General features: G+C 46.1%; 1 protein-coding gene across 1 annotated transcript; it reads right to left on the bottom strand.

Annotated features, from left to right (window-relative positions):
* Nucleotides 1-6,717: 6,717 nt before the first annotated feature.
* LOC144141236 ((3R)-3-hydroxyacyl-CoA dehydrogenase-like) lies at nt 6,718-17,550 on the bottom strand. The gene is made up of 4 exons (XM_077672795.1): nt 17,430-17,550; nt 13,685-13,861; nt 9,250-9,446; nt 6,718-7,305 (listed from the first exon to the last, which is right to left on the bottom strand). The coding sequence occupies exons 2-4, from the start codon at nt 13,848-13,850 to the stop codon at nt 6,916-6,918; spliced, it is 753 nt and encodes a 250-aa protein (XP_077528921.1). The 5' UTR covers nt 13,851-13,861; nt 17,430-17,550; the 3' UTR covers nt 6,718-6,915.
* Between the last annotated feature and the right edge of the window lie 49,768 nt (nt 17,551-67,318).

Here is a 67,318-nt window from a genome sequence, read left to right as displayed (position 1 = left end):
CAGGAAAGCACCGACTCGGTGCTGACTAAGGTGTTGCGTCCAAGCTGGGAGAATTGTAGGGCTTCAGCGGCAGTACATGCACGATGTCGGTCTTCGGCGTGGAAGACGATGTGGACGCTGCAACAGGACTTACCTCATACGTCACATCGGTGACCTGCCGGAAGACCTTGTAAGGGCCATGATAAGGCGGAAGAAGCTTTTCAGAGAGGCCCACGCGGCGAGAAGGAGACCATAACAATACGAGTGTTCCAGGAGGATAACAGACGTTGCGGTTCTTAAGGTCATAACGTGTTTTCTGCGAAACCTGGGAGGCCGAAAGGCGGGCGCGAGCGACCTCACGGGCTAGAGTTGCTCGAAAAATAGCTTCGAATGCATATTCGGTCGGTGTAGTGATCGATGACGGCATCAAGGTGTCAAGGGGCAAAGTGGGCTCAAGTCCACAGAGGAGATAAAAGGGTGAAAAACCAGCCGTATCGTGGCGCGAGGAGTTGTACGCAAAAGTCACATACGGCAACGTCAAGTCCCAATCTTTGTGATCCGCGGAGACATACATAGACAGCATGTCCGTAAGGGTGCGGTTAAAACGTTCCGTAAGTCCATTGGTTTGGGGATGGTAAGAAGTGGTGAGCTTGTGTGTCGTGGAACTCAAACGAAGGAGATCAGCGACCACTTTGGATAAAAAGTATCGTCCCCGGTCGGTGAGAAGTTGACGTGGAGCGCCTTGGTGTAAAATGACGTCGTGAAGGAGGAAGTCAGCGACATCAGTCGCACAACTTGTAGGTAGCGCCCGCGTAATAGCAAAACGGGTAGCATAGTCCGTTGCCACGGCAATCCACTTGTTCCCGGAGGTTGAGAAAGGGAAGGGACCAAGGAGGTCCATCCCTACACGGTTGAACGGTTCGCTGGGCACGTCAAAAGACTGTAAGGGACCAGCTGGTGCCGTTGTTAACCTTTTCCGTCGCTAGCAGGAGTCACAAGCACTGACGTAGCGTCGAACCGACCTATATAGGCTAGGCCAGAAGAAGCGCCGCCTGAGGCGGTCGTAGGTGCGTGTCAGACCTAGATGGCCTGCAGTAGGTGCATCGTGCAGTTGATGGAGCACGGACCTTCTAAGGTGTTGCGGAACAAGCAGGAGCGAAGCAGGGCCGTCAGGGCGAAAGTTGCGGCGGTAAAGCACCCCATCTTGTAATAGGTACGCCTGCAGCGAAGGATCGTGTGCAGATGAGCGCAGATTGTCTATGATCGCTCGTAAGGTGTTGTCACGCCGCTGTTCATCCTCAATACGAATCAAACCAGAAATAGCCAGGACACAGGCGTCGGCGTCCTGGGCAGAGGAACCAGGTGGATCGACGGGATGCCGGCACAAGCAGTCCGCATCTTGGTGTGTACGACCAGATTTGTAGGAGACAGTAAAGCAGTAATCTTGTAAGGTCAAAGCCCAACGCCCCAAGCGGCCCGTGGGGTTTTTTAAGGAGGAGAGCCAGCAAAGGGCGTGGTGGTCGGTGACAACTGTGAAAGGCCTCCCGTAGAGGTAGGGACGGAATTTTCCTACGGCTCATACAAGAGCAAGACATTCGCGCTCCGTGATAGCGTAGTTCCGCTCTGACGAGGAGAGAAGACGGGTGGCGTAAGCAATGACTCGGTCGCCGTTTGCTTGTCGTTGCGCGAAAACAGCGCCAATGCCGTGTCCACTCGCATCTGTACGGACTTCAGTGGGTGCCGCCGGGTCGAAATGTCCCAGAATGGGAGAAGCAGTGAGTATGTTTGTGAGCGTTTGGAAGGCTTCCGTTTGTTCTGGGCCCCACGAGAAAGTAGCGTTCTTGCGAAGGAGATCAGTAAGTGTCTGGGCGATAGTCGCTAAATTTCTAATGAAGCGGCCAAAGTAGGAACACAAGCCTACGAAGCTTTGGACGTCTTTGGGCGAGGGAGGTTGAGGGAACTCTCTGACAGCCCGAACCTTTTCAGGGTCGGGGCGGACTCCAGTGGCGTCAACTAGATGGCCGAGTACTGTGATCTCGCGTCGCCCGAAGCGGCACTTCTTGTAATTCAGCTGTAGTCCTGCTCATTGGACAACGTCAAGGATCGCCGCAAGTCTTTCCAGATGGCTTTCAAACGTGGGCGAGAAAACAATGACGTTATCAAGGTAACAGAGACAAGTAGACCATTTAAAGCCATAGAGCAGAGAGTCCATCATCCTCTCGAACGTGGCTGTCGCGTTACATAAGCCGAAGGGCATTACTTTAAATTGATAAAGACCATCCGGCGTGACGAAAGCTGTTTTTTCGCGATCGAGCTCATCAACGGCAATCTGCCAATATCCAGTTCGGAGATCAATGGAAGAGAAGTACTTGACCCCGTGGAGGCAATCCAACGCTTCGTGAATGCGAGGAAGGGGGTACACGTCTTTATAGTAACCTTGGTGAGGGGACGATAGTCTACGCAAAAGCGCCATGTACCATCCTTCTTCTTGACCAGGATAACGGGGGATGCCCATGGACTAGTAGAAGGCTCAATAATGTCTTTGCGAAGCATTTTGTCCACTTCCGCTTCAATGGTTTGGCGTTGCATCATGAACACCCGGTAAGGTCGTCTGCGTACGGGATTGGCATCCCCTGTGTGTATGCGATGCTGAACAGCAGTGGCCTGTCCCAGAGGGCGATCGTCAAGGTCAAAAATGTCTCTAAACGATGACAATAAATCACGAAGTTGCCCCGCGTGTACAAATGGCAGATCAGAGGCTATCATGGGTTCAAGATCGAGCGGCAGAGGTAAAGTGGGCTTGGCCTCGCGCTGACAGTCTGGGCCAGTGACATCGGCTAATGCATTCACCCCGCACTGTGAAATTGTACATAGTGTAGCTAGCGACATTCCCTTTGGGATAACCTGCGGTGTATAGCTAAAATTGGTGAACGGCAGTCGGACACGACCATCCAAAACCGTTACGACAGCGTGCGGCGTCATCACATTACGCGCGAAGAGTACGTCAGCAAGAGGCGAAGCGAGGTAATCACCATCAGGGACAAGGGGGGACAGTTGCAAGGACACGAGTGTAGAGGCTAGGGGCGGTAAACGAACGTCGGGTGAGGAACAGAAGTGCTGCCTGCGAACGTCGTCGTGGCCGTGATAAGAAGGCAGCTCTAAGTGAAGGACTCCAGCCGAACAATCGATGAGTGCTGAGTGGTCCGCGAGAAAATTGAGGCCAAGAATAACGTCGTGAGTGCATTGGTCTAGCACAGTAAACAACACGACGGTTTGTCGGCCAGCTATAGTAACACGGGCTGCACACATCCCTGCGACAGTGGGCGTACTTCCGTCAGCGACTCGTACAACACGTGAAGTGGGGGGCGTAAGCACCTTGCGAAGGCGGCGGCGAAGCTCCCAGTTCATAATCGACATATGTGCACCCGTGTCAATCAAGGCCGTAACGGCAACATCGTCAACTTGAATCTTCAGTAAATTTTTCCGTGTACAAAGCGTCAACAGAGGATTTTCGGTGGTCGTCGGACATGCAGCATCACCTCTGAGACCTGGATCATTTAGTTTTCCGGACGGGAGTTGTTATACGGCGTCGGCGAAAGTGGACGCCGGGGCGGCTGTGGCGAACGGGACTGACGGCGCTGGGGCGGTGGCAATCGGCTGTACCGGCGGAACGGAGCGTTGACGTCTACTGGTTGCGGCGGAGAGAGAGAGTAAACTTTATTAAAGAAAAAGAGCCAAGTGGTCGGTTTCCTCAGTCCAGGACCCCGTTGGAGCGTCCAGCCGTCTGAGCCCGGTGAATCAGCCGAAGCTGTTCTTCGGCGCTCGAGCTGGCCAGTTCTCCTTCCCACTGCTCAACCGAGGGGTTAGAAATCGCGGAAACTGAGGGGTTGAGCTGGCACTCCCAAACCATGTGGTATAGAGTGCAGGGTGGTTTGCAGAATCGACACTGCGGGTGGTATTGCGTAGGCCAGATAAAGTGCAGCTTGGTAGGATGGGGAAAGGTGTTTGTTTGCAGGAGACGCCAGTAGCGCTCCTCTTTCTTGCTGAGAGAGGGGTGTGCAGGGGGAAGCGTTAGCCGGGCTAGCCTGTAGTATTGCGTCACCTCCTGGAATGATGTCAAGGGGATGGCCGTCTCTAGCCAACTCTCTCGCGGCGCTTGGCTGGTCAGACCTCGAGCAGTCTCGTGGGCAAAGACATTGCCACGGAGAGAAGTGTGAGCGGGTGTCCAGACAACCAATACCCTTTTCTTTGGAGGGTTCTGGCTTAAGATCTTCATTGCGGTGTGTGAGATGCGGCCTTGAAGGTAGCTCCTACACGCTGACTGAGAGTCCGTGATGACTACTTCCGCAGGTGTTTGCGTTATCGCCAGTGCTATAGCTACCTCTTCGGCCTGTAGCGTCGTTACTTTCGTGAGAGTGAGGCTCGTGACGTGGCTGTCTATCTTCGTTACGGTCGCCACCATGACTCCGCGTCTTGCATAATCTGCGGCGTCCGTGTAAAAAACATTTTCGTTGGAGCCATATTTTTTGTCCAGGGCTCTAACTCGCGCCTCTCTCCGTCCCTCGTTGAACTGCGGGTGCATGTTTCTTGGCAAGGGGGCCACTGTGATGTTACGGCGTAGTTCACCAGGGATATTTTCCGTCGATTCTAGAAAACGATCAGGGATGTTCATGCCCAGTCTCAGTAGAAGGGCCCTGCCCGCATCCGTCCTTGATAGCCGGTAGCGCTGACTGAGCAGGTGGCCCTCAATCAGCTCGTCCACAGTGTTGTGAAGCCCAAGCTTGAGGAGACACTAGTTGGAGGTGTAGGATGGCAAACCCAGCGCTTGTTTGTACACCTTTCGCAAGAGCGTATCCAACTTGTTCTTCTCAGTCTTCGTTAGTAGAGCATAGGGCGTAATATAGGTGAACCTTGAGACAACAAATGCCTGGATAAGTCGAAGTGTGTCAGCCTCCTTCATGCCTCTTCCTTTGACCGTGATCCGACGAAGCATGTGAGCAATCTGTCTACTCGTGCTTTCCAAATTCCTTATCATCATTGTGTTTGCGCAACCTGCTTGGAAAATCATGCCTAGAATTTTGATTTGCGGAGACGGGGTGACGGTGGCACCGTTGAGCATGATGTGCATTGAAGGTGCATCAGCTGAGGAGGCGGTGGAGTAAAGCGACGAGGCATCTGATCAGGGTGCGTGTAGCTGGAAAGGTCTTGCCGGAATGAGGATGGTGAATGCCTCTGGCAGTACCGTGCAACATGCCCGACTCGGCGGCAGTGGAAGCAAATCGGCTTGTCGTCGGGTGTCCTTCATTCCAAAAGGTAGCGGCTACGATAGGTGGACGGTTGGTATTCATTGCGGCCGCCGTAGCTCGAGGAAAGGTGAGGCGCGTGAACGCCTGGGCCTCTCACAGCGCAAACCGGCTGAAAGGCGAGCTCTGCTACCTCTTCCCGAACGACCGCTTGGATCAGAGGGATGGACGGAAGGCACGTTTCCAATTGGGGAAGCGTCGTGGGGGCCATAGCCTCGAGCTCTCGTCTGATAAGCCTGGTCAGACTTCCCGTCGTAGCTGGGCTCATGTCAGTCTCCGGGGGTCGATGTTCGGAAAGACAACGATCCTCGCATGACGACGTTGGAGTGGTGTTTGGTAGTCGGATGAAATTAGTAGTCAGGCGACGTCCTTTTGCCTGCTCAAATCGGCGACATTCCTTGATGACTGATTGCACGGTTGTGCAGTCCTTGCACATGAGTAAATTGAAAGCGTCGTCCGCTATTCCCTTCAGGATATGCCCGACTTTGTCCGCTTCCGCCATTTGGTCGTCAGCTTTCTGGCACAAGGATAGCACGTCCAGAATGTACGCCACATAAGGCTCGGTAGGGGTCTGTACACGGGAAGTCAGTGCCTTCTTCGCGGTGGTTTGACGGTCTACAGGGTTCCCAAACAGCTCGCGCAGCTTGGATTTGCAGTCGTCCCAACTTGTTACCGTCTCCTCGTTAGTTCGAAACAAAGTCCTGGCCGCTTCCCTCAGAGAATTATCCACGTTCGCAAGCATGATGGTGGGATCCCACCTGTTATGAGCGCTAATGCGCTCATACGTCTTCAGCCAGTCTTTAAGGTCAACATCATCTGTGCACCAAAACGTGCCCGGGTCACGCTGCTGGGACATAACGATGAATGGGGATGCAGTCGCGGTAGCTCCCTCGGGTGCCATCGCTGGTCGGGGAACTTGCCGTCCGCTGCGGAGCTCCGTGCTGTGCGTGTCGTTCGCCACACGTCACACCAAAAATGTTACGGAGAAGGTATTGTATTAACCAAAAGTATTTACAAGGGGGAGCCAGAGCAGAGGGTCCAGATTCACGCACGAACCAAGTCGAGAGCGATCGTCGTCGACTTTCTCTTCTAGCTGCTGAGCTCTCATCAGACCCTCTCTCCAGCACAGACACTGACGCATATCCGCCGGCTCAGTACACAGCTGAACATCCCCGTCACAATATATATAAATATATGTATATATATTTTTTCCTTTTATATTCCTTTTGTTTTTTTCACACATATATATATATATATTGTTTGGGTGTTTTCACATGCGTGTCTAGGAGTTTTTTCTCTGTCTTTATTTTACCCAAATTTGCAGGTAGTAAGGGGGGGTGCAAAGCAAAGCAGCAGTGCTGTAAAACGTGGAAAATTTACCCATGATTTTGGACACCCATGGTCATCTGTTCTAGTGTTATACACAAATACCAAAGAAATTTAGAAATGCTTTATTATTTGTTTGCAAAAGGTATTATTTGTACTACTACTGGTGCGACCATCGATTTTGAACGTGTTCTATTGCCACAAAAACTACATTTTATTACTTAAATTTTACTCAACGTTTACTGCTCTTGAGCAGTGCCTTGTTTTTTATGCATGAACTTTTGCAAATTCCCCCTCATTGGTAGGGTTAACCGACATTGATTCTAGTTCCTATAACGTATGAACTCTCGTTTCCGCATAGAAAGGCGACTACACTAGCTATCTCCTCCGGTCGGGCAATTCGTCCTAAAGGCGAGGCGTTCGACAACGATCTACGGAATTCCTCGGGAACAGCAGCAGTAGCTTTAGGTGTGTCCGTGAAGCCCGGGGCGACGCAGTTGCAGCGAATTCCATGTGCAGCCAACTCTACGGCCATACTTCGAGTCATGGCTTCGATCCCTCCTTTGGCCGCAATGTACCCGCAAAGACCCTTTAGTGGACGCTGTACACCCTTGCTCGTAATGTTCACTATCGCACCGTCAGTCACTCCGGCCTCAAGCATGGCGCGCACGGCGGCTTGGCATACCAGGAAGGTCCCCTGCGTAAAATTTTATATTAATCACCTAAGTTTCAAATGAAATGAATGGAGACAAAATAAAATGATGAATATTGAATAACGTGGTTAAAACAAAAAAAAAACTTTCTGAATTTCGAAAGAAATGGTCATGGTAACTCGCTCTGCCATTCCGGGATAAAAATAGCAGAAATGCTGAAACGACCTAAAGGTTGTTGCAGTAGTGACATAAAAGGGGTAGGAATGATGTAATATGGGACAGCACTACAAGCATTTCGAGGGTATTGAGTGCGCGTTTGAATTTAGGTGATACCAGAAAACTGATTGTGAGGGCACACAAGAATCCTCAGTGGGGTGTATTCGATGCCTTAGGGCAGCGCCAAGAATTACATCAACCATCTACCGTGACACCATACAAAATGTCTTGGAGTGTTTGGGGAGTCGCTTATGTGTCGTATGTATTTCCGCCATCTGTTTTATTTTTATTGTTTTTGCCAAAATTGTAAGCATTTTCGTCAATGGCAAGCATTCTAATTCGAAAACCTTGCTTTGTGACTTCTTGGTCTCAATAAATGAAAAACAATATTATACAATCCCAGTCGCATTCAAACGTGTACGAAGTTTCAAAATACTCGCGACGAAACAAGAACTCGGTTCCGAAACAAACCCTTGTTTTTATTTGTATCGTATGTTGAGAATACCTTGCAGTTATTTTTTACCGCAGTTTTTCAGTGCTTAAGTTGATCATGCCGCTAAGCATTATATCGCCGCTACTATAGCGATGGCGGCGAACGTTTTACTTTGGCTGGCAAATCGTCACCATCCAAATCGTGATCATCGAGAGCAAATCAGATGCTTAAAGAATGCCACGTAGCTCTAACAACCGCTTGCGCTTCCTTTGTAGAAACTGTTACAGCCGGGGCACTCGTGCGGCCAGCAAAACCTTAGAAAAGTTTTTATGTTTTACGAAGACACTGACTGATGGATAGGTGTTCGAACTGAACATCCTGTGTTAAGTGCACGATAATATTACTTTGTCGCAATCTATGGATATAATAAATATCGAATAGTGCGTGCAGGGAGAGGGCAAAGTAAAATATAGAGATTACCATACATAGCCACAAGGAAAAACTAAATAGCTCAAAAGTATGTCCAAGAAACACCGGCGGTACGACAATTTTGGCAATATATTTATTCATATATATATATATATATATATATATATATATATATATATATATATATATATATATATATATATATATAAAGAGAGAGAGAGATACAGAAATATATTGTGTGGGTGACTTTTCTGGGGCTATCTTTTCTGGACATTCGCCCTGGCAATGCTTTTCGGCTAGTCTGTGCTTTTTAGCACCTAATGAGGGGGTTATAAATTTTTGGAATACAAGACAGTGAAGGAGCAGGACTTCACACGTTTTTTGTGTTTAGGTACATTTTTAATGAAAGAAAGTGAAGAAGCACAAGCTCACTTGCTAGGATCTGAACCACGACCTTCAGAATATTGGAAAGGTAGGAGTGTTGCTGACACCCCTTTCATGTGTACACAATAATTATCGTCCCTTAAATCACCAAGAAATCGGTTAAGGGGTACAGCTTCGCCGGTAGCCTAGTTCTTATGGCATCAGACTGATATTCTTAACGTGGTAGTTTATCCTCGTAGAGACTGAAGAAACTGATGTGAGAAGGGCAACGAAGATTAATCAGGCACAACCTGTAATTCATTACTAGCTCAGAGCTTTGTTCATTTCTGGGAATGACAGGTTTTTATCATTTTATATTTATGTAGTCACATTTACGCTTTCTTCTGAATTTGTGATTGTCGAGAATATTTGATAACTTTAAGGTGTCTGTTTATGCCTTGTCTTGAAAAAAAAATTTTCCGACCGGTGTGTTTCCAAGACCATTTTCAATGACCGAGACCCCTAAATCGAAAGGGCGAAATCTTACTTTGAGGTTGATGTTGATGTCAGAGTCAAACATATCTTCGGCAGTATTTTCGAAAGGAGTGAATGGCTGGCTTTTTCCAAAGCAGTTGACCAGGATGGTGGCGGGCTCTTCACTAAAGGAGCCAATCGCATTGAACAGCTCTTGAATGGAACTCGCGTCCGCAACATCCACATGAAGTGCTCGGTGGACTTCCGGTCCTGTAAGAATCGGGGCTTTTAAGCACAACTCCGTCCTCTAGCTGCAGTTTTTATAATCATAGCCACATTTTAGAACAACGATTGTTAAAACGCGAGCTTTCTTTTATATAACGTGAGCTAATACAAAAATCAAAACTGCTGCGACCGTATCGAAATGGGGCAATCAGATAGACGTCGGCTTCACAGCGTCAAAAAGCCTACTTGGATTTAGACCAAGGGAAGCGTTCTTTGCTCGATTGCTTATTTTGGCAAGTTGGCTTTGGTGCCGTGCGTTCATGGGTAATGATGGACGGCACCAGTGTGGCATTGAAAAGCTCCCCTTGAAGAGTGTACCCTAATGTCTGTATGTAGTGATTAAGACGGAAGTATTATGTGCCCCATTGACCGATAGTCTAAAGCTGTTCATACCAGAAAATCGTCGCGGCCTCCAAATGCACATAAAAACTGCATTCGCCGATAATGTCAACCCGGCATTGGACAATTACCACCCCATGCGCTACCAACCGGCTATATGCGCATGCAAGAGCTGGAACGAAAGTTGTCGCCATTGTTGTTGTTCATTTCTACAGCTCGTCACCACCATTGGGACTCAAGATTACCTGGCGCGCATTCTCACCTCTGGGACAATCGCCATGACTGGGCCTAGCTAGAACTAAAGCTTTTGTCTTTCTCTCTCACTTCTTCGTAAAATCACCACATTGGCGATTGGGAATTAATCTGCAAATTTAGGGACTAGTTTTTCCGCAACACAAAAAAGTAAAACGAGAAAGTGAAGGTGAACGATAGTGCGCATGGCGTAAGACCGAGATGGGACAGCCCGTCTAACAGGACTGATGCACAGCAGTTGCACGGAAACCTGAGCCCAAGAAAACTGCCGCTAATTCAGATGTGCTATAAGACGAAGAAACGTGCGTGAAAAAATGAACACTAATAAGCCCAGCTTCACATTGTGTGAAATCTGCGTAAACAGGGGAGGTGTGGCTCTTAAGCGCTGGTCCCACGTTAACGGACTATTGCCTAACACAGTATCAGCCAGACACAATGTGTCCTTACAATGGGAGGAAGAAAGCCGCCTAGATTAGGCATCAACAGTATGGTTCTCTGAAATGAATGAAAGCATTTCTGCACGCGGTGTGAAACGTTGACCATTTTACAACTTCCCAAATTATCTCAACATTCAAAAAGTTGTACAGAGGCAATGTGCGTAACCAGTCACGACGTGCGGTTATTCGAATCTCCATAATCATCCAGAAATAATGATTTTGCTATTCTTCCTTCGTGTTACAAAACAGGAAGACTTTTGTACATGACAAAATTGAGACAACCCGAAATTTTCTATTTAACAGCTATCCAGAACATGTTTTTGTCTTTTTTCTACTTTTCTCTTTTGCCTTCAAAATAAATGAGGTTATATACAAACCTGCAGGATTGTGAGTCGCTTATACAGCGTTACACGTTCGGATATCCAATTAAAATATTTCCTTTCGAACTATATTCTTTGTTTCTGGGTTTGAAGGGCATGCATGTACTACAACTTGATATAACTACATTTCTTGCAAGTTTCCATTCAAAGTGCCTGTTAGGACGAGCGAACATTGCACTGGTTATCCTTGGCCTAACTTCTACCCATAGGCTAGCTCACTCTGAAAGGGGATTATTGAAACAACGGTACAGTATTAGTTGCAAGTAGCATTAGCATTGTGAGGTACACAGAAAGCACAGTTGCACAAAATATTCATTTGTTTGGTCTATAAATAATCAACAACTAATAATTCACCACCAAATCACAAGATTCTTTATACAAAAAAGAATACCCAAAGAAAACTCTCAGACAACCTTTGTTTTGCATCAGGCGTACGGCTCACTGCGCATTGATGCCTACATCAAGGACCCGTGTCCGACATACCAAGAAACATCAATCCTAATTTCGTTTCTTTCTTAAAAACTTGCAGTGTACGCTGAAACAGCCTTTCTCTCTCTTTATTGTATATATTTGTGAAGTTTGTTTTATCAGGTCACATCAGGCAGATAATTTATTGCTGATGCACTTTTTCCTCACTTCAATGTAAAATCGCCATCGTTAGTGAAAGACCGGTGGCTTTAAAAATGTGCCATAGTGCACAAAAAGAAAAAAAAAGCCGGCTTTTGCTTTTGCGAGAGATTCTTTGAGCCGACAGAATGCGCCACCATAAACTGGAGCTTTTTCTTGACAGACAAGAATTGACCGCAATCCTACTGAATGATTGAATGTGTTAGGCACTTTAACTTGAACATATGTACTAGAGATACGTAGTTAGGCCTTAGAAGTGTTCGGAACGTACCAAAACCAAAAAGACAAAAATATTTTTAAGATAACAGTGTAGATACACGACTGGAATTTGAAAAAAAATTCGGGCAGCTCCGCACCCGTTTCCTTACGACTCCCCACACAGCAAAGCTGGTTTAGGGGATTTTAATTGCGTTTTTCTTTGGATATTGTGGTGCTGAGAACGAAAATTCAGGTTCAATCCCGGCCGCTGTGGCGACTTTCCTGATGGAGGCGAAACGCAGGTACACCACGCATCCTTTTGAGCGCACGTCCGCACGCTGGCTGAGCCTAGCGATTTCTCTTCTTGCACCACTCTACCTTATTATGCCTCGCAATTTCGTGTAGAGCTGACCCCGCCTGCGAGGCTAGCCCTCGACGCTGGTGTAAGCTACGCCTGACAAGATTTGAGCCCCGCCAGGAGGATAGGCCGGGAAGCACGGCGTGCATTTTTTTGTAGGCATTGTTTCTTGCGGACGGCCCCACATCACGCTAAACCTTATAGGGCTCCGCTGTTAAAAGCTTTAGGGCAGTAAAGGCCGCATTAAACAGTGATCATGATGACGGCTATGCAAGGACACCATCGCGGCAGTGTTGTCGTAATTAAGTATTTGCAGTGCAGTAGTTCCCTAAATAATGTACCACGTTTACGCCAGTAGCGTATACTAAGACTACCAAAAAACGGTGAGCCAGGCTCCTCAGTGAGGATAAATAGGAAAAGACAACACGCGCAAGTACAAAGTGTTTATAACGATGAGAATGAGGGGATACGAACACTCCGCAGGAAACTTTTCAATTGTCGGTGATTTTCTTCAAATATGAATTCCGAAGTACCTGCTTCTGCGCACGTGTTGGCCGTAAAAGCTCATAACATGATGCCCCAGAGAAAGATGAAAGAAAACAAAGAACTGGCACTCGATAATTCTCGGCACAATTTCTCATTGAACTTACAAGAGCGGACACAATCCCTACATGTTCGCCTCGAAAATACACACGATATTTTCACATTTTACCTACGTCAGGACACTGAGGATGGGCTGGCTTAAAAAATGTACCGCTTCTAATTCCCACGGGTACGCAGTTATAGGTGTACGAATTTTTGACGCTGTTTAGTCTTTTTGTTACTTTGCATTGTTTTGCTGACCAAAGTTTATGAATCTCCCTGCAACATATATGGTATAACTAAAACCACTGACGGGGAAGTCCGCTTTACGCATTTTGCTACGTGTGCTTTTGGAGACTTCGCTGCTTCAGAAATAATGATGAAATACTTTTGTAAAGTTTTGACTCCTAAATATTTCTCCATTTCTCGTCACAATGCCTCGTATTACATTCGCGTACGGCGCCAACATCTGGTATGCATCACGATGTCTTTGTCCGGTCGATGATGCCAGCTGAAGCTTAAGATTTTGCTATTTTGAGAATTCGTTTACCTTTAACTGCTGGAAACGTCCATAAAATTTCAGTGCTACTTGAAGAGAAAAGGTTGGGCGTGCTGCTTTTAGTCACTCAGAAAACATATTGCAGTAAGAACAGAGTACCAAGTGAGGACGGGAAAGCAAAATACGCCAATACTGTTTGTTGTGATTGTAAACACATGACCTAATGATTCGGGTTTCCGTCACTAAAAAATTGCGCCGTCCCTAAAAGAGTGCGCACAATTGCTTTAACGAGGCGTAAAAGGGCAATTTTTGTTCGTTCTGCAGGCGTGGACTCTTGGTTAGCGTCCTAAAAATCAAGACGAGCCCTAAAAATCAAGATGAGCTGAGGAAGAGTGGTACCTAGTTACACAACTGCCAACTATCGCAGAGAAATTGTTTGTAGATTAGTGTCGCCAATGTCCTTGTGCTAGGAAGAAATATAAATCAATTTAATAAACTGCTACATTTCTAACGCGAGCGGAAGGAAGATCGCCTTCTTGTCCGATCCTCACCTGGAAGACTCGCTGCAACCTTGCTAGCGGCATCGAGGCTGATATCAGCGGTGACGACGCGCGCTCCTCTCTCAGCGAGCGCACGACAAATAGCAGCACCAATTCCACCTCCTCCTCCTGTCACCACCGCCAGGCGTCCGGAAAGCGATCCTTGACTGACTGCCATTTCCACTCCAACTGCGCAACAATTGAATATCGCATTCATTTTCACTGTTTATGTGCGCAGCCAATGTGGCATCCTTGCATATACATGGTCTTTCCCGAGTTTCCAAATCTTCTTCCCTGTGCGCATAAAATGAACGGAAGCAATCGTTCGCGATTTGACCCTGCTTTTACGTTGTCCACTCTGGTTTGGTAATTACAATATAGTCTTATCCGGATATCCTAAAGACTCCGTATGCATTGCAGGATTGGAAGTTGTGAACATTTCAATTTATGTCCAACTGCAGTTGGTCGAGGGTAGTAAAAGCCTAAAGAAGTACAAATTAAACCATTACGCAAGAAATACGCAAATTCTTTTCCAATTATGTCCAAATACAACTGAGACGAGGCAAGTACGTAACAAAGCGAACATATTTTTTGGTACTGATAAATTAATGTCTTAAAATGAAAACGACCTTAACATGTCTTACAAACAAATGGAAAGTGTCAATTGCTGCAATTTCTTTTGGTATAAAGGTTTCAATAATAGATTGCCAAAAACAACGCAGATCTTGGAGCAAAGGGGAGCACTTCCCCAGAGTAATCTAGGCGTGCGAGAATTGGGACGACAGTGCTCGGGTTGGAACGAGCGATCTGGTATTGCAGAGCCGGTGTAAGTGATTGGGGCACCCCCCCCATCTGGTAGTCTTTACTTTTGAAATAGGAGAAGCTTTGCACACCATTTATCTGATGAACCCGTGTTGTACTGGCTATTTATACGTGTTTTACTAAAATATTACGTTGCTATTCAGGTTAAATTGAGCAGGTTGCATCGTTAATCTTGAGTGAAGTACTTAAACAAATTTTCCCGCTAAGTGAAAAAATAAGGCTCGAAGATTTTACAATTGATAAAAAGGCCAATCTTGGTAAAAACAGGTGTGTTTTTATTTCTTTTTTTATCTGCTCCTCAAATGAACGAGTGCATTATTAGGGAAAAGGCTTGAGATGAAGTCTAACACTTCCCACAGCGAAGACATAAACAGCAAAGCTTAAAAAAAACTGAAGGAAATGAAAAGGTGAAATTGTGTGACACAACTGTAAAAAGCCTGGCGTTTGCTAAAACCCCATGCGATAAATTTATCTATTGGTAAACAATAGTTTGCCTTCGTAAACGGTCAGAACGGCTGATGGCGTGATAAGTTCAAGCATTTTACATGAAATACGTAGGTGTATTGATAGCTCTGACAGGTTTCCGGATTTTTTACGGGTATAAATGAGTAACATTCCACCGGTCCAATATGACTTATGTGTCGAGTAATCATTACACCAGATGACACTTTTCAAAATTTGTCTTGTGGGACTCCGGCAGAACCATTTGATGGTCGTTGGGTACCAGGCTGAAATCCATCGTATGTGTGGATAGCACTAATAATGCAAAATAATTGTTGAAGTACTTTGTTTAGTTGATAGGGGGCTGAAAAGAAAAGTAGACGCGATAATAGACTTCAGTTGGATTGCAACCAAGGACGGCAAAAGTAATTCAAGGTCCTGCACAATTTCTGCAAAGCTTCGGATAATCTTTGTTTCAGAACATTGTTGTACTTTTTACAAAATGGTCAGAATGCAACTGTTCTTTATTATTACTTCAGAAGCTTCAACGCATTTAAACACCAGTTCATTAGTGCCCTCTAGAAAAAATAAATCATTTTGTTTTTTCACCAGTCGTCACGTCACCAGTTTCAGCGCTAACCAGGGAAGCCCTTAAGCAGAAATTGCATGAATGCCGGGTACGCAAACTCACTGCCACCGTCATGATGGCCCTTATGCGCGTTCCAGGTGGCCTGTTAATTCTAAATCTGGCTGTAACGATGGCCAATGGCCAGGACCAAATACTCCACTGGGAACCTCTGTAGAACTCAAGTACTTTCGCAACCAAAAGTTCAATTTTGGGTAATGAAAAGGAGAACAAAAATGTTGCAGCTTCGCAATGGTGGCGCGAAGACAGCGAAAAAACGACGCTGGCAGCCGAAGTTTTCTGTGGCGCTATCCTTCTATATTAGCGGGTTTTTTACATTGTGCTGTTGCTTGTCCCACAAAGAGCCATGAACAACGGTGAAAAAAGTATGTGGAATGTAAGCGTGCCCACCGGCTCTACAGCCAAGCTTCAAAAGTAGTGCGGCGCGCAACAAAAAAAGTGTTTGCTAAACATTTTCATCTCGTTCCTTCGCCACCCTTCGGTTTCTTAGGGCCTCACCTGCAGGACGGTAATTAACAAGTCGGCTAACGTTGTCGCGTTAAGGCCATTTGGATTATTTTATTTTTGCTGTATTTCCTGTCTTTGCACCCAGAAATAGCATTGCTCATCAGAACGAGCGACAAAGAGAGACACGCGGTGACGCGTTTCCAAAGCCATGCTTCTACCAATTGCATTGCGCCTCCAATACATGGAGACACATGTACCGCACGAGCGCACTGCGTCAAAGCTAAGGTGAAGCAGCTGCCGCGGCGTGCCCGATGACGTCTGCCCTCGGCGAAGTTTTTCTGCGCACATTCGCCGGCCTAACCACCAGCTTAGACGGCATCGCTGTTACAACAGTTTCCGCTTAATTTAATGGTGTGTTTAAACACAGCATATATTGACACCCTAATGCAATAAGATTTTCGGACATCCCTGTCCGAATAATGTGCGCTGGTTTAGGTTACCAGTGGGATTCTGCTGGGGGTAAACATTTATCTAATTAGGTTGCATTTTCTGCTATTTATCTTCACTTTTCTCACTTCACAAAGAGGCTATGATCAGGATTGGGCGCATGTGCTTCAGTTTATCTGCCAAGCAATTTTACCCTATTGAGTCATGGCAGTATATCTTCAAAATTTATTTCTGTACGTATCACGCTACATATCAGAAATAGGTTCTTATCGTTTAGAATGAATATTCACGAAACGTTTACCGCTGTGTTCATCTTACAACCTCCTCAGTACACGCAGGTTGTTGCGATTGTGATCAATTTTCACTAAGTAGTCTTTTCTACAATCCTAAAATATACAGTTAACTATATATCATGCACACATCTAGCTGAACGTATGGTCATTCTTGCCTTTTAAAAGTTGCCCTTTGCTTTACTCATTAGTATTTTTATGACCTAACTAGCATTCGTGTACGTATATTTGTTCATTCGGTTGAGAGACTTTTGACGACCTTAAACCCTGGGGAATTGTCGTTCACTACGCTTTCCTATTAAACTTCCTTATAGTAGGGTTTAAAAAGTTTTTATTGTTGCCATTGGCACAGTGTAGATATACTGGCTACCGGCAGGCGTTCGTTCAAAATGCAAAGACTAGCATGTACAATATTCACGTGGCACTGAAAGTCATGCTGTTTGTTCATTCCTAAAATTTCTGGTAAAGGATCACTTTTTGCATTAAAAAGGATAGATTCTCCAGATTTCCTTCAATATTACATTACGTATCATTTAGGCGATAGCCGTTTTCATATTTCATCCAAAATAAACGCAGTAAGAAATAATACCCATTTGCAAGGTTGTGTAACTACCGCTGGTGCAATTTTGGTAACTGAGATACAGCAACCAATCATGAAACCCACCTCGTAAAAAGAAGTTGGAATGCCAAAAAACTACTCTCGGCACGGGGAGGATCAGGTGTCCACTGCGGCGGTGCTTGTCCACGGTGCTGTGGCGGCGCTCCGGAGGCGCAAGCTGCGCGGTGTCCAGATTATATTTCAAATACCGTGTCTGACGCTTCAGTGTCAAAGATAGATAAAACTAAGTAGTTGTAAAAGCTGGCAGGTGGAAGCCTAGTGGACATGAGGCCGAAAGCAATTAGAGGATGCTGTTTTTTAAACCCCAGGAACTATATGGAGAATGTCAAAATGTCATCTACATGGGCGTTCTCTGCAACCTTCTCTACGCTTTGGCGGTATGAATGACGAGCGGGCGAGGGGCCGAAGAAAACGCTTCAAACTCTGCTTCAATAAACAGAATCTTACAAGTTAGGCGTTTCGCAAGCACGAAGTGAAGCATATACAGGTTGTCTCTGAAATATGGATGGCATTCGTGGCAAAAAACACAGACCGACACTCACAGGGACTAATGTAACCGACCAGCTATGTACATAATGGTGGCTATGTAAATGCAACACTAATAATTTTTGCCAAAGCATCAGAAAAAAAACGAAACTATATAAATAAAAAAGAAAAACTGACCAGTGTCTGTCCCAAGTAGTCGCAAACACACAATGTTTCTCATTAAAATCAGCAGCAGTTTTTGTGCAATAATTGTTTTTGAAGGCTTTTGTGAGTTTTATTTGAAGGCATTGGGACATACCCGAATCGTTCAAGCGCCTAGGTGCGAATGCCTCATCTCTCGCTTCTATGATTCCCCCCGTCCCCTTTTTATTTATTATTCTAAATAGGTGTGGCAATTTACCTCCTGATTTGGTGTTTCTTTACATTTTTTCTTTTCTTGTTGTAAACCCGTCAAACCTTCCTTTTAAGCGGGACGCATTGCAGCGCACCTTTACTCGCATAAAAGAGGGAGGACAGTCAATGCCCTCTCATGTGTGTCTTCTATTGTTTATTCTCCTGTCATTCATGAGGTATAACCTCCTCAGGCCCAGTGTCCACGTACGTGGACATTGGTTCTGAATTTCTGTAGGACAATACGGCCGCCCCAGCGTAGGGAACGGGTGTCCACTTCGGAGGACAAGACATGTAGCGCCACCTCTGATGCAGCCGTGAACTTACAATGCCCCGGGAGTTAAACAACATGGCGGAGATCAACGCGAACTTGTTCTATCAAAGGCGCAGAGGTGAGAAACAGTTTTGTTCCTATCAAATCTTTGCAACGAACTAAATTAGTGTATGATTAGTGCTTTGAATGTTTCTGGAAACGATCGGTACTATTTTTGGCGCGACCCGGCTGTGTGTTTGTAATTCGCGAAGCTTTCTCGAAATGTCCACGGGCAAAGACGCTGGGTCGCTATTCATATTTTTTGTTGAATTTGTGAGGTCGGCTCCGCGTGTTTTTGTGATTAGAGTTTATCAAATTTTGGTGCAAAATTAGAGCCCACCTTTTTTTTTATCGCAGGTTTGTCTAACAAAACCGCGGAGGAAATCCTGCTGACAATTTGTGATGCCGAAAACTCTGATATTTCGGGATCGGAGGACGAAAACCACGTGGATGACGCTTACAACGTCGATACAAAATATTTCGACGAAGAGCAGTCAGGAAGTGATGATGATGATGTTCCGGGGAACGGTGTTCATCCTCCACCCACGCTTTGGAAAAAAGCCACATCTCCACCTGACAATAACCTGCCAGATATTGAAGACAATACTTTGAAGACGTTGTTCTGGAACAGATGGCAGAAAACACAAACCGTCGGATACTTCAGGAGCGCGGAGTAGTCGCAAAGATCACCACAGAAGATGTCAAGAAATTTTTTGGCTGCTTCATGATGATGGGAATAATCGGGTTTCCAAGAATCCGGTTTTTTTGGAATAGAGGTCTAGCCGTTGGCAACGTCACTGATGCAATGTCTCGAGACCGGTTCTTTCTCATAAGGTCTAATCTTTGTTGTGAGCGGCAAGCGGACATCCCTGATGAAGACACAGCGAAAGAGAGACTATGGAAAGTTGCGGTTTTTGTTGAGATGGTGCGAAAGGATGCTTGGCCCTGGAAAGGCCAAATTGCTTTTGCATTGACGAGCAGATCACACCCTTCTCAGGCAGGTGTGGTATGAAGCAATACGTGCCCAACAAGCCAAATGCAGTGGGACTCAAGAACTTTGTCCTCGCTGGCAGAGATGGAGTGATATACGATTTTGCCATCTACAAGGGCCGGGAGACATTCTCTGACATGGGTCTTGGCGTGTCTGGGAACTCTGTTCTGGCTCTAGTACAAACTGTGCCCACTGGCTCCACAGTCTACTTTGATAGGTGGTTCACCTCCGTTTCCCTCGTGGAAGAATTGGTCAAGAAGAACATCTTCACCACTGGGACGGTAATGAAAAACAGGCTCCCAAAAGACGCAAGCCTTGTCAGCGACAAAGACATCATGAAGAGCCCACGAGGCACAGCTGACCAAAGGACCAGGTCAGACAACGCGGTGGCTTGCATAAAGTGGGTTGACAAGAAGCCCACTGCAATGGTGTCAGCTGCCTTTGGAATAGAGCCAACAGACACATGCAAAAGGTGGTGCAAAAAAGAGAAGAAATATTTGGACGTGCCTTGACCATCCGTAGTCAAACACTACAACGAGAAAATGGGGGGACTGGACTTAGCCGACCGCATGCTTTCCTTCTACAGCCAAAGAAGCCGCACCAACCGCTGGACGATGCGCACAATGTTGCACATGATGGACCTCGCCTGTGTGAATTCTTGGCTACAATACAGGTCCGACAAGTTGGCACAAGGGCTCCCCAAAAGAAGCGTCATGGACTACCTCGATTTCAAGCTCTGCATAGTTGAAACTCTCATTTCAGAGAAGGCCACCGACCTTGCTTCCAACGATGAGGATGGAGTCGTCATGGTTCCAAGGAAGCGGGTGAAGGAGCTGCCTCCTGTAGGTTTCCGAAAGAAAGACGCCATGCATTTGCCACTGAAAGACGACTTGCAAAATGCAGCAAGATGCCGCGAGCCGGGCTGTAATATGAAGACTCGACACCGATGCTCCCGGTGCGATATCTACCTCTGCATCGAAATCGGCAGGAACTGCTTCTTTGAGTTTCATGCATGAAGAAATACGTCAACACAGACCCAGTGCCCACAGGTGTGGACATGCGTTTTATAGTACTTTGAATAACAATACTGTAACAACAATTTTTATCGTGTTTTTGGTGGCCAAACAAGTAATAAAAACCACCAAACTAAGCTTTTTGTTTGAGGGAATTTTCTCAGGTCTGAGGAGGATAATGTTTTTAAACCATGCGCACTGTAGCGCACCTTTTATCACCAAACGCAACCTTGAAAGCGCGCTCAACTGTTCTGTACCTGTTACTCCGATGGAGATTCGTCCTGTAGTCGAACGTCAGAGAACATACATGCTATGGCCTCTACTTTTTGATATTTTGTCACAACCATTGGAAACTTCTCTTCCTAGACCGTACACCCACACCCACACAGACACAAGCACACACACATGCATATATACATATATATTATTATATGTATATAGGATGTGCCAAGAGAGCCTGTCGGACAGTGCTCCATGAAAACGCTCAGCCAAACCACTCGTTTAAGGGTGATAACAAGACGTAGTTTTGTGAATAGTGTCCGCGGCACAAAGAACTTCCGCAAGGTTATCCGACAGAAATGTTTTTCCGTGGTCGCTCAGGAGAAGTCAGGGAGGTCCGAGCTCGGAATAAATTAGGGGCGCAGAGCAAGGTGGATGTGACAAGTACACATGCTGGCGAGGGGCGTTGTTGAAGTGGTTATCTCGCTCGTAATGGGCGTAGCCGACAAAAGCCAGAAATGTGCCCTATTATGCCATAGTAGTAGCAGACGGGCCGGCCGCTAATAGGGTGCGGTGCCCGCCAAGTTAAATGGAAAGGTGGTGTGGCTGAAGGCGCACAAAGGGTGGTAAAGTAGCTGTGCGAGGGTGGGTATACGATCTGCTCCCTGAGAATAGGTGATCGGGATATGGCCTCTGAGTAAATCGGCATGTGAATCGGGGCCTAATGACATGGCTGAGGAAGAGTTGTCATGGACACCAGCTCCTCTATGATCGTGTCACGCAGCCCAGGTGCGCGACCGCGCTTTTTCTTAGAGCAGGGTGTGTCACGCTGATGCACCTCTTCACGGATGAGGTCTCGAATCCGAGTTTGGAGCTCGGCGTAGTAACAGGGGCAGGCGGGAAATGTGTCTTTTTGAATTCGGATGAACTGGAGATGGCTCAAAGGCTGACTGATCGTTCGCACATTGGCAATGGTAGTGAGATTGAGAATCGCCCTAGCATTAAAGAAAAAATAAGCGATTCCTTTCAGTATGTAGCATACCTCTTCCGTTTCAGGCATGTCTTGTCAAACTGGCGGCATAGCGCGAGAACACCTTAGTGTATGAAGCATATTTCTCCTGCGGGCGTTGCACACGGGTATCAAGTTTCTTTTTTGCGGCATCTGACCGAGCAGAGGATGTTCCGAATATCTTATGTCCTTCCTGATTGAGCCCCGCTCAAGGGGAAACACTCCTGGTTAAGGAGTCACGTCTTAGCCACTTTATTCAGAGACCAGGACATACTCTACAGTTTGAATGCGTCGTTCTACCGGTTAAACGCGCTATCTCGCTCATACTCATGAAGACATTCCTCAACGTCTTCGCCCCGAAGGCCAGTGAATAAGGGCGGCTCGCCTTGGGGACTGGTGACAGTAAAGGTGGGCTGGACGGGAACTGCAGCGTTGTTGCCATCATTGCTGCTCTCGTGTTACATGGGGCTAGTTGGTAAGCGCCGACCTGATCGAAGCTCCAGTGGTGTGATCGAGAGAGGTAAACGGCGCGATTGAAGGCACCCTCCAGCACTTGAGAGAGTCGATTACTCGTGAAGGAGAACAGTTTATTCCGAGAGCCGAGGACCCAGGCAGACCCCGTCAGGAAGCGGTGATTATGATACGGGAACCGTAGATGATGAAGATGAAGCGATGACGATAGTGTATCCTATCGGAGCATGGCGATTTTCCCAGCAGAGTAGATTGTACCAGGACTGTACATTCTGCTGGTGCTAACACCTAATATACGTAACATATTTTGAAGTGCGCTGGACGCTACAAGATTGTCCTGAGTACTGACCTGAGGAAGGCGACCTCTTGGGCCTCTACACTTAATAAAATTTGTTCTCTCTCTTTGTACGCCCTATCCACGAAGGGGATGATCCCCCATAATATTATTGATATAATCTTGATAAATTGCAATTGCTGAACATAGCTTTCATTGTCCTAGTCAACACGCGGGTGTCATTTTAAAGAGGTTGCCCAAAAAAACGCCGGCACATGTCCCGTCACGCATGCGACGGGTGAAATATTGAAATCAGAAAAAAATTATGTGGTTGATGGAAATTATACTAAAAAGCTTTTCTACACAAACGTGAACAATTAACCCGAAAAAGGATACCATTAACGTCTACTTGGTAAACATAGACGTGCCTACAGAATGAGATTCGAGCTCGCATCCACAGTGCCATTCAAGCCTAACGAGTCTAGGGGACACCAGGAAAACCAGGTGAATTCGTCCTGCCATTACACATTGAACGGGCTGTTGGGGACACATATTCAGACGGACATGAGAACTTTGTGCATGATGGATACACAAACTGTAACAGCGCGGGCTGCACGTAAAGGAGTATAACCTGTTAACAAGGCACGAATGTGTGTCCTTCGGTAATACTCCTCCTTAGCTACAAGCCTCCTTAGCTACAGTCGTTTAAAACGAGGTTAGGGGTCGGCGCTCAGGTAGCCTGGAATCTGAAAGATATTGTTTCTTGTACCGTTTTTTTTTTCAACAGTTGTTTTTTCGCCATGTTCGTGGCAAGGATGCCTTTTTTATTTTTGATTTGCTTCATTGATTTTGAAGTTCAACGTGTCTACGCTGCCTATAGGGTGAGGAGCGCCGTGGTTGATGGCTTCGCAATAAATTTCTCAACCTGGAGATCCCAACGTGCGCCAAAATCTGAAAGACCTAGGCGTTTTCGTTTTTCCTTCCATCAGAAAAATTGGCCGCATATAATTTCCTTTTGTTCTAAATGCAACAAAAGACGATAGTCGATTGGCGCACCTGCCAAGAAAATGCCTCATTTATTTTTCCGCTCAAACCTCTTGTTGTTCCACTACCGTCTTATTCCTCCCAAGAGAACATGCTAGAGGGGGACTCAAGAAAAGTGTCAAGCTCAACGTGGATCCTATCTAGTGGAACCTTTCGTTGCTGTTGCCGTTTGATTGGTAAATGCCTTCATTAGGTAAATTTGCGGGGACACCATCAGGTGATGGAAGACGGCCTTTGATGTATTTCATTTGCTAAATCAAAAACCAATGATTTTAAATAGAGGAACAGTGGAATTGTCACCTATATATTGATTTTATGCCTTATATTTGCGAAATGTCTTCTAGCTGTTCTACAATATTGACAAGTACGAACACTGACATCGGAATTAGACGTTTATATTATGCTGTGGACCCTCCAGTACTGTCTCGCCAACAGATAGATACAGCATATTTTGACTGTAGCAAGGCCTTCGACATTGTTAATCACGATCTACTACTTCGCAAATTGTCCGTATCCGGTCTTTTCCTTGAGCTCTGCCAGTGGTTCGGCAGCTACTTAAAAGGCAGGCCCAATTGTGTTAGTTACGAAGGCGCTACTTCCCGGTACTTCCCGATGACCTAAGGGGTACCTCAAGGCTCGACACTGGGCCCTCTCCTTTTTAACATTTTTGTTAATGACATACACCCCGCTATTAAGCATTGTTCGCTCTCCCAGTATGCCGATTACATGAAGCTGTATCGCACTATTTCTTCACCTTACGATCGTGTACTGCTGCAAAATGACATAAAAGCAGTTTCTGCATGGTGTGACTGCAACTATTTAAAACTTAACATCTCGAAAACCATGGTAATATGATACACTCGCTAGTCTTCCCCGCTCACTTTTACGTACTTGCTGCTCGGTGAACCAGTAAAACGCGCTACCGTAGTGCGCGATTTTGGCGTAATGATGGATGCGAAACTGCTTTTTAACGCGAATGTGATCTGACTAACTCCTTTCTCCGTACGCTTGGCGTAATTTGCCGCGCGACCAGGGATTTCACCGACCGATCATGCTTTGTTTCACTGTATCACGCTCTCATTTTGCCCAAGGTCGACTTTGCTAGTGCAATTTGGATTTGTTTAAGCCCTTCGTCCTCCCTTCGACTAGAAAGGATTCAGAAGCGCTTTACTAGAACCGTATTTTCTCGCCACTCACCTATGAGCCGATATGAGCACGGTGGGCTTCTGAAGATCTTGAATTTAGATGAGCTATCAGCGAGGCGCTCCAGGCGCGACCTGGTTTTTTTGTTTAATTGTATTCACTCGAACTTCGACTGCCCTTGCCTCGTAAGCTCTGTCCATCTGCGAGTGCCAAGGAGACCACTACGGCCGCATGGATGCTTTGATGTAGACATATCAATGAGTTTGGCACCATCCAGCCGGTGCCAGCTCACCTATAACAGTCTGTTTCTATCTCCTATAGACGTTTTTTGCAGCGATTTGGTACTGTTTAAGCGCTCTCTGAAATGTATGATATTTTGAATACGCATGCTGTGGAGAGGTCGCTCCTGCACTTCTCTCCCTGCTCTCGTGTTTCCTCACATACAGCGCTACCTTGCCCATGTTCGTACGTGTTCTCCTGTGCATACTCCAGACACGTCTTCCGAGCCTTTACAGTTCAAAAATGTTTGTGTCTCCTTTGATAACACTACACTTTTGTATATATCTGTCTGCACTTCCACATTTACCAATTTTTGATTTATACGCTGCCCATATTTGTACTGTTTGTATTCCTTGTACCCATGCATCTATGTATGTTGCGTGTTCGTATTCTTCGTACCTATGTGTGCGGTGCATCACCCGAGAAGGCCCTGTGCTGTTGGTGAGCACTTCAAATAAATAAATAATGTGGGTATATGCTGTGGTTATATAATGTGGGTATATATTATGCTGTGGGTATACATCTCTTGTTTCACCTTGGCAGGGAGAATGAATCAGTCAGAGACAGAGAGATAGACATACCGATGGACCAAAATTTCTACGTTAAATAGCCCGAGAAGGACTATCATTCTTATACTTGGCCGCCGTGATTGGTAATCAAAACCCCAAATATTGGGGTCTGCCTTACACCTTTGCCATTGAGCAACCGCGGCATGTGGTGTTCTGTCGTTCCTGGGTATGCGAGCGTGGGTATGGTTCGATTTAAGGCATTGGAGGGAAACAATAGAAAAGCGAGGTTATCAAAATTATATTCAAGGATAATTTTGGTGACCAAGAACTCATATTTCCGATATAATGAAGCGTGTCGCATTGTGAATGCCCACAATGGTGACAAGCCCCATAATCCCAGGAAAAGATACAAAACAGCCCGACTTTGGGTATGGAGGTTTCAGCTGGGCCGGTGACTCCTGTCACGGTGATTCTGTTACTGTAAATGGTAAATATATCTTTCGCGTCTACTACCAGGTATTGTTTGTGGTAAGGTGCTGTAAGTATCCCAAGTCAACATTAACAACCTCTCGGTGCCTTGTACCAGTGATCCGCTAGTGAGAGTGGCTACGACCAACCTTATTGTCCCCGTCCTTGCTTGCCCTGGCGATTATAGAATGTTCTATAGCAAGGAATGCTTTGACATCAAGGACTGGATGCACATCCACGAGTGTATCAGCCGCCACATTCAATGGAATAAAAAGTGATGTTGCCCAATGTCGTCTATTTTAAAGGTATACCCTGGATTGGTTTAACACCAATGAAGCCGACATCCCCAGTAGAGACACGGTAAGGCTAACATACGTGATTTTTGGGGGGAAGTTCATATCAGTTATTTGGACTAGCTTGTATCGCTCGGTCCGGCATTGCCTGACCGCTTGCGTTGTGTGCTAACGTCGTAAAGGGCTCACCATGCTACTGGCGTGCCAGTTGATGCCGCTTAATACCCCCGCAGAAACCCTTTCCTGTGTTGGACTCGACGTACTTGGGTCTTTTCCCGTGTTCCGGGTAACAAACCCCTGGATCACCGTTGCTGTCGATTACAATACGCGGTTCACTACACATGCACATCGAACAAGCTGTGCAAGGCATGCGTGAGATTTCGAACTTCAAGGTCTTACCCTTTGCTAAGCTGCTCCTCGCCAACTGGAATACCAAGTTGACGAATATTCGTTTACACAGACGTCACAGATATTGTTATATGGTTTTCAAAAAACCAAAGGTGCGAACCGATTGTCATCCTTAGACCAAAGGACCCACCGAGTGTCCTAATCCTACTCGGATTGATGTGTCGTCATTTTAGGTGTGTGGGGATCATGGCAACTGGGATATTGTTTTATCCTATGTCACCTTCGCCAGTAATTTTTTTCACGAAGTCACGGCCAGCTATTCCGGTTTTTATCTGCTATTTAGAACGAGCCGACTAATCCGCACGACACGCTGGTGCCGTCTGCGCCAACAGGTTTATGTACTTTCACGTAAAAATTAGCCGCCATAGCGTTGGTTTAGCTTTAATAAAAAATTGGCCATGCTGTCGATATACTTTGCAGTCACGGCAAAATTGCACCTACGAACTCCAGCCCCATCCGGTGTGTTTTGATCCAGGCTTCTTGGTGCTACTTTGAACCCCATTTCTATCTTCGGGCTTATGTCAAAACCTTGTTCTCGATAGTGCCGCCCCTATCGTATACTGCATGAAGTTCATTATGGGATATTAGAAGATGTCTCTCGTTGCTATACCCAATTTAAGCTCCGATGCCCGCAAATTACGTCTACGTTACACAACATAATCCCTTTCACTCACCGCGGAGTCTCCTCTACAGCCAGCGCCGAGACTCTGCTTGCTCCCCCTAGGTGTTGTGAAAGGCGTTGTACTGTTAATGCCCGCAATAAAGACAATCCGTATGATCTCATGAAAAAGAGGAGTAAGGACCAAAGTGCATGAAGTATCCGCTTTAATTTCGCCGCTACCTACTGCCATGGTATTTCTTGTGCTGTTAATGTTGTCAATATATGTTATCGCGGGAACTGCCACGTAATATATGCCCAACATCACTTTACGATTGCCTCGAATTGTTTGTTTGTACGCCTGATAAGTTTGTCAAAGACGTAGGATCCCAACTTCTGGTTGCGGTAATGGCGCCCGTGTAACAGCACTAGTACAAACATTATCAGCTGTTTAGTTCGAAGTATAGTACAAGGCTTCGAAATCACGGGATTCTCACCGATGGCAGCACGCGCTATTAGGGCATGTTTACACAACTTTGGGAATGTAGCCTAGACAACGTAGTGACGTTTTCTGAGGGATTTTTTTTATACATTTGGTGGTTACCTTGGTACAAATTAATGAGTATTTCAGTTTCCAAAGTGTTAAAACGACAAGCTGTTTAGAAAATCGCACATTTTCGTGTCGGCGGTTAAAAATACCGACAAATTTTCGAGCAAGCGCACGCGACCACGGGCTTCGCGGCAATCAGCCGGCAGTTATCAAAACCAAGAAAATGCCTAGCGCTCATCTGGCCGTGCATAGCGGAGGCCGTCCAGCTTCAACGACGCACGTTTGCAAGCCAAAGATACGCACTTGCGGATTGGCCAAGTTTGGCCAAAAATGACTCCTGCATCTTCATTATCATGAAACTGGTACTGGGAACGAGAAAGACAGGTCATAGCGTACGCCTGCCCGGTGTGATGTCCAAAGAATATCACATACAAAACGACGGACGCTCATACTATGCAAAGAATGATGGACTCACGGTCGTTGCCGCACCAGCGCAGAAGCCAGTCGGCTGCAATTATGAACATAAACCATGACGATAGAAATGAAGGTCGCGTACAGCTTCGCTGGCATCATGTGTAAAGCGTTAGTGCGAGCCTTTTTCATTTGTTTGATGGGCCAAACTGATGGTTGATGTGGCTTCATTTTGCTAAATATTCGCGAGGAATAGATGAGGTAGAGACCCTCTTCCCTGGTCTAGGCTTTTTTATTTCGCGCGTAACCTATGCTCTTCCCGATGGTCTCTTAGACTATGCTTCTAGGCAAGGATCGACTCCCTCATCCGGAAAACATCATTCTCACGTCATATCCCTCAGTTGGTCGGCCGTGAGGAGTTCCTCCACCAATAGGCGTTTAATGCTGCTGCCGAACTAGTCGAGGTGATCTTCAGCCGCAAGTGCCTTCGTCTAGGAAAGACCTTGCTGAGGAGGTCTTCTCAGCCCAAAGCCCTTAACATCCCCTGAAGGAAGATTACCGCAACTACAGGACGTACCTTTACAGATAAAAATAAGCACCAACGTTGCCTATCTCCAACGCAAGGTTTCCAGTACTAACCTTGAATGAAGAAGGGAGGCAGGAGCACGCACTCGCGACAAACGACTCAGATCGACAAGCGGAGCATTGACTGCCGCAGTAACTTGAAAAGTGGGTCGCATCAGTTCCATCACCTTGCCCTTCACAACCACTCACAGGCGGTTGACGCGACCATGGCTCTGGCCACCTCCAGGACAAATGCGGAGACCATTCTAATGGAGTAACAACAGGCAAGTCAACGTATCCTTGTTGGTGAAATTTGAAACAGGGCTCAAGACATCTCCTGAAGGAGGCACCCGATGGAAAGGTAAAGGTTGTTATGACGCCCATCCCACCAACCGTCCGGGGCAACACGACACAAATAGAATCGTCTAAGATATATCTCGCTAGACACTCCGAGGCCCTTCAGTAGTGACTGCGCCTCCTTTTCTTTCCCATTACAATAAACACCAAAAAGAACACCAACAAAACACCTGTACACCTGCAAATAAATTTCTAACAAAGCGACAGAAGCAACGTGTCCGGCTCCACTACAAACTTTTGTTCTACATAAAACTGCTTGATTTATTTTCGTTGTTGACACTTCCCGCTGTACGAATACTGTTCGTCCATGTGCACCCTGTACCACATGTTATTAGTCTTCCGAAAATCTCTAGAAAACCCAAATCGCGCGCCCTTCCAGTCAGCAGTGAAGAAAGATGCTCTCCAGCAACATTCCCTAATCTCAGCTTCGGCTGCTGCAAAAACTATTGCACACCAGTCTGCAATGCGGTCCTGAAATCAGGATTTCATTTCCAATTTCGATGTACGTAGGAAAAGTACTCCCTTCTGCTCCCCCTCGCTCTATTACATTATGCATGAAGCCCTTAACGAATTTTTTGACTGTCACTAGGTTGCGGTATGGGAAAAAACATTTTGAAAAAAATATTGGAATGGGCAACGTATGTAAGGGAGATTTTTATAGCCACCTCTAAGGGCGGGGTGATAAAGTTCATATTCAACAAAAACGTTTGTAAATTATGTGCCAGCAGAGAATTTATTTCCACATGTTTGCACCGAAACCTTTATTATAGCACTTTTCTTTTGAAACGCGAAATGTACAGTACCGAACTAAGCATTCTAACAAAGCAAATTACAGCACTATTTTACATTTTTGGCTTGTATGCATGAATCACAAGCATCTGTTGTTCCTTGAAGCGCCGTCCAGAATCCTGCTTTGACAATGCGACGAGAAAGCCATAGGTGAACTTCCGAAGCTCCTGTTTCTCTTCTTCGGTGATCAAACGATGAACCGGGTTAGCTCTAGTGTAGAAATCTATATTGAAAGACCAGAAATTAAAACGGGGAGAATATATGAAGACATCTACCTTGCGAATTTTCCTGGGCAAACATGTACCACTAATTATATTCTAGTCTGTCGTATCCGAAATTTATTTTTCTCTTATTATTTACCCATTGAAGGGTTATGTAGGGAAAACAGACATGTTGTGCAGCGCACCATGAAACAAAGAGAACGGGTAGCGGGAAAGACTTCGAGAGAAGAAGGCGTTGGTATAGCGACAAATATGATATAGAGACAAATATGCTGATAGAAATCACTCGTTTGTCATTGATGGATGCGAAGCCCAGATAGGGGCACACTCACTGTGGTTGTGAGGACAGTTTTTTGACCCTTTGCCGGAATGCCAGTGCGTGCTTATGAGTGAAATTCAATTCTAGAAAGTGCGTTGCTGAGTAGGCGGAAACCAGTAAAAAAATTGCCTGTCGGATTGATTTTACCCATTGGTGAAATACAGTGTTAATTTTTTAGCAAGACGCCACCAATGCCAATTGAAATATTCCAGTCAATATACAGAAGCAGTTCGGAACTGTGGGCAAAGGATATTTATTTGCTCTAGACTATAGCACAATCAGGCAGCGGTTTCTCCGGAAGTGTTCGGTGACTTACCTGCTACTACTGCATTTTCTTCCACCCGCTTGCGTGCACACGTTTTAGGTTGGTAAAGATATACAGGCATGAGACATTCAGAAAAGGGGCCAACTGCCGCTTTCTGAGGCATATATCTTGTCCGATTGATGTTATTGTAGGTACGTCATGCCTTTTAAAATCATTGCCATACTAATAAAACCGTGAGAGCTGAGACATCATTATTGTCCAATCGCACCACACCATGTTTAGAAATACGAGCCAGCAACATTGTGATTATACCGGGTGATGTGAGAAAGTTTCTGTAAAATTTTTCAAGCGAGAACAAACGGGCTTGAGGCAGTTTTTATGTTAATCGATGTCTTTTGATGCTTCAATCGGGGTTTTTTGTAACTTTTCCTTAGAAGATGCGTTCGTGAAGTACAAACTCTACACTGGCTCCTGGGAATAAATGCTGTAAGCATCGATCGACCAGATTGAGTTAAAAAAAGAACTGGCATATAGAATACGACGTTTGTGCCTTTTGACTACCATCACTTCACGCTGCAAATATTTAACCAATTGCTGCTTCAAAGCCTAATACATGGTTCGCCTATGTAACCACGCCTTGAGGGTCTACGGCATTTAGAGTTTAAACTGAACATGGTCAGTACTTAACCTTGCTCCTTCTAGGATATCAAATACTTGTCTATGCACTATTGCCCATACGCTCCGCTGGTTTAACAAGCATTGAAGCAACATATTGATGGTCTCGTTTTTTCCTTCGCAGATTTCACGGTTTTAGAAGTTGTTTTTAAAATCTTTTTGTTACAAAGAGTTTTCAATGGAAAAGTACTGCCGTAACCATTAGGCATGACCTGGAAATACAGTTCCCAACACGACGTCGAAGCATTGCTATAGTAAGGCACAAAAACGCGAGGTAGCCCATATACCCACCAGCTTCTTGTACGCTCGCTTGCATGGCTGCCGACGTTTGTAGCACTTCGCCAGTAAGAAGAACCAGTTTTGCCTCCTTCACTAGGTTAGCAGCATGACAGCGTAGTGACACAATGTCCATATGATCTGTCACTGGCATAAATGATTTCAGAACCTGTGAACAAAGCGGAGACTCAAGAAAGGCGTTGGTGTTGAGACTGCCAAATTAGGTCAATTTTAAGTTTTTCATTTAGGTGTTTCAAACAGTTGCGGAAATGAGGGCAATGTGCTACTCGCTCTAGAATCTGGCAATAATGTTCAACTTCAAATCTATACAGGTGACGTCCTAAAAAAGGCAAGACACATTGCAATTTGACCAATTTTAGGTAAAGCATAGCAAACAGTACAATTTTTAAATTAAATACCGTTTTAAAGCTCTTCACAGACGTTTGACAAAGAAAATTATAATTAACGACTTACGTCCGAGTATTTCTTCCAGCGTGGTGACTCAAGTAGAGTGCTTTAGATGTCGAAGAGCACAAGGGTGTGTGAGAACTGAAGGAATCACTCCTCCAGGAGCCACTAGTGCGGCAATATTGCGTACCGCATGGTACTGATCGCACATCCAGTGGAAAGTTTGGAACGAGAAGACCATGTTGAACTGACCATGCTCCTTCAGAAACCGGGCCACATCGTGGTCCACCATCAGGTCGAGGTGTTTGTGCTCGATCTTGGGATCAGCGCGGTTCTTACGGGCGAACAAGAGCATGGGCTCGGCCACTGCAACCAGTTTTTCGCACCAGGCGGGCAAGCGTGGCAGCAAGTATTTCAAAGTGAAGTTGTGGCGTGGTTTAAAAATATAGCAGTGTTTAACAGGTGAGGAGCAGTAGCGTGCACTTGAATCAGCTACCACTTCAACTTGTACGGGCAGGACCGAGCATCAAGCATCTGTAAATTTCCACTTTCTTACCAGGTGTACTTTCGCACTTGTTTCTTCAAATTGCCGTAAACCTGTATCTCACAAAAGTTGGATAATTTAGAGAATATTTTAATAAGAGGTTACAGATGTTTAGGAACTAAAGCGACACCAGTTGATATTTTAGAACAAGCCTCTCTATAAAGCCTAATTTGGAGTAATAACACTTTGAAAACAAATATGCAGATTATTCTAATCAAAACGCTTGGCTCATTCGTGAATATATTGCTTGCGAAAGAACGAGAAATAAAGGACACTGAAAAAGTATCAAAAAAGGCGATACTATATGTGCGCGAGCTCTGAACTAAGTTTTCTTTCAAAGCACAACATATCTAAACCACACATCATAGTGTACAGAGATGTCTAACTTTCGCAGGAAAGATGTACATTTACGCACACAACAAATTTCCCCGCACGGAACGATTTATGGCACACAGTATTCAACTGAATCCAAAAAGCAAATTACTTGAAAATTACTTGCCTAAACTATAGCTCCTTTTGGAGAAATTTACTCCTACAATGGTTGCGCCTTTATTATTTGAAATTATGTTGGTTGACATTATCTGCGACAAAAGGATTCCTGATCTTAAATATCGGTATGTTTCTTTACCGCTTAAAAAGAGCTCGGCATTGCAGCTTGTCGAACATGCTGCTTAGTGGTCCTAATATTAGGCCTTTCTAAACGTCGTGTTTGGCAAAGATTTCCAGACTAAGCGATCTTTTGAATTCCTTAGTTCAACCACTGTTTTGACAAATTATACAAGCCATGTATTTAACGCCAAACATTTACTTTATTATGGGCAAGCAACCTTACAAATAACTCGTTCTTTCCGAGTACGTAGGATGAGATGCAATAATGCCAGAGAAAAATGTTCTCGTTGCGTAGAAGTTTGTTTCATAATTATGTGGCCACCAGCTAGAAACAAAGTTATTCAACAAGCTTGTCGTTAATATATCAACAGTGTGTTACTGTCTACAGCTACACTAATCCTAAATCAGTGGCATAACAGGCATTGCAACATTGACCAAAGGTTGTGCAAACAATTTCATGGCTCTAATTAAAGGATACGTGCAAACGTTGCACAACATTCACTGAGGCAACATTTTTATGAGCGGAGGGTTACGTACACATATCACTACGGCGTATGAGTATGCAGTAAATAACGCACTCTCAGGAAACCGCCACCGAATCTAGGAATAAAAAAACACTTCTTGGTGTGCCGCTACCGCTCTTCTAGAAACTTTCATTTAGGGCAGACGCATTTCGACAGTGCTACGCAAAGTTTTATATTTTCATCATCAAATCTGCCCTGTAAGGTCTAATCCTCTCGAATTTTTCTTTTATAAAGTTGTAGAGTACCTTTGTACCAAATGCGAAGCTTCTTGCAAGAATACTTTTACCGTTTCAAACATTTTTATTTTTCAGCGTAAGAGAGACCAAGCGCGTGAGTCACACGCAAGCAAATCAAACCTGGCTAACTTTCGTGACAGGGTAATCCCTTAAAGGGCAAACACGAGGTATTGCATTTCTATTGCGATAGTTTGGCAGGTTAAACCAGCTCGCTGGGCCTATTCTGCGTAAAGTTACAGCCAAAAGCCGGAACGTAAATCAACCACAGTTACGGTAGCCATAATAGGGATAGCCGCCGGTGCAATTCACAGAAAAAGGATGTAATCAACAAAGTGGGACCTCTAAATAATTGAAAAAAGATAAAAAAACGCTTCAGATACATCAGACAGGCCCTTAGAAACAAGCAAAATATTAATAATAGCAGGGCTCTTCGAAACGCGATATCAACAAACCACAGTTACGATAAGCCAAACCAGCCTAGGCGGTAGGGTTATTTTTGTAATAAAAAAGAAAATGTTTTGCTACACAGGGGTTCAACATTGTTTAAAAAGCTAAAGAACGCCTTCCACAGCATAGAAAACTTTGTTACGAAGAAGAGCTCTGAATAGGTTCAGCGCTAAGTCGCAACCGCCATGCCGATACTAAGTTACGAGCATGGAGGGGGATCGCGGGGACCAAGGTAACGTCGGTAAAACTTGAATAACTTGACAAACCCAGGGATGCACCCATAAATACATCTTGCCGTAACCGTCCAATCAAGGAGTACAGAAATTGTAATCGGTTATTATGTATAAAATACAGAAAGAGTTTTGGAACTCTCTGACGCGGTTCAAAGCCTTCCAGGTTTAAGAGATTACAGGGTTGCCTAACCTTCCCGAAGCACTGCCAAAAGGCCACGGTTGTTCCGATAAACAATTTTTTCACACAGAATAGTGTACAAAAGTTGACGAAGTACGCTAATAAACCTTCACCGGCCCTTTGGGACAGCTGAAGGTATTTATCGTAGCTATGCACGTTGCAGAGCACCGGTTCGCTTTTGGAACGGCAAGACGCCTGTTACGAAAAGGGAAAGAATTTCTTCAGGGCTCATTGCCGCCGTGGAGAGGGCGATGCTAAGCAGTGCACGGCGGTCGAAGAGCAGAGTTTCGAAGTCCTGCGCGTGCCCCTCCCAGTCCCGTGCGTGCAAACGCGTCACTTTTTTCTCAGCGCCTCTACGATCATCATCATTGTCCATTTGGCGGTACATTATAATTCTGCCACAACGTCAGTGGATATCATAAGTACGCTAGAGCCTCAGCCTATTTCTTCCGAGCCGCGCAGAAAACAGCGCAAACAATGAACACGTAAAAAAGCGGAAACAAGAAACACCACGGCAGGGGTGCGCGTCCGCAGCAAGCTTTTCTCGCTCCCTCTCACATTGAAAGTGACCTTTTTTACCTCTACCCCAGAAGGGTTCAGTCGCGACCATTGGTGTCAACATTAAACTACCATCAGCAAATAAAAGAATTCAATGGCACTACCAAAAACGAATAGCGAAAGGGAGCCAGGGCCCATTGTCTTACCGATGGAGCTGCGAGCCCACGCGGAAATGAGCCGACATGCGGTGGTGTCACCGAGAACATCAGTGTGTTTTACCCCTCAGCTCGCGGTCAATGCCATGTAATAGCGTCATGCGACCTCTGGCGCCGCTGTGCGATGCGCCTGTGGCACGTGTAGCGGCCGTGTGCGCGCCTTGTGCCGATCTAGGATTTATAAGGAATAACGGACGCTCACACCATGGCTTGGCAATCTCACTTGACCGTCTCTGCCGCCGCTGACACATCTCTGCCACTAATGCCGTCACCTCCGTGGCCATCGGCAGTGACGGAGGAGAAGTGAGATTGTCTAACACAGAGTTTGAGCTTCTTCAATTTTATAAAAACCATGTCTCCACTGATGCGCTTCATCAATACAACTTAACCAATCGCCGTTCATGAAGAATGCTTTGATATAGCCTTAGCAAAAAACATCTCTTTGTAATAATAAAGGGAGTGCTTAAGTCCTTGTATTTTCTCGTTTCCCTTTTTGTGGATACACGTGTGTGAATTCAAGGGCTGTCAGGTGTGTAATCGTTCTAGGTGTCGGGTAAGCTTCGTTTTTCAAACGCCTTCACAGGGTGTATTATCGCGGATTTTGTTCGTCTAGTTCTGTGCCGAACGCATGCAGGTAAGGAGTGCTCCCTGCTCGGGAAGTAACCATCAACCCTGATATAAAAGAGGCTACACTAGAAAGGCTCAACAATGCTAGGAAGGCTCATCTGGACACAAAAAGCACTCCCTCTACTGAGAACAATCTGCCCACCTTGGTGTAGGGGATGGCAACCACCTCCCATGACCGACGAACTAAACTCTCGGCCTTTAGACCCCACCAGCTGTAGAGCACCTATTCACGGCAGCGGTCAGAACAGGTATACAGAAGCGCGTGCTTAGAATCTCAAGGTCCGCACATGCACACTTTGGAACTTGATACTTGCAACGTTGAACGCACGAACACTGTCCACCGAGGGATGCTTCGCGGTACTACTGGAGGAGCTCTCGACAATAAGTTGGATATTGTGGGGTTCAGCGAAGTTAGAAGCACAGAAGAAGGCTTCATGGAGCTCACAAGTGAAAATATTCTTTAATACAGAGAAACGCAAGAGAAGAAAGAACGCGGGGTGGGATTTTCAATACACCGAGAAATTGCGGGAAACGTGGAGGACGTTTTTATCATTAGCAAGAGCGTCGCGAGTGTCGTGATCAAGCTAACCAAGCGATGCAGTTTAATAATATTGCAGGCATATTCGCCAAGAATCAGCTATGAAGATGAAGCCGCAGACAGCTTTTATAATGTCGAGTGAGAAATCAAGAAGGCAACAGCACACCTCACGATTATGATGTTAGATTTTAACTCAAATGTCGGCAAGATGCTAATAAGGGGAAGGTCCGTGGGAAACTTCGGAATCGACACTTGCAACCGTCGAGCAGCTGTACCGTTGGCCTTTCCAGGGAGAAACAACTTGAGGTTGACAAACCCCTTTTTAATAAACAGATGTAAAGAAAATGAACATGAAAATGTCCGGAAGATACAACAAAAAACGAAATTGACTCCATCTTAAGTAAAAATACGGGTATTGTGCAAGACGTAGATATGCGAATATTCGCTGCAGCGATAATAAGTGGAATAAATGCATGCGAAGGGTGAATCTCAAAAGAGAAATTACGAAACTCATGTAAACTAACAAACTCCTCATAGAGTCATCATAGCCAGATCGCAGGAGTTTCACATAACTCTCAACAACAAATGCGTGCCTCAAGACGAGCACAGCAGCGTCAGTACAGCAGGGTAAATAGGAACCTAACATCGGCAATCAGTGATTTACCACAATATCTTGGAGAAGCCACATGTAGGGAACCCACTGGTAAACAAAGTAAAAAACGAACAACCTTATTGTCAAACGTAAGAAGCTCAAAGAGTGAGGTACGGCAGATCGGATTGAACTAAACGAGGTCTCGAAACTGATTACAGAAGGAAAGCAGAAGACATTTGCGCACTTATAGTGGCAGTTATCCAGGAAACGATGTAAATAGGGGGAAGCTTAAAAGCAACTAAGAGAAAGCAGCCATCGGCATAAACAAGATTTAGGCACTTAGAGACGAGCAGGGTACAAAACACACCTTTTGGACGAGATAGTGAAGGTAGTAGAATGATCCTCTACTGGAATGTATGCCAGCGACGTTCTACTTTGGGAAACTGGTTAGACTACAATTAAACCTTGCGGTATGCCACTCTTAACTCGCGAGGAACTAGAAGAGGTACTTAAAGGCATGAAAAAAGGAAAAGCTGCTGGTAAGGACGGCATACCCATAGATCTTTAAAAGGCGGGAGGAGAAATTGATGTGGGAAAACTGGATGTACTATTTTTGAAATGCTTGAAGACGCAAAAGTGGCCATAGCTAGGAAAAACTTAACATTGTTCTCATTTATAACAAGGGAGATTCTAAGGACCCCAAGGATAACAGACCTATCACAATACTCTCTGTTGGTTACAAGCTTTTTACCACATTTATGCTAGCCACATAGGTGACGGTCTAGATTCTCAACAAGCCAGAGTGCATGCTTGGTTTAGATGAAGGTACCAGCCATAGATCACATTCATGTTCTCAATCGGGGGATAGAGAAATCCGCAGAATACGCATTACAACTTTACACGTCATTTATAAAATATAAAGTATCCTTATAATCTGTACTCAACGAAGCCGTGATAGAACCAATAAAACACCATGGGATAGAGGAGACCTACATAGCAATTCATGAAGAGATATCTAAAGAATGCAGTGCCACAATGCCCCTCCACAAACAAACCAGTAAGTTGTCGTTCCGGAGGGAGTACGGCAGGGAGATACCACTTCAATAACATTTTTCAAAGCATATCTTGAGGGAATGTTTTGAAATTTTGACTGAAAAAACATAAAACTAAGGGTAAATTGGGAATTGTTGAGCCATTTGAGGTTCGCGGACGACATAGTATTGCTGTAGAACGGAAGTTTGAGCAAGTTGGATCTGATTCATGTTTAAAGCGCGGACACACGATACACAGGCGCTCGTGTTGTCCGCTTCTCATGTATCGTCTGTCCGTGCTTTAAACATGAAAATAGTATTGCTCAGTGAGACTGTAAAACACCTGCAAGCAATGCTTTAGATACTGCATTCCGCAAGCGTGGCCATATGGCTAAAAGTGAATTCTAATTACGTAAAGTAATGAGGAATATGCATGCGTGGAGCGGCCTCTCCAGCTGAGAAAACAAAACGATGAAGAAGTAAAAGAGTACAACTTACTAAGACACATGATTGGTGCTGACTCCAACCACGGCAGTGAAATCAGGCGCAGCATAGGTATGAATTGGGGGAACTTGGGGAGCCGACCCAATTATTAAAATGTAAGCTGCCTCTATCACGCACAGATATATTCTACAACCAGTGCATCATTCGTGCATGATGTATGGAGCTGAACCTTGGCGCCTTACTATACATCTAGAAAGCAAAACTAGGTCAGCCCAATGGGCCATGGGAGGATTAATGTTAGGAGTAACGCTCAGGTACAGAAAACGAGCTACCTGGATCAGATAACTAGAGTATAAGATATCTCAGTTGAAATAAAGAAAACGAAATGGATTTGTTCTGGCGTAGTAGGGGGACGAACGGACAAACGGTGGAAAGTTAGGGTAACACATTGGGTACCAAGGGCTAGGTCTAGTAGAAGGGGAAGGTCAGTCTTGGCTGGGGGGATAAAATAAGAAAGCCGGGGGTAAACTGTAGACGATAGCAGCGCAGGACAGTAGCAGTTGAGGGTCAATGGGAGACGCCTTCTTCCTGTAGTGGACTTGATTATTCTGTGGCTGATAATAATAATGATCGTACCAACATGTTTGTACGACAACTTTTACCACTTGTGCTTCTTAGATCTTGCAAACAAAAAAGGAGAATGGGAAAATTGCTATAATGTTACCGTGTCCGTGGTTTAAGCTCTGATTTACCGTGAATGAGTGTGTGAGTTATTTAGCAAGCGGATGACTGACGAATAAAGCGAAGGAAACAATTAGAGAAACAGTGAGTGACTGAGTCAGCGAGTGAATGAATAAGTGAGTATGTGACGATGGAGTGATTCCGTGATTTTGTAATTAAAGGCGTAGGGGAGTGAGCAACAACGTGTGGGAATAGGTGAGCGAGAGGGTTAGTGAATAAGTGAATGGCTCAGTGAGTGATTGATTTAGCCGATCAATTCCGCAAGTACATCGTTCCGTCTTTCGGGCCTCCTCGCCTACACTTGTCAAGACGTGTATTACTCAATGCTCGTAACTGATAATAGTGCAAAATTTGCAACAGTGTAAGTGTACTAAAAGCGGTTGACAAGGAATCTCCTGCGTTCAGATTTGTTGTAGCGCAGAAGGGCTCAGAAACGAATAGAAGCGTAGGGATATTACTGTTCAAAAATATAAATATATACCCCCTAGGGGCCAGTGTTGGGCATTCGTTGGAAGAGAAACATTTACATAAACAAAAGCCTCCAGCCGTTTTTTTTTTAATTTTAGAGGTTTTTGTTTTGGCAGAATAAAGGCAGTCTCCTCGGTGTCATTTTCGTGTTCCGCGATTAGGATTTATTGTAATGGAAGAAGAACTTTTTACCAATGGCACCTCAGAAGACTGTTTTTATGACACGCACAGGCGGCAAGCAATGATGCTCAAACAGGGTTTAGCCTTTTACGCTTCGCATTAGCCATAAGGGCATAAATGTCTGTAGTCTAAGTTTTGAGCCCCTAATTGATGCTCATACGTGGGCAACCTACCTGCCCAGACCACAGCCGATATCAACACACTGTCTTCTACGTCTCGCGCCAGCTTTTCCACATGCCGCTTTGATGTTCTGCGCAAATGTATTCCTAAACGAATCCAATATTCCAGCAATAAACCGCAATATAGCTTCAGTTGAGCGATCATAAACCACCACGTCCTTGGCGGTTTCCGCCCAATCACCATTGGAGGTGTCTTGCTTCCGCTTGGCATCCTTGGCAGAGGACATTCTGGAACAAAGGAAATGCTTTGTGGAGTTATTGTTCCAGTAAATGTGCCTAATAATAGAAACCAGTGCAGGGTTGTGCACCGCGTCTCTTTAGCGTGGTTAACGCAGGGAAAGGTTCAATTATAATCGCTCACAGTTGATCGTTTGAATAGAAAAGGAATATTTTGTAGTCCTCTATAACGTAATGACACCTTCCTGCTCTGCCGGTTTTTGGTGCCGCATTGCATTTCTGACTAGATCCTATCTTAACCGGTAGTACTGTGCAGTTTTGACATATATTACAAAAGTTAGATCATCGCTCGTAGCTATTTGCGTTGTTGAATTCTGAATAATAAAAGTGTGCGTGATTCTAACGCAGTCCGATTATTTTAAAAAATGCACATAGAGATGAGTATGTAAACATGGCTGAAGAAACATACTTTGAAAATAATAAGAATTCCGTGTGCAATTTAAACCCGGTAAGTAAAACGCTTTAGCTAAATATTTTTATTCCAACACTGCGCTGGAGAGTCTAAAATTTAAATGTGCCTTATTTGACATGCGGTAACATCATTTTTCGGTTACTAAGAGTGAAGACACGTTCTTTATTAGTAAAGAGTTTAGGAATTCGTCTTCCTCAGATAATGAGGGCGAACGTCGTGGTGTTTTATTTTTCTCTACCACTCTGCTGCTGTATAGATGTGTTCCATTATATTGACCGAAATTTGTAAAGCACCGTTAGTAGTGTATAATTACCAGACCTTTCGCATGATGTGCAAGCGGCACGCTGGATATGGCATTATGGGCGTATGTGAAATTGAGGGTTGGCTGATCAGTTTGCGTTTGCGGAAATGATAGCAAAGATTGCCTTTGCACGCCTTCTATTAGGCGTTGTGGTCCAGGTAGTGCAAATATAACACTTTTGAAGTATTTAGCGCTAGGAAGTGGGAGTATACAATCTAGTGTGGTTTAGAAAACAGAAACCTTGATTAGGTTGTTTTGGCCCGCACAGATACTGCTACATTCTAGTTTTACTATTTTGCTTTGTGTTCTGGAGTGTCCTTAGATTCGAGGGATAGCTTTTCCTGCTTCAAAATAACCCGGACAGTTTTTTTAGATTGTTGGTGCAACAGGTAAACAGTACCAAATCCACAAGACGATGTCGGCCTGTTTCCAGTGTAGCGTGACACCAGCCGCAAAACGTTCGGCAGGGAGATACGTTTTTAAAAGGCGGTAGTCGTTCTCGCGCTAAGAGAATGCGAAATCTGTTTCAATACACACCACCGTTTCTTCAGCAGAAGCACGTGAAAGTTTACTCATCGTACACCACTTTCTTGAATATAAAATTCCCAATTCCATCATCTATACAGGTTCCTTGCGTGTTGTTCGTGCACTATCATTACCATAGCACCAAAAAAACCTTATAGGTAATCTTGTGTTCAACACCATTATGTCTCTGTATGCGGAAAAGCATGAGATGCTCCTCTGCTAGGTCCCAAGACACTCTGAGATCGCTCGCAGCGATTTGGCAGACCAGAGAGCCGCCGCTGCTGCACTCAGGAACACTGTAGACATAAGTAAGGTACCCTATGCAACCTCAAGACACACATAATACAACACTTGCGTAAAACATTGCAAACACACTAACTTGAACAAACATATCACATGCTGCATGTAATAAAGCAACACTTGGGATGGTACACAGCTTACTAACAAAACACACACAAAGAAGTCGCTTTGGCTATGCTACGGATAGGCACACCTATGCAACGCACTCGTTCCTGGTCACAGGATCTTCCAGACCCCAGTGCAGGAGATGGAGAGAGGCCCTGTCCGTAGTACATGTACTCATTCAATGCAAGGCGCTCGACACCAAACGACGCAGACATTTTCATCAACGGTACAGAAAACACATCCTGCTACGCCCAATCACACTTCTTGGCAGACAATTCAATGTTTTCTAACACGCGTGTTTTTCAGCTCTTACCAGACGTCGTTTTTACAGCTTCTTTCATATCATGCAATGTAATTCTGGCCCTATACATCAGTCATTTTCTTGGATTCGCCTAAATTTTATTTTTACCGACGTAATTTAGTATTTAACTGTACATCTGTGCCATCAAATAACTGCCTTTGGCGCGATTTGCCCTCGTTGGCCTTGCGCCAATAAACTGAAACCCGCATCATCAAATGGACTCCTCACCAAGCAGTCGGCCCTATCAACGCCGAAGCCACAATGCTGTGGCAGGGCTATCTTCACCTGGTAAACTTGCTGTTTTCATGTGCGTTGAGTCATTGTCGGGGCTCATCAGTTATCTATTGTTGTTGCGATCTTAATTAGATGAAGAAAGAACCGAAATATGTGATTTTTTTGGCCGAATCACCATGTGGGAGGGTCTCAGACAATTTTAGACACCGAATCAGTCCGAATATTCTGTACAACTTTCTACGCAAAATTCGCCGAAGGAGAGCAGCTCTAAATGACAAAAAAAATCGCCAAGTTTGTGAAACATTTAGCACCAAACAGTTTTGGAGGCGCTCTGTTCCACCATGCTTTTATTTATTGCAGTTGTAGCAAAGAACCGGAACACCAGAAGATGGGCACTTTCCCAGTGGCTATGTCCTGTCATAAAATAGCAGTTGGTGGTCAATCGTCCGAGAAGGTTATGTGCCATGCAGCGCTTTCGGAAGGAGACGAAGTGTGTGCTCGCACAGCTCGGACCTCAGCACCGGTTTGCTACGCTCGGTCGGACTCTGCCTGACTTGACGACGTGACCGCTTGCAGGTGTCAATAAACGTCACCACACAGTGTACGTTGTAAAGAGATTCATTTGTTTACTTGCTGCGAACAGTCTGCAGGATGTGCAATGTAACCGGTCCATATCAAAATTAGGTTGTTTGTGTAACCTCTCGCTACTCCTTTGGAACAAACTTGTGGCACCTGAAAAGCAAGAAAGACAGCTAGACGTGTCTCATTCGAACAGTCGCATCTAAACTCTGAGGGGCAATATTTTTCTCCCTAGTTTTGCGCCTTCATGCGCCTGCATCAAAATTTAAACTACTTATGCCACGTCGGAATGGCGCCAGCGGATGGCAGGTGGCTGCATAATGCGGGGCCCCAAGTTCGACTCCAATAACAGGAAGCGTTCCTTTGAATTTTTTTATTACACTGCCGTCCATCGGCTTCCCAAGAAAAAACAATAGCAAAGCACCGTTAGTCGGAGCAGCATGTTACATTCACCGACATAGGCATCGCGCAATAAAAGAAAAATTGAAACGTGGCATGGAGTGGATGAGACGCGCGAAAATATTGCGTATAATTACACCGCGGATCTGACCTCAGCATGCGTGGGTTCAGTCGGGGAGAACGTTTGATTGCCCTAGATATAGTTGTCAATCAAAGCAGACTCACTTGCGATGTTATTGTTTTTCCAACGACATCCCACAATTAAAAGAACAGTTGTTTTACACATGGTGGCACGGGGATTTAAGCTGACAGAAATTATCAGATTGCTTGGAGGCTATTGCAACGTAGATAGCGACAAAGAACCTCTAGCGACTGACAATAAAGGCCGACTACGAATGATGCTATGCCATTACTGACCGGTACATGCATTATATTATTCTCGAATAGTAGAGTGGCCTTATGTTCAAGCATTACAAATGAACAAAAAAGAAAATTGATAAAATACAATATGCAAAACATCTAGAAAAACCGCAAAAAATAAGTGATCAAAACTGACTTTTTCTGCATTTCTAACAAGACAAAAATAATTAGAAACTGTTTTCCCGGAATACACCCTCAGGAAGCAATATTACGTCTCTAGCATGCCATGGTTTAAACCACTCTCTTCTTACCGGACACAACTGAAGAGCCCTAATTGATATTTAAATACTTGGTTGAAGTTTATGTACCTGAGCTGTTCATAAAGCACATTGAAATTTATCTGTGCGAAAAAATAATAAAGGCCTGCCGCGCAAAAGCAGCGCTACGAATAAAAAATGACCAAGTTTCTTAAGGCAGCTTCTCGGTCACGGTCCACGTTGTATGCGTGGACCGATTTAGCCCTGCCCTTGTTAGCCCTGCGCCATTAAACGGAAACCGTCATCATCAAATGGGCTGCTCACAAAGCAGTCGGCCCTATCAACGCAGAAGGCAGAATGCTGCGGCGGGGCTATCTTCACCCGGTAAACTTGCTGTTTTCATGGGCCTTGAGTCATTGTCGGGGCTCATCAGCTATCTATTGTTGTAGCGATAATAATAAGATTAAGAAAGAACCGGGATGTTTGATAAACAACTTCTGGGCCTAATCACCACGTGGAACGGTCTGAAACAATTTTAGCCACCCATTCAGACTGAATACTCTGTACAACTTTCTACACAAAATTCTCTGCAGGAGAGCAGCCTTAATTGACAGAAAAAGAAAACATCCAACTTTGTGAAACATTTACACCAAAGAGTTTTGGAGGACCTCTGTTCCACCATGCATAATTCAATTGCAGTATACGTTGTAAAAGGATGTCATTTGTTTACTTAGAGTGAACGGTTAGCACGATGTGCCCTGTAACTCAACCATAAAAAAGTAAGGTTGTTCATATAACCTCTCGCTACATCTTTGGAACAAACCTGCGACACCTGGAAAACGAGAGAGAAATCTGAATTAGTCGCATTAAAATATTTTCGCCGTTACACTGAGGGTCAATGCTTTTTTGCTAGTTTTGCGCTTTCAGGCGCCTGTACCCAAATTTAAACTACTTCTACCACGTCGGAATGGCGCGAGCGGACGGCCGTCGGCTGCATAACACGAGGCCCCAAGTTCGATTCCGATAACAAGGACGTTTTATTTGTATTTTTATTACACTCTCTTCCAACGGCTTCCGCCGAGAAAAAGTCTGCATGGCACCGTTACTTAGAACATCATGAAAAGAGCCAAGTGGGGACTCTAAAAATGCCTTGGCCCCTTAGAAAAGTTTTGGGTTGCTACATTTGAAAACGCTAGAAAGAAGGTTTGGGCATCGTATTTTCAGCAGTTGATATATCAGGAGTTGAAAAAATAGTTTACTCCAATTTTAATGTTTGGCCATACATAAAAACATTGGTGTTACGAAGTGACAGAAATGAAAAAGAACGAAAATTTTGCGGGATGATGACAGTAATGAAAGAACACGTTCGGCTCTGGACGATAAAACATTACCACAAGTTAGGAGCCATTATAATGTTTTGGTTATTTTCTCATGTTAGTCATCATAAAATAATTTTATTCATACCGCTACTTTTACGCGGAAGGATTTATATTTACCTCACACGTAACCTATATTGTGCTCCATTAAAGAACAAAAACTACACAGAACAAACCGTAAAAACAACTGTAAAACAAAATGTAAAAACAATTTTACGAGCAGGGAGTTGCCAACGAATCACTAATTTACAGAGAATAAGCCGTCATTATTTTCAAATGCTAATGTATAGCAAAAAGTCACCAGTGACTTCAAATATTCTGTACAGTGTTCTGCTTTAAGTTAAGGTACATAGACTTCAGTTAAGGTAAATAGACTTCAACGCAAATACCACAATATCAATTAGAGCTCTTCAGTTGTGTCCTTGAAGAACAGAATGATTTAAACCATGGCAGGATCTAGGCCTAATAATGCTTGATCGGGGTATATGCGGGGAAAAACTGTTTTAAATATTTTGCCCTTGTTACAAATGCAGAAAAAGTAAGTTTTGGTCACTCATCTTTCGCGGTTTCTTTATATGTTTCGCATATTGTATTTTATTGATGTTTTTGTTCATTTGTAACATGTGAACATACCAGAATTCTACTATTCAGGAATAATCTAATGCATGTACCAGTGAGTACTGGCTTGGTGGCATCCATAGTCTGCCTTAGGTCCAGTCGCTACAGGTTTTTGGCGGTATGTACTTTGAAATGGCCTCCAAGCGAACTGTAATTTCTGTAGGCTGAAAGCACAGCGCTGTCATGTGTAAAAAGACTGTTCTTTTGATTGTAGGCTGTCGTTAGAAAAAACACAAAATCAGAAGTTGATTGACAACAATATCTAGGGCACTCAAACGTTCTCCCAGGCTGAACCCACGCGAGTTGAGGTCAGGTCCGCGGTGTAATTATAGGAAATATTTTCGAGGCTTATATCCACTAAAATAGACCTGCGGCCTTAGTTCTCCGCTGCATGTCAGGTTCCAATTTTTTTCAGTGCGCGATGCCAATTTCTTCTAACCCTTGATTACAATGCATCTGTGTGCATCTTTATAGGTATAAACACAGGACATATATTGCACACGTACCTTATCTCTTGCCAACGGCTACTGCCTATTAGCCAGCTCCAGAAAATGGTGTCAGGTTGTGTATAAAGTCACCATTTTTTTCTAAAATACCATCGTGCAATTCGAAATAGTAATTTGATTTAGGCACTTTTTCCTAGTGCTTGTCGAGCCTTCAGGAATTACCTTTTAAAAATGCACCTGCTCATGCGATTATAAATTTCTAGTTGCTACCTAATCAGATAACCTTGTCTACATGATCTTTCTTCAAAACTTTGGCGCACACCTGTTCTTTATTTATACTGTACTTGAAAATATTGTAGCCCGTCGGCATCTTTTCGTACCAAGCAACAATAAAAAAGAAGACGCTGGGCTAATTGGTAGTCCAAGAAAACGTTAAAACCGTATTACAGTAAAAGTTTAAAGGAGCCGTGAAGACAATACTGTGGTTGTGTACAGATTTTGTGTTTTATAGGCCCCCACCGCTTGGACAAATGCAAAAAATGGTTTATTCTTTGAAAGAAAATAATATATATTAAGGTAAAACTTTGATTTTCCCGAAAAATGTTGCGTTTTCTTGTCTGCCATGACATTACAAGGCCTCAGTTACCGTTAGTGCACCTAGATGCCTCTACTATGGAACTACCAGCCTCCTACTAGAACCACTACGACGTTCCCACCGCAGTTTGAAGCTGCAATGAGAAGCGAAGACTACGAGACACAAGTCTGGGCAACTAGACCACTCATAAATGCACTAGACCAACAGAGGCCGGCTCGCCGTCCAGAGGGGATTACCTATGGCACCGACCAGGATAATACCGGACACCACCGGTACTTGGGTTTGATAGTGGTTGGGACAACCACATCCCCCTCACCGTTCGGCTGAGCAGTGGTCGCTCCAACTGGTGCCCCTAACAGGGTAGAAGTTCTTACTCCACTTCGCCCCACTGTGGCAAGATGGGAGAACAAGCCACTGGAGCCTTACACAAAGGGTTCCACCTATGATTATCCCATCCTTTTCTTCCCTTCTCTCTTGCCTACATCTTTACTTCAATTAGGTAATTTAGTCAGTATTTAAAGATGCTTTCTGTTTTTGCTTTGTTCGTAAACGTATTTGTACCTGGCTTCTTTTGCTCATGGGGACAATCGTTTCGAGAAACAAGGTGCTCGCCCGACAAATACGGTGACGTAAGGCAGTCACTTCCGTCAATCGGCCAGTGTCGTCTGAAACAACCCTAAAGTCCAGCAGTCGTGTAGATTCTTTGACCCCTTCTACAACATGGCCCACCCCGGTATTCGGGCATCTCAAAAACTCATTGCTTCCCTCTAGGTTTGGCCTCGTATGAACACTAACATTCAGGACTGGGTACGCGCCAGCACGCCATGCCAGCTTTCAAAAGTCCAACGCCATTCTGGTCCCCCGCCAAGCCATTGCTTAGGCCCGATGAACATTTTTCTGTCGTTACATTGACCTCGTAGGCCTCCTGCCTCCTTGCAAAGGTTACCGGTACATCCTGACCTCCGTTGACCGCTCCACACCTTGGTCCGAAGCCTTCCATCTTCCCAACATCATGGCCTCCACAGTAGCTTCAGCCTTTGTATCTACCTGGGTGTCGCGCTACGGATGCCCTTCCACTATCGTCACCGATCGGGGCCTGCAGTTCGAGTCGTCACTGTTCCCTGAACTGCTGCATCTCCTCTGAACCACTCGTCTGCGAAGAGCTGCGTACCACCCGCAGTCGAACGGCCTCGTCGAGAGTTTTAATCGACACTTCAAAGTTTCACTCACGGCGCACGGCTCTCCAACCGAGTGGGTCAAAACGACTACCTCTGACGCTCCTTGGAATCCGGTGCCCATACAAAGTGGACCTCTCGTTCACGTCTGCTGAGCTCGTCTACAGTACATCTCTACGTTAGCCAGCGGTCTTCGTCGACGAGTCTTCGGAACCTGTGTCTGCCAGGGGTTTTTAGGTATTTTCGCCCTCAAGCCACTTGCCTTGCAAAGTACCAGACGGCTTACACGCACGCAGACCTCAAAACTGCCACGCATGTTTTCGCGCGTTACGGACCTGTCCGAGGACCATTGAGGCCTCATTACTTTGCCCCCTGTGCGGTCGTTCACCGCCACTCAACTACCTTTGTCCTGGACATCCAAGGAACTGAAGACACCGGGGCCATTGAACGACTGAAGGCTGCATACCTCGAGCCTCCCGCCCCTTTGTAGGAAAGGAGCCGTGGACTCAGTGATGCGCTGTGGCGTCCTACATTTTTTCAGATGCTTAAGGCCCGGCCGGAACGCATAGAAAGGCGTAGACATGCGACCGCCCCTGAAGCCCAGTCGTGTTCGATGTCCTTTGGCGCGTGGCACTGCTTACCTGGCCAGGCACAGCGGATGATGATTGTGACAGGATGAGGATGATGATGATAGTGGTGCTGATTGCAGATGGTGTTGACGCTACCAGAGGGCCCCCCCCTAGCGCGAAGCGTGTTATTATAATTGCATGTAAAGGGTTATGTACGAATAACTATGTACATGGATAAACACCACAAGCAGTTATGCAGGTTTGTCAGCTTTTCAGATTCTTAAGCCGTCGTGGTCAGTTCCAAAAGATCGCCGGTGATTAGGTGTACCTCCGGTGGCCTTGACTAATAGTGGAGGGTAGGGAGACTTGTCTAAGTGTGAAAGAGCCCCGAAGTAAAAGTGACGCGAGCTTTGGCTGCTGCGCAGACGACAAGCCGATGGTTGCAGGACCCGCGCTCCATGCGCAGCCTTTTGTAGTTTATGTCCACTGGTGTTCGGCCGCTACTACAAGCAGGATGATAGCCTTGGTGGCGATGTTTTGAGCACGGATTCGGGTAAAGCCTCGTGGCGTGGGTCCCGATGGCGTGAACGCCGATGATTGGCCTAAAAGAGGAGTCACCGTTCAGAGTGCGTGTACGAAAGGTGCTGGGCAAGACGGCGCTGATGACTCGTGGGAGTGCCCCCCAGGTGTACCCACGATGCAGCTTGTTTTGCCGACAGATGCTTAGCGCGTTGATGGTGATGTCGGTGCCGCTTCGAAGAAGCACGCTCAACTGGTGGCGACATCGAGCCAGTACGCACCTGGGCCTGTGCTGTCGGAGCGACGGGTTTTGTGAGCACTTGCCGATCGTGGACGCGAGAAAGCTCTTGCACCACATGCAGCAGCGCTGTAGTCGCAGATGGGTTGTCAAAGTGCTCGTTAACCAGATTTCGTCGTGTTGGTCCCAGGGTTGGAAGGCGGGAATCCAGACGTACTGGGGATCGGCTTCACTCCCTCGATATTCCACCATAGGTGTTGACGGCAGCACAATGGCAGACGTGATTTCGTGGGTATGGTGCCTGTGAGTTGGTGGGTATGGTGCCATGACGTGCGTATTGTGCCTGTTATGCTGCGACTGCACTGGTGCAGGGCAGAGTGTCATGTCAGCGCTGTGCTGCATATGATGCGTGATGTTGAGGTAGCGATCGACCGAATTATACAAGATGAAGTGGTCACGGAGCAGACGCCTTGCATGGGGTGGTAGAAGGGGAAGAGGGCTGAGGCCTATTGGCGTCCGTGACATCATCGGCTGACCGGGTCGTTAGAGTGGGTATCGCTGGCGCGCTGGTGGTGGATTCTACGATGGCGACAATCGTCGCCGGAAACGACGCCGATGGTGCAGAAGGTACCATGTGCGGTGTGATGCGTACGCTGACCGTGCCGCTACCTCGCCTGCTATGAGGCCGAAGGTAGTGGTCCCCAAAGCCATAGAGTGGGAGCACGACAGCGCGAAGGTCATCGTAGCCGGTTTCGCTGGGGGGTTGGAGGGCGAGTACGTGGCGGAGCTCTAGCGGCAGCGTCTCCTAGAAAATAGAGTGCTTGAGCGGCTGAAAGGTGACCTAATTCATTGAGAAGGTGGCCTCAAGCCAGAAAAACCAAACTCTGCGGTGGCGTGCGTCGACCACCGGTATCGGCTGGTCTCCGCCTCCTCCCCCCCGTCGCTATGTCGGTGTGCCACTGGCCGGGTATCAGGCGCGGAACCTACGGGTCACCACTTGTAGGAAAGGAGCCGTTGACTCGGTAATGCGCTGTGGCCTCCTACATTTATTCAGGTGTGTGAGGCCCGGCCGGAACGTAGAGAGTGGCTTAGACATGCGACCGCCCCTGAAGCGTGGTCGTGTTCGATCTCCTCTGTCGCGTGGCACTGCTGACCTGGCCAGGCACCGCTGATGATGGTTGTGAGAGGATGTGGATGATGGTGATAGTGGCGCTAAATGCAGATGGTGCTGTGGCCACTACAGTACAATTGAAAACAATCCACTGTTCCTGGAACACACAAGACTACGTTCCCCCAGCAGGCTCCTTAGAGTTGCCCAGTGCACTGCTCGATCGCTATTGTTCGTCGTGATTCCCAAGTCTAAATCCATCTCTCGCTAAGACATCTCATAAATCATAAACGAGAACCACATCTCACCGCCGACTGCTTAGGTCATTACCCGTGAGAAGGGCGCTCGTTTGTTGCAAACTTTTGTCTTATGAAACATCAGCATTTCTCTTTGGCGAGTGTTCCTACCACCCGGCTGCCGTCTGTTCATAAGGAAGGGCTCGAAGTCACACAGACCTCTATCGACAGAGGTCTTTACCAGCACAGATGTGCTGGCACGTGGCGGATAGAATGCCACCGGCTCCGAAGACGAGGCTCGAAACGTCCGTATTTACATGGTCTAACGCACCAATAGCTTATCACGGTAGAACTCGTGGCTGCCCCGGGGCCCCAACTCCATCGTTTGTGTTCCTTGTCCGCGGCCGACATAATTTTTAAATTGATCAGAATGTTTGGCTTCGCAAAGGGGCGCCCTCACATTCAAGAAAAGCTGCTGCCTAGAGGTGCCGTAATGAAATGAAGTAGGGAATTATATATTGGCAGTACTGCGCATCTTCACAGGATGGCAGCACAGTACACTTTCAACGTATGACAAGGGCGTCTTGTCCTGAACTCACCAGTGAACTCACACTCAGCAGATCAAGCTGCTCGATGTTTTCCATTGCGAGGACAATAGAGTTAATTGTGCGGTAAAAAAACAAGTTTTTCTTTACCTGAAATTAAAAATTATTTTACCAATTTCCTGCTGCCCTGTCAATGCCACAAGTTCTCTCTGAGAACCCATTGGTGGGTACAATGACATTTTAAAAGTGATGGGTCAATACACAAAACAAGATAACTCTCATATGAGCATAATGGGCAGGGTGGGCAGGGTCCCACAGAACAGCGGTAAAGATGGCTCGGTCGTTCGCCAAGGTTGACAGGACGGGAAGCACACGGGTGCCATCTCTTATTGTCGAAAAGGTGCGCGGCGTAGGCTTTGAGGATTTTACGAAGCCGGCATTAGGGCTGTTGGTTCATTGGTCATTCGCCTGGAGACTGCTCGCCTTGGTTTGCAGCATTTCTTCCTGTCAGTCTGGCGGCGGGTGGCGGCATCCTTTAGTTTGGGGAAGGGATTAGCCCACGACTCCCTCATTGTGACAGCGTGCGCGGGGACAAAGGCGTGGTGGCAAGGCAAGGGCACTGTATTAAGTTACCCGCGAGAACACCACTCTGAGCATTCGGCTTTTGCTTTGTCCAGATGCTACCCGCTTAGCATATCCATTCGACCACTCCACGCGGTCAAACATTTTAAGTTGTAGATGTATTGCTACATCTTGTCGGTTGCAATGACGTGCGCGGGAAACGTACTAAAAATGCCCGACAGGGATTGTTGGATGATGTAACCGCAGGTGGGGACATATTTAGGATTGGTTGGTTCTTGGGGTTATACCGTGGTATATATAAAACAATTTGCAAAGGGTTTTTCTTCGTTCTTGCACGCCCACTTTGGAGGCGTGGTTTTTGAGATAAAAACAGTATCAGGTTTTGTCCGGTAGTTGGTCAGTCGGAAAGGATATAGTTCAGTATAGATAATGGCTGTACATGATGCTGTGGCCAGAGTGACAAAGTAACCGTCATGCTGTACTGATGTAAATTCCCGGAGTACTGTAAATAGTGTAAATAAACCTAATATTCGCAAGAAAAGCAGTCCTCATCCGTCACCTTCTTCAAGCATCGGACGCTGGTCATCGTAGTGTCTAGAACATCCAGTAAGCTCGACTATCTAAAGAACCTCATTATGTCGTCTTCATCATTCACAAAACGATATAGAGGGTAAATCTACCTTGCGCAACTGACAGGATCAACACGACCGTGTACTGGAGCTGGTGTTGAATTCCTGAGAGACTCCTTCAACGCAAGGTTAAGCTAAGACAAACGAAGAGCCAGACTCCAAGCATCGATAACGTGGCACCTATGCGGGAAGCCATCTGGCTTTCAGACCATGGCAACGGCAACCGTGATTTGGGGCCGCCACATCTCAGCGGCAGGCCTCATGAGCTCCGAGTCCAGGACACGAGAATCGCGAGGGGGCTCCGGCAGCAGAAAGCTTCTGATACGGCATGGCATTATGGCATTCTTGCAGACCTAAAATCCTATGGTGTAACAGGTAACATGCTGAACACTCTTTCCAGTTACCTGTCTGAACGAACGTTTCGTGTCAGAGTCGGTTCGGCACTTTCAAACGTTCGCGTGCAGGAGAAGGGCGTACCTCAAGGTGGCGTATTGAGCTGTACCTTGTTTATAGTTAAGATGAACTCTCTCCGAAAGGCACTGCCGTGAACCATTTCCTGCCTGATGTATGCAGATGACATTCAAATATCTTTCAATTCTTGTAACATTTTCATTTGTGAACGTCAGGTCCAGCTTGGGGTAAACAAACTTTCCCGCTGGGCAGACGAAAATGTATTTTAACTTAATCCTTCAAAAAGTACCTGCGTTGTATTCTCAAAAAGGCGGGGCATCTTGCCGGATGTCGACGTAAAACTCTTTGGTGCCTCAATTCCAGTAAAAATAGAACACAAGTTTTTGGGTGTGGTGTTTGACGAGAAACTCACATTCATTCCTCACATAAAACGACTCAAACAAAAATGCCTCAAAACAATGAATATTCTGAAAGTCTTAAATCACCAATCATACGGTGCAGACAAACAGATTTTGCTTCGACTTTATGCCGCGTTGGTGGGGTCACGGTTGGACTACGGAAGCGTTATGTATGGGTCAGCCACAAAAACCGCACTAAAAATGCTCGACCCTGTGCTTCACTTGGGGCTTCGCCTGTCTTGTGGCGTATTCCGTACCAGTCCTGTCCTCAGTCTTTATGCTGAGTGCGACAAATGGTGCTTATCGTACCAGCAAATTTTAGTTGATCTTTAATATGCCTCCAAAATCTCATCAATGAATAGGCACCCCTTTAAACTGGTTTGTAATGATACGTCCACAACTAAGTTTTTTTTAAACCACCCATCAATTTCTGTTCCCTTCTGGCAGAGAGTGAGGGACGAGGTGAATATTCATGAGGTCTCCTTATTAGACACATTCAAATCATCTCACACTGATGTTGTAGCATCATGGCATCTCCGTCCTCTGTCATGTGATCTGTCTTGCATACGATACAATAAGAACAAGACACCAAGAAGTAGGATTTTGCAGCATTTCATGTATCTGCAGGATAAATACAGGGCTGCAGAGTTTTTCAGCGATGCATCTAAAACATTCACTGCAGTGTCTTGTGCTGCGCATGGCAACAATTTCGCAGCATGTAGAACAATAAATGTAAAGACAAGTATTTTTACGGCAGAAGCATATGGTACATTTCTGGTTGTAAGGCACATAGTTGAACATAATATTCCTACATCAATCATTTATACAGATTCGGTGAGCGTCGTTCATGCATTATCATCCGGAAAGTCATCAAAAAACCATGTCATTAATCTTGTCTTTAAACAATTATGGTTGCCTGTTTCTCATACCTTGGGGTGACTGTGTGTTGGGTGCCAGGCCACTCTGACATTCGCGGTAATGAAGTGGCGGATGAAATGGCCGCCAATGCTGCACTCCGGAACACAGTAAACTTGGCAACAGTACCTTACACAGACCTCAAGCCACACATTAGACAACAACTCCGTAAAACTAGGCAAGCAGACTGGAGCGAACAGACAGACAACAAACTACACGTAATAAAACCACACTTGGGACAATACACTACTGACTCACACAACAGGCACATTTAAGGTACCATAGCTAGGATACGGATAGGCCATACGCATGTAATGCACTCGCACCTGCTCACGGGATCTCCGAGACCCGTGTGTAGCAGGTTGGGGAGGGCCTATCCGTAGTCCACATACTCATACAATGCAAGGCACTTCACACAACACGACACAAACACTTCAGAGAACTCTACAGACACCATATTCCCCTACACCCATCGTTGTTTCTGGGTGACGATGCCATGGCTTCTGTGAAACGCGTGTTTAAGTATTTGTCAGATGTTAAGTTTTTAAACCTCATTTCCTATCATGCATAATCAAATCTGGCCCCATACACTAGCAATCATCACTATCTTTATTGATCTTACTATGTCCAGTTTACACTTTTTATACCAACTTTTTGTGGTAATCACTTCTTCTCAATAAATAACATCTCTGGCGCTCTTTGCCCTCGTCGGCTTTGCGCCATTAAATGCCAACCATCATCATCATCATCAACCATCATCGTGCGTAAAAAGGTTTTAAGCGAAGCACGTGGACGACTTCGGGCGGCGTGCATCGTCGCGATATTCTGGAATCACCATCGGCGATCCCATTGTAGGTAAGGTGGCCAACACGTTGTAGAATCCGGTAGTGACCGAAATGCTGTCGTAGAAGCTCATCACTAAGTTCACGTCGTCGGATTGGTCCAAACCGACACACAATCTCCTGAGGGGTACTCGGCGTCTCGGCGTCGCAGGTTGTAGCGTGCGGTATCCACCAGCTGCTGATCCGTTATACAAATTCAAGCGAGCTGGCCGGCCTTTTCTGCACGTTCAAGGTGGAGTCGAGCATCGGTGTCGGCCGTCTTCCATACACAAGCTCGAACAGTGTCATCTGCGTAGTTGGCTGGGTCGCTGTGTTGTACGCAAACCTGACATACGTGAGGACTTCGTTGCAAGTTTCGTGTTCAACATCGACGTACATAGACAGGAAGCCTGCGATCGTGTTGTTGAGATGTCCCGTAAGTCTGTTTGTTTGGGGGTGGTACGCCGTCATTCTTCGGTGATGTGTGTTGCTGTAGCGCAAGATTTCTTGCATGAGCTGCGCAGGTAAGGGCATTCCCCGTTCCGGGATTAGGACTTCAGGTGCTTCATGTCACCGCAAAACTTGGTTTATTAAGAAATTCGCGACTTCTTGTGCAGTCCCCCCTTGGTGATAATGATATTTGTTTGTTTTTTTGAGCAAGGCTAACGAAGGCCTAAGAGCGCCAACACATGAGTGTGCCGTTTCTGGTGTATGCTTTTAAGTAAAATAGAAATGTGATAGACTACTGCGGGGTGCATAGAGCCCCTCATTTAAAAATAAACTCTGGGTTGAGTCTGATGGTGATGGCGTTAGAGTAAAGAATGATTGTTCAATCAAAGGTACCCCAATGAGCGGCGTTGTTATCGCATGTGGTATGAGATGCCTTTAAAAATTCAATGTCTCCAATGTAAGCAAAAAGATGTTTACTAGGAATGACGGTTTTATCGCCTAAAACAATGATAGATGAAGTGGAATCATTTCAGTGTACAGTACCCGGAAATGCTTCTTTCTCGCATTGTTGAAGTGCGGACATTCAACGAGAGCATGGATTACTGACAGACGATGTCCCCAACTGCTGCATCGTGGCGGTGGGGCTCCATTTAAAAGATGGGAATGATTGGCATTTGTATGACCTACACGGAGTCTGCACTTGTACACTTCTGTTTTTCTGTGATGTTTTTCTGTGTAGTAGCTGCAAATTTGGGTTTTATAGTGTGGAGTTTGTTTTCTGTCTGTGTGTCCCAGTGTTGCGGCCCCCCTCTAAGAGTGCATCGACCCGATGCTAAAATAAAAAAAAGTTCAAACATTACAAAACAAAAAGTCCGTAATCTTGCATAGTAAGATTCCAAGTAAACCACGTGGACGACTTCGGGCCGCGTACGTCGTCGCGATGTTCCGGAATTACCATTGGGGATCCCCTCAAAGTTGGCCGATACGTCGTAAAATCTGACATGGTCCCATATACCGCAGCAGAAGCTTCTCACTGAGTCCGCGACGTCGGATGGGAGTCCGAACCCAAACATGATCCCCTGGGTGGTACACGACGTATCGGCGCCCGAGGTTGTAGCGCCCGGCAGCTACCAGCTGCTGGTTCGTTGTACGAACTCGAGCAAGCTGGCGGGCCTCCTCAGCACGCTGAAGGTATCCTTGGACGTCGGGGTGGAGGTCGTCTTCTACATAAGGAAGCATGGCGTCAAGCATTGAGTCGGCAATCTTGTGTAGACAAGCTTGAATGGCGTCATGTGCGTAGTTTCCTGGATAGCCGTGTTGTACGCAAAGGTGACATATGAGAGCACTTCGTCCCAAGTCTTATGTTCAACATCGGCGTACATTGACAGCATATCTTCGATTGTCTTGTTCAGACGTTCTGTTAGACCGTTCGTTTGGGGGTGGTACGCCATCGTTCTTCTGTGATTCATGTTGCCGTAGTGTAAGATTCATTGCATAAGCTCCGCAGTGAAGGCCGTTCCGGGGTCCGTGATTAGGACTTCAGGGGCCCCATGTCGCAGTGCAACTTCGTTTATGAAGAACTAAGCGACTGCTTGTGCAGTCCAGCTCGGAAGACCGGCGGTCTCTGCGTAGCGCGTCAAGTAGTCTGTCGCTACAACAATCCACTTGTTCTGTGATCGTGATGTAGGGAATGGGCCTAGAAGGTCCATTCCAATCTGTTGAAAGGGCCTCGATGGGACGGCGATTAATTACAGAAGTCTGGCGGGTCTTGTCGGCGGTGTTTTTCGTCGCTGGCAGTCACAGAAACTCTGAACGTAGTGGGTGACGTTGGATGTAAGGTGGGGCCAGAAGTACTTCACCTTCATTTTTGCTATAGTGCGATTTGTGCCGAGATGTCCGGAAGACGGGTCGTCGGGGCATGCTTCCTAAATTTCGTCACGGAGGTCTGCGGGGACAAGTAGATAATTCGTTCTCGTTCCCGGGCTGAAAACCTTCTTCACGAGGACAGAGGTTTTGAGGCTGAATGCTGGTAAGTTCCGCTTGAAAGCCCAAGGCCCGACGATGTTGCGTCCTTCGAGGAACTCGATCATGACGCGCAGGTCGGTGTCGGCACGCTGCTGGGCGGGTAGGTTGCTCTCTGCCACTACTCCGAAGAACACGTGGTCTTCATTCTTGTCTTGTGGTGGTGGGTCAACGGGGTTCCAGACCGGCAGTCGACGTCGGAGTGCTTCCTGCCGGATTTGTAGGGTATTGTAACGTCGAACTCTTGCAGGCGCAAGCTTCACCGCCCAAGCCGGCCAGAGGGGTTCATCAAATTGGCGAGCCAACATTGCGCGTGGTGGTCTGTCACAACCTCGAATTGTCTACCATACACGTATGGGCGAAATTTTGCAATGGCCCAAATAATTGCCATGCACTCTTGTTCGGAGGCTGAGTAATTTTTCTCTTCCTTCGACAGACCACGGCTGGAAAAGGCGATTAATTTTTCGCAAGCGCTTTGCTTCTGGACGAGAACGGCTCCCAAGCCTATATCACTGGCATCGGTGTGCATTTTCGCTTTCGTTGTTTTCGTCGACATGCGCGAGCACGGGAGGGTTTTGCAGGCGTTGTTGCAGCTCGCAGAATGCTTTTTCTTGGGCGTTTTCCCAGGCGAAAGGGGTGCTAACTTTTGTGAGCCGCGTGAGTGGCTCTGCAATGCATGCAACGTTTGCGACGAAGCGCCCGTAGTATGTGACCGGTCCGAGAACTCTTCGCACGGCATTTTTGTTATTTGGTTTGGTGGAGTTTGCTATGGCTTATGTGTTTGCCGGGTTAGGCAAGAGTCCTGCGGCATTGACGATGTGTAGCAAAAACTTCAGGTCCTCGCAAGCGAAGCGGCACTTTTCAGGCTTTAGCGTTAACCCCGACATGCGAATAGCCACGAGTACAGACTCCAATCTTGCGAGGGGTTCGACGAAATTTTGGGTGAATACCACAACGTCGTATATGTATACGAGAGAGGTGTAGAACTTCAAGGCAGCTAGCACAGTGCCATGACTCTTTGAAACGTTTCTATCGCCGTGCACAGCCCACACGGCAGCACCTTGAACTCGTATATACCATCCGGGGTTATAAATGCAGTCTTCTCTCGGTCTCTCTCGTCCACTTCAATGTGCCAGTAGCCGGTCTTCAGATCCATCGATGAGGAGCACTTCGCATGGCAGAGGTGTTCGAGGGTGTCGTCGAATCGTGGCAGGGTGTACACGTCCTTTCTGGTGATTTTGTTCAGTCACCCGTAGTCAACGCCGAACCTTAAATTTCCGTCTTTTTTCTTCACAAGTACGACCGGCGCAGCCCACAGACTTTTCCCTGGCTGTATAATGTCGTCGGTGAGCATGTTGTCGACTTGAGTCCGGATGGCTTCTTCGCACTCGTGTGAAGAGACGCGGTACGGTGACTGAGGCACTTATTATTTTATGTTCTTTTGACTTGCCTCACAATATCTATGTCGGGTAGGTCGGGCTCCATCTTCGGTTATTATCCGGTGTTTCGCCAGAGGTGCCTGACGTAATTTTGAGTTCTACGAAAAACACTCGCTGTAGTGACGCAGCAAAGCAAATATTTTCTTCCGTTCTTGCGGTAACGCCGGATTCACGTCGAAGGAATTCGGAAGCTTGAAGGTATCTTCGGGAAAGCGTTCATATTAGGCGACCGCGATCACGTCGTTTGTTTCTTGCGTTTCTTCGAGGAACGCAATTGCAGCGCCCCTGTTTAAATGCTGGTGTTCCTCGCTGAAATTTGTGACCAAAACTTGGGATTGGCATTGCTTAAAGCGCGCAATGCCTCTTGCGACGGAGACACAGCAGTGGAGGAGCAACCTTTGACCACCCTCTACTATATTGTCGGCGTCAGGAACAGCATCTTCACAGTACACGGTGATCATCAAGCTTGTGCGGGGTGGCAGGGTGACATGCTCATCAGCGATCATTACAGCAGCACGGTGTTCGGGGTTCGGTTCCGTCGTCATAAAGTGATTGGAGGGAAAAGTTAAGGACTTGTCCTGTAGATCAATAATTGCACCGTTTTGAGTCAAAAAATCTATTCCAAGGATGACGTCGCGGGAGCAGTCAGGAAAAATAACGAATACCGCAGGGTACCTTGTGCCGTCTATGGTTACGCACGATGTGCACGTTCCACTTGGCTTCACAAGGTGCCCTACTGGTTTTTGCATGTTTGCACCTTCCCAACTGGTCATAATTTTCGTAAGTTTACACGCAAATGGTCCGCTCATTACTTAATAGTCGGCTACCGTGTCTATGAGGGTGACTACATCAAAGCCGTCGATGGACACCTTGACGTCAGACCCCGCCTTTCTCGAGTTCCGGGTGCGTCAGGGCATCGCATCTCGGCTTGTGAGTGTTGACTGTCGCACACTGTGCGTCGTCGTTCTCGTCGTCTTCTCAGCGGCAGATTCGGTCATGTCGGGTACGTGTCGCGCCGTGTGGCTGTCGTCGTGTTCGGGACTCTCGTCAGGGTTAGGTCGGGTCGTCGAGATGATGGCATATCATGAATCACTATCTTCAGCGAGTCGCTGCATCATTGCAGGTTTTTCATTTTTCCGCTTTTTGCAACTTTACCTCCCGAAGTTGCTGCTTGTAGTTTCCCCTGCGTGGGCTGAGTACCTTCCACTTGAGAAGTCAGTATTGCTACGGCGGCTCGGCGGGTGGTATGGGTAGGGCGAAGGCGAACGGTTGAAACGGGCTGTGCCACGGCTGGTTCGAGAAAGGTAGTCGCCGATCTCACGTGGTCATTGCCCAGGGAGAAGGCGAGGTGTGTCGACGGAAAAACTACGCAGTTCAAGTCTGTTTTATGGGCAACAACGATAGATGTGATCGTCCTCTCCGCAGTTGTAGCACAGCGGACAGTTATTGGTGGTTCGCCAAGCATCCGTCTTTCTAGGCGTCTGGTTTTGGGCTGAGCACGGCAGTACGGTTGATGGCGGCGACAGTGTGGACGGCGCCGAGAGTAGACAGCGGTACGGCGGAGCGTCGTGTAGACGGGCTGGAGCAGGGCGAGGTCAATGAACAGCCGTAGAGCAGGTCATCGCCTGTGGCTCACGGGGTGCCTCGGATGGCATAGAAGTGCCCAAAGTGTGTTGAACCTCTTCGCAGATGACATCAGTCAGGGAAGCAACTTCAGGTTGCGCCGTCTTCGGAAAAAGCTTTCGAAGCTCCTCCCTGACCACTGCTGGGATGGTCTCGCGCAGTGTGTCGGAGCTTTCAGCCCCGGCACCGATCGTCTCGGAAAGAAGAACGTTGACCGGGCGACCGTACTGCCTCGATCGAACTTCCAGCGTCCTCTCCATCGCGGCCGCCTCGGACGCGAATTCGGTCACCGTCTAAGGAGGGTTGCGGACAAGGCAAGCAAAAAGCTCCTACTTTGCGCCTCGAATGAGAAACCTTAGTTTCCTTTCTTCTGTCATATCCGGATCCGCAAGTCGAAACAACCTCTTCATCTCCTCAACAAAGATCGCTACCCTTTCGTTGGGGTGTTGCGTGCGCGTTTCTAGCAAAAGTGCGGCTCGTTCCTTTCGCACGACGGTGGCGAACGTTTTAAGGGACTCGCTTTTGAAGAGAGTCCAGTCAGTGAAAGAGCTTTCATGGTTCTCGAACCATGTTCGAGCTACATCCTCCAAATAGAAGACACGCCGAAGCGTTTTTCGTCATCCCACCTGTTAAAGATGCGAACAAGCTCCACTTTCTTTAACTAGTCCTCAGGATCTACCCTGGGTGATCCATGAAATGATGGTGGTTCCCGGGGTTGCTGCAGAACTACCGGATGCCTTGTGGTCATCGTGGATGCATTGTTCATGGCAACGGCCGTCTTGCCTTCAATTTATCTAGCAGTAGTCCAAACTCCGGTTCTAGGCCTTGCTGTCGGCGGCTGGCACGAGTTGTGCTTGCTTGACGACTTGAAGAGGGTTCAGGGTGCATGTAGCCAGCACCTCTACCAGATTTCACGTTGCCAAAAACGACGCAGTTGTCTTCAAGAAAAACAAGTGCATTGGAGCGAATGTGTGCTCCCCGAACAACTCAAAGAATACAAGGCGGCAATATAGCAGTCAACAAAGTGAGGTGCGTAAATTGGTGTCGGTGATTCGAATGTCATGACGTCTTCTCTGCAGCCTTTCATCTCTTTGCGCGAGTGTATATGGAACCGTCGATTTACATCCAGAACATTGTAGATCAAAGAAGATCATTCTGGGCTAGTGACGTTAGGACGAGGCAGTCCGCTTATCTGAATGGGATAGCCAGTGCGGCATAAAAATAAAGAATGGAAGGGGCGCTCCACTTGGGACGCAGATAACAAGGCCGGGCATGGCCATGCAAAAAAAAAGAATTCACTTACACATGGTTCGCGGCAGTATTGTTGAAGTACCGGAAATGTTGTTGATGCGACCCTCTTCGACAGGAAAGTGGGGCACGCTTCTTGAGAGTCAGTAATGATTTTTCTATCGCATTGAATGAGGGTTACGGTAATGGAGAGTTTTTCCGTTGCTCAAGAAAAGGTCTTCCTGAAGAACCCGAGTGCAATAGATGGTTTTTAGATGTTGTCTCTGCAACTATGGTTTTTTTGTCAGTGTAGCTCCCCACATATGTGTAGGGTACGTCAGACCGATCACATTATAGGCGTTCGTGGGCTGTTCTGCGGGCCGTCTAGCGCTCAGAATGGATGTTGAGGTCCATATTCTTCGGGAAGGGGTTTCAACAAAAAATATGTACGCCAGTCTTCTGACAGAGGTTAGGTGGGTTTGGTCTGTGCGAGGCCAGTTACTGAATTCAAAAACAAAGTGGCCCCCTTGAGTGTTTCTCAAAGACACTGGCGTGCTAGTTTACCTTTATTCAGTTCCTCAATGGTGTTAAGACCAATTTCAAGACGCTTGGTTGTCATTGTACTAATGGAGAGCCCGAGGGCTTGTTTCAATGCATTTCAAATGATCTTGTTATAGGTTTGTATGCCTGCTTTGGTTAGCGCGTCGTGTACTAAGCGATATAGAAAGGTTAGATACAAAAAAACAGGAATTAGCTCCGCTTTGTTTATGCCTAAAAAACAAAAAGAAAGCAGTAAATGAAAGCACAAATAAAAACAAAAACACTGTGAGGGGTGTGGTATTACAATTAACTGTAACTACAATTTTAGCAAGGGTAAATGATTGTCAATATGTTTTTCCCAAATAAAAACCAAGAGGTAACGTTATTATGGTGTTGCACATTCCATGTTTACAGCTCATTCTCCTGCATACAATTGAATAGACGTTATTGATATATACGTTTTTTTGTGTTGGAATAGTTGTAGTTTGGTTGTTCTGCTAATCGCACGATTACAGATTATTTATTTATCTAATAATATATATTGGTCTGTCACGTAAAGACGAACGTTATAGTCAAACAAATTCGTGGTATTACCATAAATAAAACCTAACAGAGTAGGAGGGCACCCACATAATGATTGTGACAATGTTATGGCGGACGTCTTACTGCCAACCACCGAACGTGGTATTTATTTGCTGTTAATAAACTATGGAATCTCTGTTGTTTTAGGTGACTGTAACTTTGTGAAAACCTGTGGTTCTACGTCCAAGGGAACAAAAAAATGGGAAACGCCAACTTTTTTAAAACGCCTGAAATTATACACAAGGTTCATAGTTTGACGTTTGCCTTACGATAAATCAAAATTTTCCTGCCTTTGCATCACCATGAAATGAGGACATTTCTTGACTACCTACCTTCCCACTGCAGCAATGGCTACTCTTTATAGGTCAGCACAAAACATTTTTGTGAATTTTGGTTTCGAACACCGATTTCTTATCGGAAGCTACACCGCAATAAAAACGCGATGTATTTCCCAAATTTAAAATGTTTGAATTCTAGTTGGGAAATGATTGTGTCTCATTCTGCAATCACCATGTTCCAAAAGCAGGAGCGCAATCATTATTTCAATTTCAGTTCGCACCTAATTATCTACGATGTTTAAAGGAGCTTCATTCAAAATTAGGCTCCGTTCGGTGCAATATATAGGCTGCGTCCTGGAATTTTTGATGCCATCAGCACCTTTGTTGTCATGCAGCAACATAAGAACAGGCTCGTCTGCTGGGTAATTCGAAAATAATTGAAATATTTGTACACCAAAATTTGCAAACAAAGCATGCTGTGTCAATTCTTTGAATGCTTTTGTTTGGAAAAGAAAAGCAAAACTTTACTACGTAAACTGGTAACATTGCACGCTTCAGTATAGTCGTTTGTTTTTTGTCCTATCTAGATATGTCTTAAAAAGAATCCCAATCTTCAAACTTTGCTCAGCAAATCATCGTGGGTGTAGTGGTATTTTGGACTCTTGAAAAGGCAGAAATCAACTGCCTAATGAAACGATATTTTATAACAAAGCAGGTTATCAGCTAGACACGCTGCAATATCAGATATTTTCCACGCGACGCGCTTCATAAACTCAATCCTAAAGCTTTCATGAAAATGTATGAATATCTATCCCACACAAAATCTCTAACTTGGCGAGCATGCCTCCTCCGTAATTTTAAGACATTGTTCTGATGAGTGGCTCGGAGGGGTTGCGGTTGAAATAGTGAAGGAAGATTCCACACCGCGAGACACACCAAGCGACCGCTGAAAAAACGCACCACTGAGATTAAGACGAGGGGCGGTGCAAGAAGCAGCTGCAAACCCGAGAAGCGCAGGGCGACCGAGACAGGGCAGGGTTGGGTTGGCATACCCACGTCTGGCGTCCGGTCCACATGCCTTCCGTCACGAGACCGTCGCCCTTGGTCACAAGGCGAGCTACCGTCTGGGTGTGGCTACCCGCTCAGGCACGAGTGACCACAAGGTACTGCGGCGTCGGCCCATTCCGGCTAGAGCCAGGGTTCAGGCTGCCGTGGGACCAACGTTCATGGTGCGTCAGCGGCCCCTTGCTTCTGCTTGTAAATGCCGGTTTGCTGAGGCCTGACCACGACATCCGGGTCTGGTCTACTTGGTCTCGGAGGTGTTCCGGAGTGCCTCGCACCAGCTCGCTCGTGACCTGTCCGCCAAACGGCCGTCCAAGTGCTGTGATCCTCCCCCTCGACGACTACTGTGCTCAAGCAAGCCATACATGTGAGCCGTGCTTAAACCAATTGTTTTGCGGGGCTACCGCCAGCCAGTGCCGCGGAAAGCTAACAGAACTCTCCTTGCGAACATTCCTTTGATTTACCGTTCTTTACTTTTGGTTGTCATCCAAAGTCCCAAATATATATATAAATACTCTTCGTCCTGTGTGTGCGTCCGCCATTCCTCTCACTGAGTTCTGCCCGATCCTAGAGAAACAAAAGTGGCTAGGCTGCCAGGATCCACACATTAACATCATAGAACAGAGTTGGATGCCTAGCGCATATTTCTGAAGTGAGCATAGAAGCAGTACAGATGTGGAGAACCGATTGGAGATAGTGACGCAGCTAGGACTCGCGGGTCCGTAACTTCAGTCGTGGATCGACACGCAGCGAGCGGAGTAGCATGCTGAGAGGGCGGCTGAGAGAGAGAGGCTTAACAAAGCTGCGGAACGAGAAAAGGAGGAAAGGCGCGAAGCCGCCGAAAGAGCTAGAGAAGCCGCCGAGAAGGCAAAATAAGGTGCGGAGAGTGAAATGCAAATCCTCGCGCTGTAGATCCTTCTTCAAAAAATATCGCGAAAAGGCGCACATGCTACTGCCGAAAATGAAACTATCCCCAATGTACCCAAGATAATTTTTTAAAAGCTCCTACTACTATTTGACGAACGGTGCGATGATCTTCACGCGTATCTTCAGTTTTTCGAGTATATGGCAACTGGACAGGGGTGGGCCCACGACAAATTGGCCGTTGCACAAAGTATGGGCTTGTCCGGAGAAGTGCTCACCGCGATTTGGAGGATGACTACGGATGAATTGCTTAGATACAGCCGGAAAGTCAAGAAAGCACTACTCCAACGGTTCAGATTCACTGCCCAAGGAACCAGGAATAGTTTTGCAAAGCCCGGGAAGAAGAGGGTGAAATGGGAAGGCAGTTCGCTGCCAGGCAGTTGAGCTACTTCCATATTTGGGTTAATATGGCCAATATTGTCACGTAACAACTCACAGATAGGTCGTCAGAAAGAAGGTCCATATACAAAAGACACAATAGTCACTGGCACAGTGGGGGATTGGTGACACAAACCAAGTCTAGTGGGACCTCGGACTTCATCTACCTTCTCTTCATTCTGTTGGTCATTGACCAGCGTGTTTTTACTGGAGCGCATAACAAATAGGGAGAAATTGGCCACAACAATATGCGGTTATGCTTCATGGAAGTGTCTCGGGAAGCTGGTCAAAGTCTGTGACACAACTCCCCCGTCGCAAAAGCACCGTCCCAGTGCCTGGTATGAAGGAGGAGCAGTAGTAGGTTGATTCCGTTGGTGGTGCGGCTAGCGAAGGCTCGTGTGAACGAGCCGAGGGGTGAGGGCCTAGACGAGGTCTGAGGCAACACAGACAATAATTCTAAACCTTTTGAAGGCCTCAGCGACCTAATGATCTCGGAGGAATATTACAGCAGTTGCCATTCAAGTCTTGTGGTGTTTATAAAAAACGCGAGTGCTGGAGCTTTGATGGGTTAGCGGATGTTGCGGAAGGCTTCCTGGAGGCACAGAACCTATCTAACCTAGGGAAGCTTCCAAGTGACGCTCTGGAAGGACCGGGGTGCGGCCGGCACACAGAGAAGAGCAGCACAGAAGTGCTTGTAGTGCCATCGTCTTGGAGACCGCTCGCAGGACTGTCGGAATGTGATTGAAGACAATATAGTCGGCTTTAAATGTGGCACACAAGACCACAGGGCAGATAATTGCCGCAGCAGACAGGTGGCAATGTTCAAGTCGCTTACTGTGCACTTAACAAGCTCACGAGCAGAGCCGCGGAAGTAAATTCCAGAATCGCCAAGCTGTCTAACATGGCTAATGATCCCAACTGCAAAAACACCGACAGTAATTCACCGTTTTTAGTGGAGGGGATACCAGTTGTTTTAGGACGAGTGCTCGGGAAAGCCGTAGAATCTTCTGAGACACAGGCAGAAACTCTGCCATTGTCCGCCGTGACATGGTCAATCACAATTGCTTGACCGGGAAGACATCTCGAGTTGTTCTTGATGGACACATATAAGAACTACGGGAGGCAAAAATTTAGGTCCACACGCCATATATTGTGGGAGAGGGGATTGCTACATGCATGAGTCATCCCATT

The sequence above is a fragment of the Haemaphysalis longicornis genome, unplaced genomic scaffold, assembly GCF_048455015.1.
Source record: "Haemaphysalis longicornis isolate Haplotype H1 unplaced genomic scaffold, Haemaphysalis longicornis Haplotype H1 scaffold_6, whole genome shotgun sequence".
Classification (NCBI taxonomy): domain Eukaryota; kingdom Metazoa; phylum Arthropoda; class Arachnida; order Ixodida; family Ixodidae; genus Haemaphysalis; species Haemaphysalis longicornis.
This window is presented reverse-complemented; position numbering and strand designations above follow the sequence as displayed.

Excerpts from the sequence above, each read along its gene's own strand:
- LOC144141236 (XM_077672795.1), bottom strand. The coding sequence starts at position 13,850 with ATGGCAGTCAGTCAAGGATCGCTTTCCGGACGCCTGGCGGTGGTGACA. Across the intron at positions 9,447-13,684 it reads GGTTGCAGCGAGTCTTCCAG|GACCGGAAGTCCACCGAGCA; the intron begins GTGAGGATCGGA and ends CGATTCTTACAG. Across the intron at positions 7,306-9,249 it reads ACATCAACATCAACCTCAAA|GGGACCTTCCTGGTATGCCA; the intron begins GTAAGATTTCGC and ends AATTTTACGCAG.